The sequence below is a fragment of the Durio zibethinus genome, chromosome 22 (assembly GCF_047325235.1).
Source record: "Durio zibethinus cultivar Kanyao isolate XHJ-2024 chromosome 22, ASM4732523v1, whole genome shotgun sequence".
NCBI classification, from domain to species: Eukaryota; Viridiplantae; Streptophyta; class Magnoliopsida; order Malvales; family Malvaceae; genus Durio; species Durio zibethinus.
The window spans coordinates 359,473-431,561 of record NC_143183.1 but is presented as its reverse complement, the minus strand read 5'-3'; positions in this window follow the sequence as shown (position 1 = coordinate 431,561).

Below are 72,089 nucleotides of genomic sequence, written 5' to 3'. Positions count from 1 at the left end.
AATAAGTAAAAAATTTTAAAAATGAATCTATTTACTGGACAAGTTCAAATAGTCATGACTATTTGATTAATTATCTATTTCAAATTGCTATAACCCTTTTGTTTTGTCATAAAATAATTTTTTCTATTCATACAAGTTTATTTTAAATCTGTTTACTAAATAAGTTCAAATAGTTATGACTATTTCAACAATTATTTGTTCAAATCATTATGACTTTTTGTTTTATCATAAAATAATTATTTTTGTTTATACAGGTTTATTCGGATTAAAATAATATTAATTTATTAATATTTTGACAATTAATAAGTAAAAGATATAAAAAATAAATATTTTTACCGAACAAGTTCAAATAGTAATAACTATTTAAATAATTATCTATTTTAAATTGTTATGACCTTTTGTTTTGTCATAAAACAATTGTATTAGTTCATATAGGCTTATTTGAAATAAAATAACTTATTAATATTTCAAAAATTAATGAGTAAGAGATTTAAAAAATGAATCTATTTACTGAACAAGTTCAAATAGTTATGACTATTTGAACAATTATTTATTTCAAATTGTTATGGCCTTTTGTTTTGTCATAAAACAATTGTTCCTATTCATACAAGCTTATTTCCAACAAAATAATATAAATTGACTAATATTCCAAAAATTAATAAGAAAAAATTTTAAAAATAAATCTATTTTCTGAACACGTTTAACTAGTTATGACTATTTGAATAATTATCTATTTCAAATCATTATGACCTTTTGTTTTGTCATAAACCAATTGTTTTTGTTCATAAAAGCTTATTTATAATAAAATAATACTAATTTATTAAAATTCCAAAAATTAATAAGTAAAAGATTTAAAAAATAAATCTATTCACCAAGTGAGTTCATATAGTTATGACTATTTAAATAATTATTTATTTCAAATTGTTATGTTATTTTGTTTTGTCATAAAATAATTATTTTTATTCATACAAGTTTATTTGAAGTAAAATAATACTAATTTATTAATATTCAAAAAATTAGTTGAAAATGTAAAAAATAAATTTGCTTACTGAACAAGTTTAAATAGTCATGTCCGTTTGAAGTATTACCAAATTCAAATCATTATAACATTTTGTTTTGTCATAAAATAATTGTTTCTATTCATACAAAATTATTTTAAATAAAATAATACTAATTATTAATATTTCAAAAATTAATAAGAGATTTAAAACTAAATCTATTAACTGGACTAGTTCAAATAATTATAATTATTTGAACAATTATTTATCGCAAATTGGTATTTGTTTTATCATAAAACAATTGATTCTATTCATACAAACTTATTGTTCTAACTTTTTGTTTTGTTATAAAATAATTGTTTCAGTTCATACATGCTTATTCGAAATAAAATAATACTATTTTATTAACATCCAAAAATTTAATAAGCAAGGAATTTAAAAAAAAAATGCTACCAAATAAGTTCAATTAGTTATGACTATTTGAACAATTATCTATTTAAAATCATTATGGCCTTTTACTTATCATAAAACAATTATTTCAGTTCATAAAAGCTTATCCAAAATTAAATAATATTACTTTATTAATATTTCAAAAATTAAGAAGTTGGAGATTTAAAAAAATAAATCAATTTATCAAAATCAACTTAAATAGTTATGGCCATTTGAACAATTATCTAATTCAAATCATTATGAACTTTTGTTTTGTCATTAAACAATTATTTTTCGTCAAACAAGCCTATTTGGAATAAAATAATACTAATTTATTAACATTTCAAAAACTGAATAAGTAGGAGATTATCTATTTAATGAACCACTTCAAATAGTTATAACTATTTAAACAATTATATGTTTCAAATCATTATAACCTTTTGTTTTGTTATTAAACAATTATTGATGTTCATACCAGCTTATTAGGAAAAAAATAATACTAATGTAATAATATTATGAAAATTAATAACTAAAAAATTTAAAAAATAAATTTGTTTGTTGAACCTATTCAAATAGTTAAGGCTATTTGAATAATTATCTATTTCAAATCATTATGACCTTTTGTTTTGATGTAAAATAGATTTTTTTGTTTATATAAGTTTGTTCAAAATAAAATAATTTTAATTTATTAATATTTTGAAAATTAAGAGATTTAAAAAATAAATTTGTTTACCAAACCAGTTCAATTAGTTGTAAGAATTTGGACAATTATTTATTTCAAATCGCTATGATAATTTGTTTTGTCGTAAAATAATTGTTTATATTGATACAATTTTATTCGAAATAAAGTTATGTTAATTTATTAATATTCTAAAAATTAATAAGTAATGGATTTAAAAAATGAATAGTTGGCTTGACTAGTGTAAATTATTATGACTATTTGAAATATTATTTATTTTAAATCATTATGACCTTTTTTTTTATTAGGAAACAATTGTTTCTTTCGTATAAGCTTATTCAGAATAACATAATTCTAATTTATTAATATTCAAAAAATTAATAAATAAATGATTTAAAAATTGAATCTGGTTATTGAACAAGTTGTAATAGTTATGACTATTTGAATAATTCCTAATTTCAAATTGCTATAACCTTTTTTATTTTATTAGTAAATTATTTTTTCTATTCATACAAGCCTATTTCAATTAAAATAATACAAATTTATTAATATTCAAACAACTAATAAATAAAAGATTTAAACAATAAATATGTTTACCGAATAAGTTCGAATAGCTATGACTATTTGAACAATTATTTATTTCAAATTGTTATGACTTTTTGTTTTTTCATAAAATAATTATTTTTATTTATACAAGCTTATTCGGATTAAAATAATATTAATTTATTAATATTTTGACAATTAATAAGAAAAAGATTTTAAAAATAAATACGTTTATCAAACAAGTTCAAATAGGCAAACTATTTGAAAATTATTCATTTCAAATCGTTGTGACTTTATGTTTCATCATAAAACAATTGTACCAGTTCACATTGGCTTATTCAAAATAATATAATACTAATTTATTAATATTCTAAAAATTAATGAGTAAAAGATTTAAAAAATGATTCTATTTTTAAGAGATTTAAAAAATGATTCTATTTTCGATCAAGTTCAAATAGGTATGACTATTTGAACAATTATTTATTTCAAATTGTTATGACCTTTTATTTTTGTCATAAAAAAATTGTTTCTATTCATACAAGCTTAGTCTCAAAAAAATAATATAAATTTATTAATATTCCAAAAATTAATAAGTAAAAATTTCAAAAAAAAATCTATTTTCTGAACACATTCAAATAGTTATAACTATTTGAATAATTATCTATTTCAAATAGTTATGACCTTTTGTTTTGTCATAATCCATTTGTTTCTATTCATACAAGGGTATTTGAAATAAAATAATACTAATTGATTAATATTCCAAAAACTAATAAGTAAAAGATTTAAAAAATAAATCTATTTATTGGGCAAGTTCAAATAGTTATTACTGTTTAAATAATTATTTATTTCAAATAGCTATTATCTTTTGCTTTATCATAAAACAATTGTTTTTATTCATACAAGTTTAATCAAAATAAAATAATACTAGTTTATAAATATTTTGAAAATTAATAGGTAGGAGATTTAAAAAAAATATATGTTTACCAAACAAGTTCAAATAGTCATGCCATTTGAACAATTATTTTTTTCAAATCATTATGGCCTCCTATTTTGTCATAAAATAATTATTGCTATTCATGTAAAATTATTCAGAATAAAATAATACTAATATATTAATATTTTGAAAATTCAGCTTGTATGAAACAAAAATAATTATTTTGTAACAAAACAAAGGTCATAACGACTTGAAATAAATAATTGTTCAAACTATTATAACTATTTGTGAGTCAAACCAATGGATTCATTTTTTAAAATCCACTACTTATTAATTGTTAGAATATTAATAAATTAGCATTATTTTATTTGGAATAAGATTGTATCGATAGAAACAATTGTTTTATGATAAAACAAATGGTCATAAAGATTTGTGATAAATAATTGTTCAAATTGTTATAACTAATTGAAGTCGTTTGGTAAACATATTTTTTTTAAAATCTCTTATTAATTTTTAAAATATTAATAAATTAAAATTTTTTTATTCCAAACAAATTTAACATTTGTTTACGACAAAACAAAAAGACATAACAATTTGAAATAGATCATTATTCATATAGCCTTAATTATTTGATTTGGTTTGGCAAACAAATTTATTTTTTAAATCTCTTAGTTATTAATTTTCATAATATTATTAGATTAGTGTTATTTTACTCTAAATAAGCTTTTGTGAACATAAGTAATTGTTTTATGACAAAACAAAAATTTATCTATTTTAAATTATTATTACCTTTTGTTTTGTCATAAACTAATTATTTTTGTTCATAAAAGCTTATTCAAAATAAAATAATACTAATTTATTAAAATTCAAAAAATTAATAAGTAAAAAATTTAAAAAATAACTCTATTTGCCTAGTGAGTTCAAATAGTTATGATTATTTAAATAATTATTTATTTCAAATCATTATGATCTCTTGTTTTGTCATAAAACATATGTTTCTATTCATACAAGTTTATTTGAAATAAAATAATACTAATTTATTAATATTCTAAAAATTAATAAGTTGGAGATTTAAAAAATAAATCTATTTATTGATCAAATTCAAATAATCATGTCCATTTAAATTATTATCTATTTCAAATCGTTATGACATTTTGTTTACAAATTATTTTTATTCATACAAAATCATTCAGAATAAACTAATATTAATTTATTAATATTTGAAAGATTAATAAGAGATTTAAAAACTAAATCTGCTTACTGAAACAATTTAAGTAGTTATGACTATTTGAACAGTTATTTATCTCAAATTATTATGATTTTTATTTTGTCATAAAAAATTGTTTCTATTTATACAAGCTTATTCAGAGTAAAATATTGCTAAAATAATAATATTTTAAAATTTAATAAGCAAAAGATTTAAAAAATAAATATGTTTGCCGAACTAGTTCAAATCGTTAAGACTATTTGAACAATTATCTATTTCAAATTGTTATGACTTTTTTTTAGTCATAAAATAATTGCTTTACTTCATACATACTTATTTGAAATAAAATAATACTATTTTATTAACATTCAAAAAATTAATAAGTAAGAAATTTTAAAAAAATAAATTTGTTTATCGAACAATTGTTTTAGTTCGTAGTAGATTATCCAACATAAAATAATATTACTATATTGATATTTCAAAAATTAAGAAGTTAGAGATTTAAAAAATAAATTAGTTTATCAAATCAATTCAAATAATTATGGCCATTTGAACAATTATCTATTTCAAACCATTATGAACTTTTGTTTTGTCATAAAACAATTGTTTTTCATTGTACAAGCTAATTAAAAATAAAATAATACTAATTTATTAATATTTCAAAAATATATAAGTATGAGATTTAAAAAATAAATATGCTTACTGAACCAGTTTAAATAATTATAACTATTTAAACAATTATCTATTTCAAATAGTTATAACATTTTGTTTTGTCATAAAATAATTATTTATGTTCATACAAGCTTATTCAGAATAAAGTAATACTAATCTAATAATATTATGAAAATTAATAACTAAGAGTTTAAAAAATAAATTTGTTTGCCAAACGAATTCAAATAGTTATGGCTATATGAACAATTATCTATTTCAAATCATTATAACTTTTTGTTTTGTCATAAAACAAATGTTTTTGTTCACATAAGTTTGTTTAAAATAAAATAATATTAATTTATTAATATTTTGAAAATTAATAAAAGATTTAAAAAATAAATATGTATAAAACTAGTTTAATTAGTTATAACTATTTAAATACTTATTTATTTCAAATCATTATGACCATTTGTTTTGTCATAAAACAAATTTTCTATTGATACAATCTTATTTGGAATAAATTAATGCTAATTTACTAATATTCTAAAAACTAATAAGTAATGGATTTAAAAAATGAATCTGTTGGCATGATCAGTACAAATACTTATAACTGTTTGAACAATTATCTATTTCAGATCGTTATGACCTTTTATTTTATCACAAAACAGTTGGTTTTGTTCATACAAGTTGATTGGGAATAACATAATTCTAATTTATTAATATTTTAAAAATTAATTAGTAAGAGATTTAAAAACTAAATCTGCTTATCAAACAAGTTTAAATAGTTATGACTATTTGAACAATTACCTATTTCAAATCGCTCTAGACTTTTGTTTTGTTATAAAATATTTGTTTCTATTAATATAAGCTTGTTTCAATTAAAATAATATAAATTTATTAATATTCAGACAACTAATAAGTAAAAAATTTTAAAAATGAATATGTTTACCAAATAAGTTCAAATAGTTATGATTATTTGAACACTTATATATTTCAAATTGTTAAGAATTTTGTTTTGTCAAACAGTTATAACTATTTGAGCTTGTTTGATAAACAAATTTATTTTTTAAATCTTTTACTTATTAATTTTAAGAATATTAGTAAATTAGTATTATTTTATTTCAAATAAGTTTGTATGAACAAAAACAATTGGTTTATGACAAAACAAAAGGTCATAGCTATTTAGAATAGATAATTGTTCAAATAGTTATAACTATTTGAATTTGTTCAGAAAATAGATTATTTTTTCAGTTTTTACTTAGTAATTTTTCCAATATTAATAAATTTTTATTATTTTATTCGGAATAAGCTTGTATGAACAAAAATAATTGTTTTATGACAAAACAAAAGGTCATAATGATTTGAAATAGATATTTGTTCCAATATTTATAACTATTTGAACTTGTATGGTAAATAGATTCATTTTTTAAATCTCTTACTCATTAATTTTTAGAATATTAATAAATTAATATTATTTTATTTTGAATAAGTTTATATGAACTGATACAATTGTTTTATGATGAAACAAAAGTCATAACGATTGAAATAGATAATTGTTCAAATAGTTGTGATTATTTGAACTTGTTTGATAAACATATTTATTTTTAAATTCTTTTTCTTATTAATTGTCAAAATATTAATAAATTAATATTATTTTAATATGAATAAGCTTGTATAAACAAAAACAATTGTTTTATGAGAAAACTAAAAGTCATAATGGTTTAAAATAAATAATTGTTCAAATAATCATAACTATTTGAACTTGTTCAATAAACATATTTATTTTTTAAATCTTTTACTTATTAATTGTTTAAATATTAATAAATTTGTATTATTTTATATGAAATAAACTTTAAGTAGAAAAAATTGTTTTATGACAAAACAAAAGGTTATAGCAATTTGAAATAGATAATTGTTCAAATAGTCATAACTATTTGAACTTGTTTGGTAAACATTTTCATTTTTTAAATCTATTATCTATTACTTATTAGCTTTTGAAATATTAATAAATTAGAATTATGTTATTTCGAATAAGCTTGCACAAACAAAAACAATTGTTTTGTGATGAAACAAAAGGTTATAATGATTTGAATTAAATAATTGTGCAAATAGTCATAACTATTTGCATTGGTCAAGCCAACAAATTCATTTGAATTGGTTTAGCAATCAAAATTATTTTTCAAATTTCTTACTAATTAAATTTTCAAGTACTAATAAATTTGATTTATTTTATTCTGAATAGGTTAGTAAGAACTAAAAAATTTATTTTACAACAAAACAAAAGGTCATAACGATTTGAAATAAAGAATTGTTCATATAGCTTTAACTATTTGAATTGGTTCAGTAAACAATTTTATTTTTTAAATCTCTTAGTTATTAATTTTCATAATATTATTACATTAGCATTATTACATTCTGAATAAGCTTGTATGAATAGAAATAATTTTTTTATGATAGAACAAAAGGTTATAATAATTTGAAATAAATAATTGTTCAAATAGTCATAACTATTTGAACAATTTCGGTAAATAGATTTATTTTCTAAATCTCCTACTTATTAATTTTTAAATTACTCATAAATTAGTATTATTTTATTTCAAATAGGCTTGTATGATAAAAAATAATTGTTTTATGAAAAAACAAAATTTCATAATGATTTAAAATAAATAATTGCTCAAATGGCCATACTTATTTGAATTGATTCGATAAACTGATTTATGTTTTAAATCTCCAACTTATCAATTTTTAAAATATTAATAAACTAGTATTATTTTATTTTGAATAAGTTTTTATGAATTGAAACAAATGTTTTATGATAAAATAAAAGGTTATAACAATTTTAAATAGATAATTATTCAAATAGTCATAACTATTTGAACTTATTCGGTAAACAGATTTATTTTTTTCAAATTTCTTGGTTATTAATTTTTTGAATGTTCATAAATTAGTATTATTTTATTTTGAATAAGCATGTATGAATTGAAACAATTATTTTATGATTAAACAAAAGGCCAGAACGATTCGAAATAGATACTTGTTCTAATAGTTTTAACTATTTGCATTGGTTTGGTAAACACATTCATTTTTTAAATTCTTACTTATTAATTTTTAGAATATTATTAACTTAGCAATATTTTACTCTCAATGAACTTGTATGAACAAAAAGAAATGTTTTAGGAAAAAACAAAAATCATAATGATTTGTGATAGATAATTATTCAAATAGTCACAACTATTTGAACTGGTTCAATAAAGAGATTTGATTTTTAAATGTCTTATCAATTTTTGAAATATTAATAAATTAATGTTATTTTATTTTGAATAATTTTGTATGAATAGAAACAATTGTTTTAAGACAAAACAAAATGTCTTAATGATTTAAAATAGATAATAGTTCAAATAGACATAACTATTTGAACTTGTTTAGTAAACAAATTAATTTTTTAAATCTTCAACTTATTAATTTTTAGAATAATAACAAATTAGTATTATTTTATTCTGAATAAACTTGTATAAATAGAAATAATTTTTTTATGATGAAAAAAAAAGATCATAACGACTTGAAATAAATAATTGTTCAAATAGTCATAACTATTTCAACTCGCTTGGTAAACAAATTTATTTTTTAAATCTTTTACTTATTAATTTTTAAGTATTAATAAATTAGTATTATTTTATTTTGAATAAACTTGTTTGAATAGAACAAATTGGTTTATGACAAAACAAATGATCATAACGATTTGAAATAGAAAATTGTTCAAACAGTCATAACTATTTGAATGAATTTAGAAAACAAATTTATTTTTAAAAATTTTAGTTATTAATTTTTGGAATATTAATAAATTTATATTTTTTGATGGGAAATAAGCTTGCATGAACAAAAGCAATTGTTTTATGAGAAAACAAAAAGTTATAATGTTTTGAAATAGATTTTTTTACATACACATAACTATTTGAACTTGTTCGATAAACAAATTCATTTTTTAAATTCTCTTACTCTTTAATTTTTGAAATATTAATAAATTAGTATTATTTTTTTTCAAATTAGGTTATAGGAACTAAAATAATTGTTTTATTACAAAACAAAAGGTCACATGATTTGAAAATAAATAATTATTCAAATAATCATGATTGTTTGAATTTGCTCAGTAAACATATTTATTTTTTAAAAATTTTTACTTATTAATTATCAAAATATTAATAAATAAATATTATTTTAATATGAATAAGCTTGTACGAGTAGAAACAATTGTTTTAAGATTGTAGACATCACATTTTGTCCAAGATTCTTTGTCAATTAAGACTAATCCAAGCTCAGTTGCAAGGATTTTTATTCATTTTTATTTTAGATTTTTTTATTTCATATTTATCATTTTTTTTATTTTATGATTTATTTTCTTTTTCTTTCTTTTGATTATCTGATTATTTAAAATAAAAAAAGAAAGAAAGATTGAGATTAAGTTTGATGATAATCAGAAAGGATAATTAGGTGCTAATCTTTAGCATTTGATGACTAATGGGAATCAAACTGAAACACAATCACTTGGTTTTATATGTCATTACAATTCACAGCAATAGGGGGACGGATAGAAAATAGAAGGAAAAAGAATACTGGTTGAGAGAAAAAAATACAGAGAAGAAGAATCCGAATAGGAGAGGGAGAGGCAGTAAGAGTACAGGAAAAAACATTGAAAACAAAAGCAAAAAAAAGGGGGGTTTAAGAGAGCTAAGCATCCGTTCTTTTCTTTCAGTTTGACACTAAGAAAGGAACCGCCAATGACTGATGCAGCCTTGCTGGCAGAAATGTTCATGGATGTTCGCTCAGAGTTGACAGATGAGTTACATCAGAATTGAAAATTCACACCGACAACTGCACAAGAGATCCAAGCGGCAGAAAAGAAAGAAAGGTGTGATTCCCCAAAATACAGATTGTTGGGCGAAGTATGAGGGATTAGCTTCGTTAAACTGAACGAGCTGGTCGAAAGCTAGAGCAGAACAAAAGCCCAGGGGATTTCGCATAGAAATATAGAGGAAATAACCAACTGAAAATTATTATTATTATTTTTTTCTTCTTTTTGGTAGCTGTAAACCCACGTCCATCCAACCAACAGCACTCTCCCCAGCCAAATTGATAGCTGATTGAATTAAAACCCCCCTTTTTCCCTTTTCTCTCCCTGACTTATCTATGCCATTCTCCCCTCACTGCCGCGCCGTTGATCGTCTCAGCCGATGCTATCGATTGTTGCTAGTCGTCCAGCTGGTTCCTTTCCTCGTCCGATGATGTCGTCCGTCATCTGATGTTGGCTCTTACAATAGGACGGTCAATTAGTTGAAGTTGCTGTCCTTTCTATGCAGGCTTATAATGTGGAAAATTCAGAGTCTGAACAACGAAGTAGACTACTTAAAGAAAGCTGCAGCTAGGATAATTGTGTACATAGCTGGAATTTACATAGGAGTTCCCTCATAGAAGTACCCATTCCCTCAAGTTCTCCTTGGCTGAGGAGCTTCAGTGATCTCTTAGATGTGTTTATTTCATGCCTCAGTCTGGTGGTATCATCCAGTAATCTTACATTTGCTATGGTTCACAATTTTGATGTTAATCAGTTGGACCAAATATACGAGGCAGGCAGAAGAGGAATATAGCTATTGTTCAGCACCGGTTCCTTTTGATTTCTCCGAATTTGACTTTTGCAAGCGTTTGGAGGGCCTGGACCAAATAGGTAAGCCCAATTTTGTTTTATATTTTTGTTATTTTTATTTTATATTTTATGTATATATTTTCCTTTATATCCTATGTATTTATTATTTATTTATTATTACTATTTATTAATATATATTTTTATTTTATTTTTCCTTTTCTTTTTTCTCTTTTTCATTTTATTTTATATGTATTTTTATTTATCTAATTATATATTTATTTATCTGTTATTATTATTATTTATTTATCTTATAATATTGTTGATTTATCTTATTATTATTTTTCTAATTATCTATTAAATTTTTTTTTATCTGATTTTTATTTTGGAAGGCTATGATTGAATTCTGTTGAAGAATCCTACCGAGAATGGGGATTCAATTAGAATCCAGATTGGATTCAACGATTGAATCCCCATCCAAAAAAGAATAGGGATTGATTAGAAACTCTTCTGATCAATCCCTATAAATAGGTACAGAACACAAAAAAAGACACATAAAAAAAAGTGAGCAAAAAGCTACTGATTGAGAGAAAATGGGCGTATAGAAGATTTTTGAAGGCTAAGAAAATGTTTAGAAGTGTTAGAATAGCTGTAGGAATCGAAAAAAATTTTTGGAGATTTTTGGCAAAATTTTTTTTTGGAAATTTCTGGAAAATTTCAAGATTCCGGTGATTTTTTTGGCGAAGGTTGAATTTTTCAACGACAATTTCGACCAAATTTGAAGTTTTCGGCCAGCTGCCCAGTTTTCGATGACGATTCCCAGAAATCGACCAATTTTTCAACGAACTTTTGATGAAAAACCTAGATTCCAGTGAAAAATTCCAGAATCTGGTGAATATTCAACCGAAGTTCTTCGACTGTTTTAGAGAGAAGCGAGAGAAAAAGGAAGGAAGAGAGAGAGTAGAGAAGGTTTCTGTCGAAAAACGAAGGAAATAGCCTTATATACCCTCCCAAAACGATGTCGTTTTTGCGTTAAATAACCTAGAGGATCCGCACGTTTTGTGGAGATCCGACCCGACTCGAGCGTCGACCCGCTTCCTGACTCATGTGTGTTTTGCCTCCCCGAGCCGTTAGACGAGCCGAGCCGACGTCCGGAGCCACTTCTCCGAGCCGTTTCTCTTCCTTGAGCCAAGCCGTACTCCGAGCCGCTCCAGGTTTTTTTTTTTGAATTTATTTATTTATTTTATTTATTAGATTAGGTTTATTTAATATTCTTTTATCTTTATTTTATTTTTATTTTTGTTTTACTTTTCTTTATTTTTTATTTATTTTGTTTTATTATTCTATTTTCTTTAAATTAAAATCAAGAAAAAATATTTTTGGGGAAAAGTTGAAAGTATCAATTTTCCTTAAAAATAAAATTTCAAAAAAAGGTTTTTGAGGAAAAGTTGAAAGTATCAATTTTCCTCGAAAATAAAAGTTTCCAAAAAAATATTTTTGGGGAAAAGTTGAAAGTATCAATTTTCTTTAAAAATAAATTTTCAAAAAAATCAGTTTTTGAGGAAAACTTGACAGTATCAATTTTCCTTGAAAATCAAAGTTTCCAAAAAAGTTTTTGAGGAAAAGTTGAAAGTATCAATTTTCCTCGAAAATAAAAGTTTCCAAAAAAATATTTGAGGAAAAGTTGAAAGTATCAATTTTCCTCGAAAATAAAAGTTTCCAAAAAAATATTTTTGGGGAAAAGTTGAAAGTATCAATTTTCTTTAAAAATAAATTTTCAAAAAAATCAGTTTTTGAGGAAAACTTGACAGTATCAATTTTCCTTGAAAATCAAAGTTTCCAAAAAAGTTTTTGAGGAAAAGTTGAAAGTATCAATTTTCCTTAAAAATAAATTTTCAAAAAAATCAGTTTTTGAGGAAAAGTTGAAAGTATCAATTTTCCTCGAAATTAAAGTTTCAAAAGAATATTTTTAGGGAAAAGTTTAAAGTATCAATTTTCCCTGCACAAGAATAATCATTCTTTTCTTCTTTTATTTATTCATTTATTTTTTGTTTATGTTAAATAATCCGACGATGGAGCCTCTGCAAGTGAAATAGTAGTTTTCTTGTATACTCCTGAGGTGAGGGAATTTTTTCAATCTTTTGCTAAAAGTATTAGAGTCAATTGAGAATAATTTTCAATAATTAATTACTTCGTAAAATTTTAAGGCTTATTGGATAACATAAATTTAAGCTGGTACCATCTTTTGATGAGCGTTGTGAGGGTGCTATAACCTTTCTTACACGTAACCGAACTCCCGAACCCTATTCTGGTTAGTAGACCTGAACCTATTCTTTTAAGGACCCTTAAACTTAGGTGTTCCCTGAAAGGATAGATTCCTTAGGTGGCCAATCACACCTAGATAAAAAAGATTGGTGGCGACTCCCTTCAAGTCAATGTCTAGCGATAGATCCTCAGATCTAGACGTTATGACAGCTTGGCGACTCCGTTGGGGACTTTGAGAGTCAAGCCAATAACTAATTTGTGTTATCCAAAAGCCTAATAAAATTAAACCTTTCTGTATATATGTGTTATTATTCATTTATGTTTATTTACCTTGTTAATTATGTCATTCATATGCATGAGCATAAGATGAGCTCTACACCCGAGCTCCGTCCCTCTAGGAAGGAGTAAAGTACCTATTACTTTTGTGAGGTCTAATGCCTCTGCAGTGGCTAGCGAAATACTCCTACTCAAATTGAACCTTTTTCGCTTGTAGCCTGTAATGGGTGAGGATTAGGGTGCCTTACTAGTCTGCGATGGACAAAGATGTAAGGAGCAATTTGAGGACCTTTAGACTTTGACCTTGAACCACATATAATGAACCTTAGAAGTGCCTAACCCTAAGATAGAGCCCTTTCTACCCAATGATAGATATACCCTGAAATTAAGACACAAAAAGGGTATTTATCTAATCATTTTGATTGTTTAACTTTGTGCATCATTATCATATGTAACATTATGCATCAGCATCACTTTCATTTCATCCATGGAACTAACTATGTTGTTTGTCTGATTGTATGCATCTGCATTACTTTCATGATCATGTTTTAACACAATCATTTGCATCCATTTTCATATTAGATTTCATTCAGGAAAATGTACATTTCATCCGTACATCAAAGCATCATACATAAAGCATAGCATAACATTTTTAATCATAATTGTGGTGCTAAAGGTTTAAGGATAGCTCCATCTAGTAAGAACCCTGTCTATCGATACAACACAAGATCCAGAGCCAGACAAATGGAGCAGGAAAATTCTCACAGATTCGAAAAGATAGAAAAAGCACAAGAAAAGATTGAAAGTGAGTTAAGTAAGATTTTGGATGCTCTTAATAGGCTGAATAAGGGGAAAAGAGTTGAAGAAGATACAAGCCAACAAGTTCCCTCGTTGCAAGAAGTGGCTGACCCTTTATATCCTCCAAGTTTTAGCCCACCTTAAGCCCAGTCTGTTCAAGAGGTTCCAACATATCTTGGAATACCGTCAGCTTCCAACCCAGGGCATTATAATAGCTATGTAAATTCTGTCTTTACTGAAAAGGCAATAAAACCAATTTTTGATCTAGATGATCTAAAAGAAAAGGAGAAAGAAAAGATAAAAATGGAAACTCAGGAAAGCTCCAAGATTAGTATGCTAGAGCAAAAGCTACAGGCTGTGGAAGGATTTGGTTTTTATGGGTCAATTAATGTTACTGGACTCTGCCTAGTCCCTGATGTGGTCATTCCTCATAGGTTCAAAGTACCAAAATTTGAAAAATATGACGGTACAAAGTGCCCCAAAACTCACATCACCATGTTTTATCGAAAAATGGCAACTCATGCTCATGATGAAAAACTCTTAATGCATGTCTTTCAGGATAGCCTTACTGGTTCTGCAGCCAGATGGTATGTTCAGCTAGACAGAACCCGTATTCGCTCTTTGAGCGATATGGCATATGACTTCATTAGTCAATATCGACATATTATCGATTTGGCCCCTAATCGTTTGTCTTTATAGAATCTGGAGAAAAAGGCAAACGAGTCTTTTAAAGAGTATGCCCAGAGGTGGAGGGATGTTACTTCTCAAGTACAACCTCCTCTAACTGATAAAGAAACTACAGTGTTATTTGTCAACACTTTGAAGTTTCCCTATTATGAAAAGATGATAGGGAATACAACAAAGAATTTCGCCGACATGGTAATCTCTGGAGAAATTATTGAAAGTGCCACAAAAAATGGCAAGTTGAAAGGAAGAGAAACCAAGAAAGCATAAAAAAAGAAAGAAGCTCAAGCTCAAGCTCAAGCTGTGAGCTTTGATAGACAACAATTCAGGGTTGTCAACACTATCCATCCTAAGGTTACTCTCTATACTATCCTGCTGTGAATAATGCCTCATTTTACCCATACCAGCTAGCTCCACAACCACCTTATTCATCCACATACCGATCAATTTTTAGCCCTCAAGATCTTACATATAGCCTTAACATTCAAACTCTTGCAAGAACCCAAATTCACCCTATTAACCCAGCAAGTGGTTCACGAGAATAACGAACTACTCGAGAAAAATCTATATTTGATCCAGTTCCTATGACTTATACAGAGTTATATCGAGAACTCTATCATAGCTATTTGATTGCCCCCGGCCATGTGGAGCCGCTTAAACTACCCTATCCAAAGTGGTATGATCTTACAGCCCACTACGACTACTATTATGAAATTACTGGCCATTCTACTGAAAATTGCACTGCTTTAAAACATAAGGTGCAACGGTTGATCAATGATGGAATGGTAAGTTTTGATCAAGGAAAAGCAACAACACCTAATGTTAGCGTTTTGAGTGAAAGTCAAGAACAGAAAGGATCCGAAAAGCCACAATGAATTAAGGGGCAAGATGTCAATAAAGATTTTTCACCTGATCGCATAGGGGGATAATTTTAAAGAATGGAGATAAGGCTGGTTGAAGGTTTCTTTTGTCATTTTAGGATTTCTTTTCGAGTGATTGTTAGATTTCTTTTTGCAATATGATTTCACTTGTTATCATCTTAATAAAGGCAAGTTAATGCATTTCATTACATTTTTCTCTTTCACTTGATCATTACTCCATGCTCTGTTACCTTTCATAACTTTATACTCTCATTCTTAAATTTCAGATGATGAATATTTAGACAATGAAAACAATAATTCTGGGATTTAATTTTGAGAACTTATCCACATTAATATGAGGAGATGATTTGAGTAAAAAAAAAAGGGTAAGCCATTACTAGAGGTGAAAGAGATATGTCTTGAAGATATGTAATCTTTTATACAGGATCATGAGCTTTGTTCAATAGATGATGTTCAAGAAAAGTATTCACAATTGAGATGAAAAATGGCCATCTTTCTTTTACCATTCGAAAAACCATTTATTGCTACCCCTTTGAGCCTATTATGTTTCTTTTTTTGAGGAACCCCAACCAAGGATCACCCTCTACACTGGGGGGTAATTTTTTAAAAATATCACAAAAAGTCTCAAAGATGGAAAGAGAAAGAAAAGTAAAAGAAAAAAAATAAATGCCACACATGATTTGGGGTAAAATAATGAGAATCTTTTGTGTGAGGAAAGAAAAAAGCAGTGAAATGATGTGGGGCAAAATGCCAAGTTACATCAAATGATCCTTGGTTTTGAACCTTTTTAATACATGTTTTGAGCCTATTATATCCATTTCTTTTATGACCCCTCACCTTGACCTACATTACAACATTGAAAAGCCCATTTGGATCAAGTGTGAATGCTTAACTTGAATGATCATATATTGAGCGAGGGCATGCTCATGATGAAATGATGGAATCATTGCTCTAAAGTTTGATGTATAGAAGATATCAACAATGGATGAAAAATGAAAAAAAAAAGATGAAAAAAAAAAGAAAGAAAGAAAAAAAATGAGAAAATGAAAAAAGATATTCAAATTGAAAACCTGAAAGGGTGATTTTGATAGAAAAAGATCTAGGTCAAATGGTTCGCATGGATGGAAGATCAAAGACATCTGAAGACCCCTCAAAGACTGGGGCAAAGTTCACCAAGTTCAAAATGACTCCAACAATAAATGGAATGAGTTTTTGAAAAAGAATCCTAGATTAATGTTGAGAATTGTCTGAATCTTCATCGTTTGGACATACCATTCATCTCTATGACATGTATCTAATTTATTTCCTTTCCCATTTGTTTTGTACCAAAATAGTTCTTCATTAATTATCTTTACCATAATTCACCTTGTGTTCTCTTATTGTTATACCCCTAGAATGAATTGAGAAAATATTTAATTGCATTGTATTTGTCAAGAATTGAAATGATAATGAATGAATGAATATGTGTTTAAAAGAGTCTTGTATTCATTTGAAAAGAAATCTAAGATGATGGTGGTAACAAAATGAAGAAATGGTAGAAACCCAAAAGAGATTATTTGAAATGATATATGATGCCACCAAATGGAGAATATGATGAGGCAAATCTTGAAAAGTGGTATAACCAAGTGATGAGTACAAGGATGAATTGATCGATATGACTTGCAAGTTATGATTGAATGATGAAAACAATCAGTGGACAAAGTGATGATCGATTGATGAAACTTGTTTCAAAATATTGAGAAACTGAACAAGGAAGACATGCGAAATGGTGGAGTTTTGAGAGCCATATCACCATAATTATTTAGAATTTTGTTGCATAGACATTCACATTACATGCATCATGGTGGCATCATCGCTTGAATAGTACATGCACATGATTTGATGAATTAAACTTTGTTTGGACATGCATGGCACTATGAGAATATAGGTTGCCACATTTGCATCATTAAGAAAGCATTTGTATCTTTGGTTATAACATTCATTCATGCAAAATTTTGAGTAACTTGAAAAAGAAATTGTGAATATTTTGATGGGAATTTTTGAGAACTCAAATGAGAATCTCTGAGTTTCAAAATGAGAATCTTTGAGGAGTGAAACCCTAAAGTTCATCAAATGTGAATCTTCAAACAAATGAAAATTTTTGAACTTTTGGATGTGAATCTCCAAAATACAAATCTTCAACTTTTTGGATATGAATCTCTAGATTTTTTTTAAATAAGAACCTTTGAACTTAGATGTGAAACTCTAAGTTTTATTGCTGAGCCTTTGAACTCAAATGAGAAGCTTTGAATTTTTGGATGTGAATCCTAAGCTTGTCAAATACGAACCTTTAAAAAGCCTTGAACTTTTGGATGTGAGCCTCCAAAATTCAAATGAGGATCTTTGATGCGAGTCTTACAAGTTGCAAATGCAAATCTTGAGATCTTGCAAAATTGAACGAAACTGAAATCTTGAGAATCAATTTTTAGTAAATTTTTACGAAGTTGGAAGGTTCTTGCGAATTTGAACCTATGAATGTGAACTCAAATTGTGAATCTTTCAGTTCCCATTACAAAACTTCTTCAATCACGATCTATAACTCCTTTGGACATGATTGTCAAAGAGCCATTTACTTTTCAAAGTCGTGGTGCCTCTGTTTAGAAGAGCAATTTACTTTTCAAAGTCGTGGTGCCTCTGTTTAGAGGAGCATTTTACTTTTTAAAGTCGTGGTGCCTCTGTTTAGAGGAGCAATTTATTTTTTAAAATCGTGGTGCCTCTATTTAGAGGAGCAATTTATTTTTTAAAGTCGTGGTGCCTCTGTTTAGAGGAGCAAACGTTTCAAAGTCGTGGTGCCTCTGTTTAGAGGAGCAATTTACTTTCCAAAAGTCATGGTGCCTTTGTTTAGAGGAGCAATTTACTTTCCAAAGTCATTGAGCCTCTGTTTAGAGGAGCTTTGATAAAAAAAAACAAAAAAACAAAAAAAGGGTTGCCTCTATTTAGAGGAGCTTTGTTTATGTTTCTCAAAGTCATTGAGCCTCTGCTTAGAGGAGCTTTGATCAAATTTAAAAAAAAAAGTAAAAAAAATGGACAAAAAAACAAAAAAAATTGCTTCTATGTAGAGGAGCTTTGTTTATGTTTCTCAAAATCATTGAGCCTCTACTTAGAGGAGCTTTGATCAAAATTAAAAAAAAAAAAAGAAGCAAAAAAAATGGGCAAAAAAAAAATCAGTTGAGTCTTGAAAGGATGTCTACGTCTTTGCACAATTTCTGTTTCACAAAAAATGTACAAAGAGGGACAGTTGTAGACACCCCATTTTGTCCGGGATTTTTTGTCAATTGAGACTAATCCAAGCTCAGTTGCAGGGATTTTTATTCATTTTTATTTTAGATTTTTTTATTTCATATTAATCATTTTTTATTTTATGATTTATTTTATTTATTTTCTTTTGATTATCTGATTATTAAAAAAAAAAAGATTGATATTAAGTTTGATGATGATCAGAAAGGATAATTAGGTGCTAATCTTTAGCATTTGATGACTAATAGGAATCAAACTAAAACATAATCACTTAGTTTTATATGTCATTACAATTCGCAGCAATAGGGGGACGGACAGAAAATAAAAGGAAAAAGAATATTGGTTGAGAGAAAAAAAACAAAGAAGAAGAATCCGAATAGGAGAGGGAGAGGCAATAAAAGTATAGAAAAAAACACTGAAAACAAAAGCAAAAAAAAAGAAGGGTTTAAGAGAGCTAAGCATCCGTTCTTTTCTTTCAGTTTGACACTAAGAAAGGAACCACCAATGACTGATGCAGCTTTACTGGCAGAAATGTTCATGGATGTTCGCCCAGAGTTGATAGATGAGTTACATCAAAATTGAAAATTCACACTAGTAACTGCACAAGAGATCCAAGCGGCAAAAAAGAAAGGAAGGTATGATTCCTCGAAATACAGATTGTTGGGCGGAGTATGAGGGATTAGCTTCGTTGAATTGAATGAGCTAGTCGAAAGCTAGAGCAGAACAAAAGCGCAGGGGATTTCGCATAGAAATATATAGGAAATAACCAACTAAAAATTATTATTATTATTATTTTCTTCTTTTTGGTAGCTGTAAACCCACGTCCATCCAACCAACAGCACTCTCCCCAGCCAAAATTGATAGCTGATTGAATTAAAACCCCCCTTTTTCTTTTTTCTCTCCCTAACTTATCTATGCCATTCTCCCCTCACTGTTGCATCGTTGATCATCTCAGCCGGTGCTATCGATTATTGCCAGTCGTCCGGTTGGTTCCTTTCCTTGTTCGATGATGTCGTCCGTCATCTAATGTTGGCTCTTACAACAAGACGGTCAACTAGTTGAAGTTGTTGTCCTTTCTATGTAGGCTTATAATGTGGAAAATTCAGAGTCTGAACAACGAAGTAGACTACTTAAACAAAGCTGCAGCTAGGATAATTGCGTACATAGCTAGAATTTACATAGGAGTTCCCTCATAGAAGTACCCATTCCCTCAAGTTCTCCTTCGCTGAGGAGCTTCAGTGATCTCCCAGATGTGTTTATTTCATATCTCAGTCTAGTGGTATCATCTAGTAATCTTGCATTTACTATGGTTCACAATTTTGATGTTAATCAGTTGGACCAAATATACGAGGTAGGCAGAAGAGGAATATAGCTATTGTTCAGCATCGGTTCCTTTTGATTCCTTCGAATTTGACTTTTGCAAGGGTTTGGAGAGCAATGGTGGATTTGGACAGAAACGTGAGTTAGCAAGTTATGCTGTTTCTATGCAGGTTTGCCCTACTACTCCTTTATGGCTTTGCAAGTGTTGGGTTACCAATCTTGTACAGGAATTCTGTCCCTTTTACGAGATATTGCTATAGAGATCACAGCCAGAATTTCTTCTCTCTGTACTGCCAATGTAATCTTCACCCCAGAATCCGGCATTTGCCCTTTAGACCTCGAGACTTGATCACTTTTCTCAAAAGTGAACCTTACCCCATTGTGGTGGTAAAGAAAGAAGATCTAGCATTTGGCTGTTTGTTGCCTACCACTTTAAGTCGGCATCCTCATCCCTGTGTTCAATCAATTGCATGGTCTAATCTTGGAATGGCTCCTAAGTCTGGAAAGATGCATAAAGCTTTATCGCTCTCCCTTTTCTGTGCTGAGTGGATAGAGATAAGCTTTTTGATTATCTTGCAAGTATCAGTTTTGAGGAACCAGACATTCTCCCGAAAAATTTCTATTGAGCCACTACGGGCCCATGGTTGTGTTAATGATCCACCAGACTATGTTTCAGGAAAAGAAGTTCTTGAAGGGGTCTTGGTATTTTTATTTATTTATTTATTATTATTATTATTATTATTATTATATATTGACTATATCTAGAATTATTTAGTACTTTTTTTATTTTATTCCATTTTTATCTTTATCTTTATTTTTATTTTTATTTTTATTTTATTTATTTTTTCTTTTTAAATAAATTTTCAAAAAAGGTTTTTTTTTAGGAAAAGTTGAAAGTATCAATTTTCATTAAAAATAAATTTTCAAAAAAAAAAGATCTTGAGGAAAAGTTGAAAGTATCAATTTTCCTCGAAATTAAAGTTTTCAAAAAATATTTTTGGGGAAAAGTTGAAAGTATCAATTTTCCTTAAAAATAAGTTTTCAAAAAATAAATTTTTGAGAAAAAGTTGAAAGTATCAATTTTTCCTGCACATAAACAATCATTTTTTTTCTTTTTATTTTTTTTAATGTTAAATAATCTGACGATGGAGCCTCTGCAAGTTAAACAATAGTTTTCTTGCATACTCCTGAGGTGAGGGAATTTTTTCAATTTTCTACTAAAAGTATTAGAGTCAATTGAGCATAATTTCCAATAATTAATTACCTGGTAAAATTTTAAGGCTTATTGGATAACACAAATTTAAGCTGGTACCATTTTTTTATGGGCGTTGTGAGGGTGCTATAACTTTCCTCACACGTAACCGAACTCTCGAACCCTGTTCTAGTTAATAGACCTGAACCTATTCTTTTAAGGACCCTTAAACTTAGGTGTTCCCTGAAAAGATAAATTCCTTAGGTGGCCAATCACACCTAGATAAAAAAGATTGGTGGTGACTCCCTTCAAGTCAATGTCTAGCGATAGATCCTCGGATCTAGACGTTATGACAGAGATAAAACAAAAAGTTAGAACAATTTAAAATAAATAATTGTTTAAATAGTCATAACATTTTGAACTTATTCGGTAAACAAATTTATTTTTTAAATCTTTTACTTATTAATTGTCTTAATATTAATAAATTTGTATTATTTTATTCAAAATAAGCTTCTATGAACAGAAAAAATCATTTAATGACAAAGCAAAAGATTATAGTGATTTCAAATAGATAATTGTCCAAATAATCATAATTATTGAAACTTATTCAATAAATAGAATTTTTTTTAAATATTTTAATTATTGTTATTTTATTTTGAATAAGCTTATATGAACAGAAATAATTTTTTTATTACAAACCAAAAGGTTATAATGATTTGAAATAGATAATTATTCAAATAGTCATGACTATTTGATCTAGTTCGGTAAACATGTTTATTTTTAAAATTTTTTACTTATTAATTGTCTAAATATTAATAAATTAGTATTATTTTAATCTGAATAAGCTTATATGAACAAAAACTATTATTTTATAACATAACAAAAAGTCGTAATAATTTGCAAGAAATAATTGCTCAAATAGTCATAACTATTTGAAATAGTTTGTTAAGCAATTTACTTTTTATATCTCTTATTGATTAATTTTTTAAATATTAATAAATTAGTATTATTTTATTTCGAACAAACTTATATTACCAAAAAAAATTGTTTTATGAAAAAAAAGTAATAACAATTTGAAATAGATAATTATTCAAATAGTTATAATTCTTTGAATTGGTTCGGTAAATAGAATTATTTTCTAAATCTTTTACTTATAAAGTTTTGAAATATTAATAAATTAGTTTTATTGTACTCCAAATAAGCTTCTTTAAGTTGAAAAAATTGTTTTATGACAAAACAAAAGGCCATAACGATTTAAAATAGATAATTGTTCATAGTCTTAACTATTTGAACTGGTTCAACAAATAAATTTATTTTTTAAATCTCTTAGTTATTAATTTTTTTTAATTTTATTATATTAGTACTCTTTTATTTTGAATAAACTTATATGAACAAAAATAATTGTTTCAAGACATAATAAAAGGTTATAACAATTTGAAGTATACAATTGTTCAATTAATCATAACTATTTGAACTGATTTGGTAAATAGATTTGTTTTTTAAATCTCTTACTTATTAATTTTGGAAAGATTAATAAATTAAAACTATTTTATTCTGAATAAACTTGTATAAAAAAAACAATTATTATATGACCAAATAAAAGGTAATAACGATTTAAAATAGATAATTGTTGAAATGGATAAAATTATTTGAACTAATTCATTAAACAGATTCAATTTTTAAATAACTTATTAATTTTTGAAATATTAATAATTAGTATTATTTTATTTCAAATAAGTTTGTATGAATTGAAACAATTATTTTATAGCATAACAAAAGGTCATAACGATTTTAAATAGATAATTGTTCAAATAGTCGTAACTATTTGAATTTGTTCAATAAACAAATTTATTTTTTTAAACTCTTGCTCATTAATTTTGGAAATAGTAAAAAATTAGTATTATTTTATTTTGGATAAGCTTTTATGAACTGAAACAATTATTTTATGTCAAAACAAAAGGTTATAATGATTTTAAATAAATAGTTATTCAATAGTAATAACTATTTTAACTTGTTTGATAGACAAATTTATTTTTTCAAATCTTTTGCTTATTAATTTTTTGAATGTCAATAAATTTGGATTATTTTATTTCAAATAAGCTTGTAAGATATGAAACAAATATTTTATGATTAAACAAGAGGTTAGAACGATTTGAAATAGATAATTATTCTAATAGTTTTAACTATTTGAACTAGGTCAGTAAACACATTTATTTTTAAATCTTACTTATTAATTTTCAAAATACTATTAAATTAGTATTATTTTTAATCAAATAAGCTTCTATGATCATAAACAATTGTTTTATGATAAAACAAAGATTTTAACAATTTAAGATTGATAATTGTTCAAATAGTCATAACTATTTAAACTGATTTGATAAACAAATTTATTTTTTAAATCCGTTACTTATTAATTTTTGAAATATTAATAAATTAGCATTATTTTATTTCAAATAAGCTTGTATGATCAAAAACAATTGTTTTATAACAAAACAAAATATCATAATGATTTGAAATAGATAATCATTCAAATGGCCATAATTATTTTAACTGATTTAGTAAATTGATTTGTTTTTTTAAATTTCTTACTCATTAATTTAGGAAATATTAATAAATTAGCATTATTTTATTCCATCTAAGCTTGTATTAACTGAAACAATTTTTTTATGACAAATCAAAAGGTTATAACAATTTTAAATTGACAATTGTTCAAATAATAATAACCATTTGAATTTGTTCGGTAAACATATTTATTTTTTTGAATGTTAATAAATTAGTATTAATTTATTCTAAAAAATCTTATATGAATTGAAATAGTTATTTTATGATTAAGCAAAAGGTTAGAACGATTTGCAATATATAATTATTCCAATAGTTTAACCATTTCAAAATATTATTAAATTAGTATTATTTTAATTTGAATAAGCTTATATGAACAAAACAATTGTTCTACGATAAAAGAAAATATCATAACGATTTGAAATAGATAATCATTCATATAGTCTTACCTATTTGAATTGGTTTAGCAATTAGGTTTATTTTTAAATTTTCTTGGTTATTAAGTTTTGGAATATTATTAAATTAGTATTATTTTATTTTGAATAAAATAGTATGAACAATCAAAACTATTCAAATAAAAGGTTATAATGAATTGAAATAGATAATTATTCAAATAGTCGAAGCTATTTGAAATGTTTTGGCAAGTAGATTTACTTTTTAAATCTCTTATGATTAATTTTCTAAATATTAATAAATTAGTATTATTTTATTTTGAACAAAATTATATTAACAAAAACAATTGTTTAATGACAAAACAAAAAGTAATAATGTTTTGAAATAGATAATTATTCAAATAGTTATAATTATTTGAACTGGTTTGGTGAATAGAATTATTTTCTAAATCTCTTACTTATAAATTTTTGAAATATTAATAAATTAGTTTTATTCTATTCTGAATAAGCTTTTATGAGCTAAAATATTTATTTTATAACAAAGCAAAAGGTTATAAAATTTTAAACTAAATAATTGTTCATATAGTCTTAATTCTTTGAATTGATTCAGTAAACGGATTTATTTTTTAAATCTTTTAGTTATTAGTTTTCAGAATATTACTAAATTAGTATCATTTTATTTTGAATAAGCTTGTATGACTAGACACAATTATTTTATGACAGAACGAAAGGTTATAATAATTTGAAATAGATAATTATTCAAATAGTCATACCTATTTAAACTGGTTCAAAAAATAAATTTATTTTTAAAATCTTTTATTAATTCTTGAAAAATTAATAAATTAGTATTATTATATTTCAAATAAGCTTATATGTTGAAAAACAATTATTTTATGACAAAACAAAAGGTAATAATGACTTAAAATTGATAATTGGTCAAATAGCCATAATTATTTAAACTGATTCGATAAACTGATTAATTATTTAAATCTTTTACTTATTAATTTTTGAAATATTAATAAAGTAGTATTATTTTATTTTGGATAAGCTTTTCATGAACTAAAACAATTGTTTTATGACAAAACAAATGGTCATAATATTTTTAAATAGATAATTGTGATCATCATAACTATTTGAACTTGTTTAATAGATAGATTTATTTTTCTAAATCTCATACTTATTAATTTTTGAATGTTAATAAATTTGTATTATTTTATTCTGAATAAGCTTGTATAAACTGAAACAATTATTATATGACTAAACAAAATGTCAGAATGATTTGAAATTAATAATTATTCTAATAGTCTTAAATATTTGAACTGGTTTGGCAAACATATTTATTTTTTAAATCTCTCATTAATTTTTGAAATATTATTAAATTAGTATTATTTTTATCTGAATAAGCTCTTATGCTCAAAAACAGTTGTTTTATGATAAAACGAAGATCATAATGATTTGAGATCGATAAATGTTCAAATAGTCATAACTATTGGAATTGGTTCAGAAAATAGCTTTAGGTTTTAAATCTCTTGCTTATTAATTTTTGAAATATTAATAAAGTAGTATTGTTTTATTTCAAATAAGTTTTTATGAACTAAAACAATTGTTTTATGACAAAAAAAAAGTCATAATGAATTTAAATAGATAATTGTCTAAATAATCAAATCTATTTAAACTTGTTCGATAAATAGATATATATTTTTTAAATCTCTTACTCATTAATTTTTCAAATGCTAATAAATTGGTATTATTTTATTGTGAATAAACTTGTATAAACTGAAATAATTGTTTTATGATTAAATGAAAGGTTAGAATGATTTGAAATAGATAATTGTTTTAATAGTCTTAATTATCTAAACTAGTTTGGCAAACACATTTATTTTTTAAATCTCTTATTTACTAATTTTTGGAATATTATTAAATTAGTATTATTTTAATCTGAATAAGCTTTATGAAAAGAAGCAATTGTTTTATGAAAAATAAATATCATAATGATTTGAGATAGATATATGTCTAAATAGTCATAACTATTTGAACTATTTCAGTAAATAGATTTTATTTTTTAAATTTCTTATTAATTTTTAAAATATTAATAGATTAGTATTATGTTATTCTGAATAATTTTGCATTAACAAAAACAATTGTTTTATGACAAAACAAAAGGTCATAATGATTTGAAATAGATAATTGTTCAAATGGACATGATTATTTGAACTTGTTCAATAAATAGATTTATTTTATAAATCTCCTACCTATTAATTTTTAGAATATTAATATATTAGTATTATTTTATTCCAAATAAACTTTTATGAATAAAAACAATTGTTTTCTAACAAAACAAAAGGTCATAACTATTTGAAATAAATAATTATTCAAATAGTCCTAAGTATTTGTACTTATTCAATAAATAGATTTATACTTTAAATTTTTTGCTTATTAATTTTTTAAATATTAATAAATTAGTATTATTTTATTTCAAATATGTTTATATGAATAGAAAAAATTGGCTTATGTCAAAACAAAAGGTTATAATTATTTGACGTTAATAATTATTCAAATAGTCATAACTATTCAAATGTGTTCAGAAAATAAATTTATTTTTAAAATTTGTACTTATCAATTTTTAGAATATTAACAAATTTATATTATTTTATTCAAAAAAAGCTTGTATGAATAGAAACAATTATTTTAGAAAAAGCAAAAGGTCATAACGATTTGAAATGGATAATTGTTCAAATAATCATAACTATTTGAACTTTTTTGGTAAACAAATTCATATTTTAAATCTCTTATTCATTAATTTTTGAAATATTAATAAATTACTATTATTTTATTTCAAATAAGCCTATATAAATTGATACAATTATTTTATGATGAAACAAAAGGTCATAACGATTTTAAATAGATAATTATGATTATTTGAACTTGTTCGGTAAAAATATTTATTTTTAAAATCTTTTACTTATTAATTGTAGAGATATTAATAAATTAATATTATTTTAATTCAAATAAGCTTGTATGAACAAAAAATTGTTTTATGACAAAACAAAAACTCATAATGATTTGAAATAAAAATTTGTTCAAATAGTCATTACTATTTGAATTTATTCGATAAACATATTTATTTTTAAATCTTTTACTTATTAAATCTCTGAATATTAATAGATTTGAATTATTTTAATTGAAATAAGCTTGTATGAATAGAAAAAAATTTTTATGACAAAAGAAAAGCTTATAGCGATTTGAAATAGATAATTGTTCAAATAGTCATAACTATTTTAAACTTGTTCGATAAACAAATTTAGTTTTTAAATCTCTTACTTATTAATGTTTGGAATATTAATAAATTAGAATTATGTTATTCCAAATAAGCTAGTATGAACATAAAAAATTGTTTTGTGACAAAATAAATATCATAACAATTTGAAATAGATAATTGTTCAAATAGTTATAACTATTTGTATTGGTTAAGCCAATAGATTCATTTTTTAAATCCATTATTTATTAATTTTTAGAATATTAGCAAATTAGCTTTACTTTCTTTTGAATAAGATTGTATCAATAGAAATAATTGTTTTATGACAAAACAAATGGCTATAACGATTTGAAATAAATAATTATTCAAATTGTTATAACTAATTGAACTGGTTTGATAAATAGATTTATTTTTTAAATCTCTTATTAATTTTCAAAATATTAATAAATTAATATTATTTTATTTTGAACAAACTTATATGAACAAAAATATTTGTTTTATGACAAAACAAAAAGTCATAATGATTTGAAATAGATAATTATTCATATAGGCTTAACTATTTGAATTGGTTCAATAAACAAATTTATCTTTTAAATCTCTTGGTTATTAATTTTCATAATATTATTAGATTAGTATTGTTTTATTCTAAATAAGCTTGTATGAACATAAATAATTGTTTTCTGACAAAACAAAAGGTTATTATGATTTGAAAGATATATTTGTTCAAATAGCCATAACTATTTGAACTAATTTGGCAAGCATATTTATTTTTTAAATCTCCTACTTATTAATTTTTTAAAAATTAAAAAATTAGTATTATTTTATTTTTAATAGGCTTATATGATAAAAAATAATTGTTTTACAACAAAACAAAAGTTTATAACTATTTGAAATAGATAAATATTCAAATGGCCATAATTATTTGAATTAATTCGATAAATTGATTTACTTTTTAAATCTCCAACTTCTCAATTTTTGAAATATTAATAAAGTAATATTATTTTATTTTGGATAAGCTTTTATGATCGAAAACAATTGTTTTATGATAAAAAAAAGGTTATAATGATTTTAAACAGATAATTATTCAAATAGTTATAATTGTTTGAACTTGTTTGGTAAACAAATTTATTTTTTTAAATTTCTTGCTTATTAATTTTTTAAATGTTAATAAAATAGTATTATTTTATTTCAAATAAACTTGTATAAATTGAAATAATTATTTCATGACTAAACAAAGGTCAGAACAATTTGACATAAATAATTGTTCTAATAGTCTTAATTATTTGAAATAGTTCAGTAAACATATTTATTTTTTAAATCTTTTATTAATTTTTAGGATATTATTACTTTAGCAATATTTTACTCTAAATAAGCTTATATGAACAAAGATAGATAATTGTTTAAATAGTCATAACTATTTGAACTGGTTTGGTTATTAGATTTAGTTTCTAAATCTCTTATTAATTTTTCAAATATTAATAAATTAGTATTATTTTATTTTGAATAATTTTGTATGAAAAAAAACAATTGTTTTATGACAAAACAAAATGTCACAATGATTTGAAATATATAATAGTTTGAATGGATATGATTATTTAAACTTATTCGGTAAATAGATTTTTTTTTGTAATCTCCAACTTTTAATTTTTAAAATATTAATAAATTAGTATTATTTTATTTTAAATAAACTTGTATGAATAGAAAAAATTATTTTATGACAAAACAAAAGATCATGAAATTTAAAATAAAGAATTATTTAAATAGTTATAACTATTTAAACTCACTCTGTAAACAAATTTATTTTTTAAATCTTTTACTTATTAATTTTTGAAATTTTAATAAATTAGTTTTATTTTACTTTGAATATGCTTTAATGCATAGAAACAATTGGTTTATGACAAAACAAAAAGTCAATGTTTTGAAATTGATAATTATTCAAATAGTCATAACTATTTAAACTTATTCGGTAAATAGATTTTTTTAATTCTCTTAGTCATTAATTTTTGAAATATTAATAAATTAATATTATTTTACTTCAAATAAGCTTATATGAACTGAAAAAATTGTTTTAATTACAAAATAAAAAGGTCATAATAATTTGAAATAGATAATTATTCAAATAGTCATGACTATTTGAACTTGTTCGGTAAACATATGTATTTTTAAATCTTTTGCTTATTAATGATTGAAACATTAATAAATTAATATTATTTTAATCCAAATAACCTTGTATGAATAGAAACAATTGTTTTATGTCAAAACAAATTTATTTTTTAATTCTCTTAGTTATTAATTTGTGAAATACTATTAGATTAGTATTACTTTATTCTAAAAAAGCTTGTATCAACAAAAATAATTGTTTTATAACAAAACAAAAGGTTATAATAATTTGAAGTTTACAATTGTTCAAATAGTCATAACTATTTGAACTAGTTCAATAAACATTTATTTTTTAAATCTTTTACTTATTAATTTTTGAAAGATAATAAATTAGTATTATTTTATTGCAAATAGGCTTGAATGTTCAAAAACAATTGTTATATGACCAAACAAAGGTAATAATGATTTGGAATTACTGTTGACAAAGTCATAATTATTTGAACTGATTTGATAAACAAATTCACTTTTAAATCACTTCTTTTTTTATTTTTGAAACATTAATAAATTAGTATTATTTTATTTTGAATAAACTTGTATGAACTAAAACATTGGTTTTATGACAAAACAAAATGTCATAACAATTTGAAATAGATAATTGTTCATATAGTCTTAATTATTTAAACTGCTTTAGCAAACAGATTTATTTTTCAAATCTCTTAGTTATTAATTTTTGGAATATTATTAAATTAGTATTATTTTATTCCAAATAAGCTTATATGACTTGAAACAATTATTTTATAATGGAATAAAAGGTTATAATGATTTGATATGGATAAGTATTCAAATAAAAACTGGTTTGATAAACAAATTTATTTTTGAAATATCTTACTTATTAACTTTTGAAATATTAATAAATTAGTATTATTTTACTTTGAATAGGCTTGTATGATGAAAAGCAATTGTTTTATGACAAAACAAAAGTTCATAACAATTTGAAATACATAATTGCTCAAATGGTATAATTATTTGAATCGATTCGATAAATTGATTTATTTTTTAAATCTTTAACTTATCAATTTTTGAAATATTAATAAATTAAAATTATTTTATTTTGGATAAACACTGAAACAATTGTTTTATGATAAAACAAAAGTTCATATTTATTTTAAATAGATAATTATTTAGATAATCATAACTGTTTGAACTTGTTCGATAAACATAATTATTTTTTAAAATTTCTCGTTTATTAATTTTTTGAATGCTCATAAATTAGTATTATTTTATTTCAATAAGCATGTATGAACTAAAACAATTATTTCATGACTAATCAAAAGGTTAGAGCAATTTGAAATAGATAATTTTTCTAGTAGTCTTAATTGTTTGAATTGGTTCAACAAATAGATTTATTTTTTAAATCTCAAACTTATTAATTTTTAAAATATTAATAATTTAGTATTATTCTATTTCGAATAAACTTGTATGAATAGAAACAATTATTTTATGATAAAACAAAAGGTCATAATGATTTGAAATAAAATTTTGTTCAAATAGTCATAACTATCTAAACTCACTCTATAAAAAGATTTATTTTTTAAATCTTTTACTTATTAATTTTTGGAATTTTAATAAATTAAAATTATTTTATTCCAAATAAGCTTTTATGAATAGAAACAATTGGTTTATGACAAAACAGAAGGTCATAACGATTTGAAATAGATAATTATTAAAATAGTCATAACTATTTAAATGTGTTCAGAAAATAGATTTATTTTTTAAATTTTTACTTATTAATTTTTAAAATATTAATAAATTTAAATTATTTTATTCAAAATAAACTTGCATCAATAAAACCAATTCTTTTATGATAAAACAAAAGGTCATAATGTTTTGAAATATATAATTATTCAGGTAGTCATAACTATTTAAACTTATTCAGTGAACAGATTCTTTTTTTAGTTCTCTTACTCATTAATTTTTAGAATATTAATAAATTAATATTATTTTACTTCAAATAAGCTTATATGAACTGAAATACTTATTTTAATTACAAAAGAAAAAGTCATAATGATTTGAAATAGATAGTTATTCAAATAGTTATAACTATTTGAACTTGTTCGATAAACATATATATATTTTAAATATTTTACTTTTTAATTATCGAAATATTAATAAATTAATATTATTTTAATACGAATAACCTTGTATGAATAGAAACAACTGTTTTATGTCAAAACAGAAAGTCATCACAAGTTGAAATAAATAATTGCTTAAATAGTAATAATAATTTGAATTTGTTTGGTAAACAGATTTTATTTTTTAAATCTTTTAATTATTAATTGTCTTAATCTTAATAAATTTGTATTATTTTATTCAAAATAAGCTTTTATGAATAGAAAACATTATTTTGTGAGAAAACAAAAGGTTATAGCGATTTCAAATAGATAATTATTCAAACAATCATAATTATTTAAACTTATTCAATAAATAGAATCATTTTTTAAATCTCTTTATTATTAATTTTTAGATTATTTATAAATTAGTATTAGTTTATTTGGAATAAGCTTATATGAATTGAAACAATTCTTTTATGACAAAACAAAAGATCATAACCATTTGAAATAGATAATTATTCAAATAATCATGATTATTTGATCTAGTTCAGTAAACATATTTATGTTTTAAATTTTTTACTTATTAATTGTTGAAATATTAATAAATTAGTATTATTTTTATTTGGATAAGCTTGCATAAACAGAAACAATTGTTTTAAAATAGAACAAAAAGTCATAATGATTTGAAATAAATAATTGCTCAAATAATCATAACTATTTTGAACTTAGATTGGTAAATAGATTTATTTTTTAAATCTCTTGTTAACTTTCGAAATATTAATGATTAGTTTTACCTTATTCCGAACAAACTTATATCAACAAAAACATTTATTTTATGACAAAACAAAAGGTTATAATGATTTGAAATAGATAATTGTTAAAATAGCCATAATTATTTAAATTGGTTATAGAAATAGAATTATTTTTTAAATCTCTTACTTATTAAGTTTTGAAATATTAATAAATTTGTTTATTTTATCCCAAATAAGCTAGTATGAATTCAAAAAAACTTATTTTATGACAAAACAAAAGGTCATAATGATTTGAAATAGATAATTGTTCATATAGTCTTAAATATTTGAACTGGTTTGGTAAACAAATTTGTTTTTTAATTCTCTTAGTTATTAATTTTTGGAATATTACTAAATTAGTATTAATTTTTTTAATAAGCTTGTGTCAACAAAAATAATTGTTTTATGCTAGAACAAAAAGTTATAATGATTTAAAGTTTGCAATTGTTCAAATAGCCATAAACTATTTAAATTAGTTCAATAAACAGATTTATTTTTTAAATCTCTTACTTACTAATTTTTGAAAGATTAATAAATTAGTATTATTTTATTTCGAATAAGCTTGAATGTTCAAAAACAATTGTTATATGACCAAACAAAAGGTAATAACAATTTGAAATAGATAATTGTTGACAAGGTCATAATTATTTGAACTAATTCGGTAAACAAATTCACTTTTTAAATCACTTACTCTTTTAATTTTTGAAATATTAATAAATTAATATTATTTTATTTCAAATAAGCTTTTATGAACTGAAAAAATTATTTTATGATAAAACAAAAGGTCATAACGATTTGAAATAGATAATTGTCCATATGGTCTTAATTGTTTGAACTGTTTTGGCAAACAAATTTATTTTTCAAATCTCTTATTATTAATTTTTTGGAATATTATTAAATTAGTATTATTTTATTTCGAATAAGCTTATATGAACTAAAACAATTATTTTATAACATAACAAGAGGTTATAATGATTTGAAATAGATAATTGTTCAAATAGGTACATTGGTAAATAGATTTATTTTTTAAATCTCTTATTAATTTTTGAAATATTAATAAATTAGTATTATTTTATTTTGAATAGACTTGTATGATGGAAAGAAATTGTTTTATGACAAAACAAAAGTTCATAATGATTTGAAATACATAATTACTTAAATGGCCATAATTATTTAAACTGATTCGATAAATTGACTTATTTTTTAAATCTCTAACTTATCAATTTTTAAAATATAAATAAAGTACTATTATTTTATTTTGGATAAGCTTTTATGAACTGAAACAATTATTTTATGATAAAACAAAAGGCCATATTTATTTTAAATAGATAATTATTTAGATAGTCATAACTATTTGAACTTGTTTGGTAAATAGAGTTATTTGTTTAAATTTCTTGTTTATTAATTTTCTAAATGTTAATAAATTAGAGTTATTTTATTTCGAATAAGCATGTATGAACTGAAACAATTATCTCATGACTAAACAAAATGTCAAAACAATTTGAAATAGATAATTATTCTAATAATTTGAACTATTTGAACTGGCTCAGCAAACACATTTTTTTTTAAATCTCTTACTAATTAATTTTTGGAATATTATTAATTTAGAAATACTTTACTCCAAATAAGTTTCTATGAACAAAAAACAATTGTTTTATGACAAAACAAAGATTATAATGATTTAAGATAGATAATTTTTCAAATAGTCATAACTATTTGAATTGGCTTTATAAACAGATTTATTTTTTAAATCTGTTATAAATTTTTGAAATATTAATAAATTTGTATTATTTTGTTTTGAATAATTTTGTATGAATAGAAACAATTGTTTTATGACAAAACAAAATGTCATAATGATTTGAAATAGATAATAGTTCTAATGGACATGAATATTTGAACCTGTTTAGTAAACAAATTTATTTTTTAAATCTCCAACTTATTAATTTTTAAAATAATAATAATTAGTATTATTTTATTTTGAATAAGCTTGTATGAATAGAAACAATTGTTTTATGACAAAACAAAAGATCATAATGATTTGAAATAAATAATTTTTGAAATAGTTATAAACTATGTGAACTTGCTGGGTAAACATATTTATTTTTTAAATCTTTTATTTATTAATTTTTGGAATTTTAATAAATTAGAATTATTTTATTCTGAATAAACTTTTATGAACAGAAACAATTGGTTTATGACATAACAAAAGATCATAATGATTTGAAATAGATAATTGTTCAAATAGTCATAACTATTTGAATGTGTTTAGAAACCATATTTATTCTTTGAATTTTTATTTATTAATTTTTGAAATATTAGTAAGTTCATATTATTTTATTCAAAATAAGCTTCCATGAACAAAACCAATTATTTTATGACAAAACAAAAGGTTATAATGTTTTGAAATAGATAATTGTTCAGATAATCATAGCTATTTGAATATGTTCTATTAACAAATTCATTTTTTAATTCTCTTACTCATTAATTTTTAGAATATTAATAAATTAGTATTATTTTATTTCAAATAAGCTTATATGACCTGAAACAATTATTTTGTTACAAAACAGAAGGTCACAATGTTTTGAAATAAATAATTAGCTAAACAGTCATGACTATTTGAACTTGTTTGGTAAACATATTTATTTTTTAAATCTTATACTTATTAACTATCAAAATATTAATAAATCAATATTATTTTAATTTGAATAAGCTTGTATGAACAGAAACAATTATTTTATGACAAAACAAATAGTCATAACAATTTGAAATAAATAATTGTTTAAATAGTCATAAAGGTTTGAACTTGTTTGGTAAACAGATTTATTTTTTAAATCTTTTACTTATTAATTGTCTTAATATTACTAAATTTGTATTATTTTAATCGAACTAAGCTTGTATGAACAGAAAAAGATCATTTTATGACAAAACAAAAGGTAATAGCGATTTCAAATAGATAATTATTTAAATAAGCATAATTATTTAAACTTGTTTGGTAAACAGATTCATTTTTTATATCTCTTAATTATTAAATTTTGAAATATTAATAACTTAGTATTATTTTATATTGAATAAGCTTAGATGAACTGAAATAACTTTTTTATGTCAAACCTAAAGGTTATAACAATTTGAAATAGATAATTATTCAAATAGTCATGACTGTTTCATCTAGTTTGGTAAATATATTTATTTTAAAAATTTTTACTTATTAATTGTCAAAATATTAATAAATTAGTATTATTTTAATCTAAATATACTCATATGAACAAAAACTATTATTTTATAACAAAATAAAAAGTCATAACAATTTGAAATAAATAATTACTCAAGTAGTCATAACTATTTGAACTAGTTTGATAAACAAGTTTATTTTTTATATCTCTTATTAACTTTTAAAATATTAATAGATTAGTATTATTTTATTTTGAACAAATTGATATGAACAAAAACAATTATTTTATGACAAAATAAAACCAAATAACAATCCAAAATCGATAATTGCTCAAAGAGTTATAATTATTTAAATTGGTTAGGTAAGCACAATTATTTTTTAAATCCCTTACATATTAATTTTTGAAATATTAATAAATTATTATTGTTTTATTCTGATTAAGCTATTGTGAATTGAAAAAGTTATTTTATAACAAAACAAAAACTACTTGAAATAGATAATTGTTCATATAGTTTTAAATATTTGAATTGGTTAGGCAAACAAATTTATTTTTTAATTCTCTTAGTTATTAATTTTTGGAATATTATTAGATTAGTATTATTTTATTTCGAATAAGCTTGTATGATAAAAAATAATTGTTTTATGAAAAACAAAATGTTATAATGATTTGAAGTTTACAATTGTTCAAATAGTCATAACTATTTGAACTAGTTTGGCAAATAAAATTATTTTTTAAATCTCTTACTTATTAATTTTTGAAAGATTAATAAATTAGTGTTATTTTATTCATTAAAAACTTGTATGATCAAAAGCAATTGCTATATGACCAAACAAAAGGTTATAGTGATTTAAAATAGATAATTACTGAAATGGTGAGAATTATTTGAACTGATTCAATAAACAAGTTCACTTTTGAAATTATTTACTTATTAATTTTCAAAATATTAATAAATTAGTATTATTTTATTTTGAATAAGCTTGTATAAACTGAACAATTGTTTTATGACAAAATAAAAGGTCATAAATATTTTAAATAGACAATTGTTCAAACAGTTGTAACTCTTTGAATTTGTTCAGTAAACAAATTTATTTCTTTTAACTCTTGCTTATTAATTTTTGAAATATTAAGAAATTAGTATTAATTTATTTAGGATAAGCTTTTATGAATTGATGCAATTGTTTTATGTCAAAACAAAAAGTCATAATGATTTTAAATAAATAATTGTTCAAATAGTCATAACTATTTGAACTTGTTTGGTAAACAGATTTATTTTTTCAAGCCTTTTGCTTATTAATTTTTTGAATATTAATAAATTTGGATTATTGTATTCCAAATAAACTTGTAAGATATGAAACAAATATTTTATGACTAAAAAAAGGTCAGAGCGATTCGAAATAGATAATTATTCTATTAGTTTTAATTATTTGAATTGGTTCAACAAACACATTTACTTTTTAAATCTCTTACTTGTTAATTTTTGAAATATTATAAAATTACTATTATTTTTAATTGAATAAGCTTCTATGATTAGAAACAATTGTTTTATGACAAAACATAGATCTTAATGATTTGAGATTGATAATTGTTCAAATAGTCATAACTATTTGAACTAGTTTGGTAAATAAATTTATTTTTTAAATCTGCTACTTATTAATTTTTGAAATATTAATAAACTAGTATTATTTTATTTCATATAAGCTTGTATGATAAAAAAAAATTGTTTTATGACAAAACAAAAGGCCATAATGATTTGAAATAGATAATCATTCAAACGGCTATAATTATTTTAACTAATTTGATAAACAAATTTATTTTTTAAATTTCTTACTAGTTAATTTAGGAAATATTAATAAATTAGTATTATTTTATTACATCTAAGCTTTTATTAACTTAAACAATTGTTTTATGACAAATCAAAAGGTTATAATAATTTTAAATAGACAATTGTTCAAATAGTAATAACTATTTGAATTTGTCCAGTAAACAGATTTTTTTAAAAATCTTTTTCTTATTAATTTTTGTAATGTTAATAAATTAATATTAATTTATTTTGAATAAGCTTGTATGAACTAAAACAATTGTTTTATGACTAACCAAAAAGTCAAAATGATTTGAAATAGATAATTATTCTAATAGTCTTAACCAATTGAACTAATTTAGTAAACAAATTTATTTTCTAAATCTCTTATTAATTTTTGAAATATTATTAAATTAGTATTATTTTAATCAAAATAAGCTTGTACGAACAAAACAGTTGCCTTACAACAACAGAAAAAGTCAAAATAATTTAAAATAGATAATCGTTCATATAGTCTAGCTATTTGAACTGGTTAGGCAATTAGATTTATTTTTTATTTTTTTTATTATTAAGTTTTGGAAAATTATTAAATAAGTATTATTTTATTTGAAATAAAATAGTATGAACATAACCAATTGTTCGATGACAAAATAAAGGTAATAACAATTTGAAATAAATAATTATTCAAATAGTCAAAACTATTTGAAATGGTTTGGTAAACAAATTTACTTTTTAAATCTCTTACTAATTAATTTTCTAAATATTGAAAAATTAGTATTATTTTATTTTGAACAAACTTATATTAACAAAAACAATTGTTTTATGAAAAACAAAAAGTAATAAAGATTTGGAATAGACAAATTTTCAAATAGTTATACTTATTTGAACTGGTTCGCTAAATAGAATTATTTTCTAAATCTCTATACTTATTTGAACTGGTTCGCTAAATAGAATTATTTTCTAAATCTCTTACTTATAAATTTTTGAAATATTAATAAATTAGTTGTTTTCTATTTTGAATAAGCTTGTATGAATTGAAAGAATTGTTTTATGACAAAGCAAAAGGTCATAACAATTTGAAATAAATAATTGTTCATATAGTCTTAACTATTTGAACTAGTTTAGCAAACAAATTTATTTTTTAAATCTCTTAGTTATTAATTTTTAGAATATTACTATATTGGTATTATTTTATTTTGAATAAGCTTATGTGAATAGAAACAATTGTTTTATGATAGAACAACACTATAACAATTTGAAATAGATAATTGTTCAAATAGTCATAATTATTTGAACTATTTCGATAAATAGATTTAATTTTTAAATCTCTTATTAATTCTTGAAATGTTATTAAATTAGTATTATTTTATTTCGAATAAGCATATATGTTGAAAAAAAATTGCTTTATGACAAAACAAAAGGTAATAATGATTTGATATAAATAGCTGTTCATATGGCCATAATTATTTGAACTGATTCAGTAAACAAATTTTATTTTTTAAATCTCTTATTAACTTTCAAAGTATTAATAAAGGAGTATTACTTTTTTTTTTGGAAAAGCTTTTATGAACTAAAACAATTGTTTTATGACAAAACAAAGGTCATAACAATTTTAAAAATATAACTGTTCAAATAGTCATAACTATTTGAACTTGTTTGGTAAACAAATTTATTTTTTCAAATCTCTTGCTTACTAATTTTTTGAATGTTAACAAATTAGTATTTTTTTTATTCCAAATAAGCAATTATGAGCTAAAACAATTATTATATGACTAAACAAAAGGTCAGAACAATTTGAAATAGATAACTATTCTAATAGTCTTAACTATTTAAACTGGTTTAGCAAACACATTTATTTTTTAAATCTCTTATTAATTTTTAGAATATTGTTAAATTAGTATTATTTTTATCCAAATAAGCTTGTACGATCAAAACCAATAGTTTTATGATAAAACAAAAATCATAATGATTTGAGATTGATATTTGTTCAAATGTCATAACTATTGAATTGGTTTAGAAACAGTTTTAATTTTTAAATCTCTTGCTTATTAATTTTTTAATATTAGTAAAGTAATATTATTTTATTTTGGATAAGTTTTTATGAACTGAAATAATTGTTTTATGACAAAACAAAAGGTCATAATGATTTTAAATAGATAATTGTTCAAATAGTCAAATCTATTTGAATTTATTCTATAAATAGATTTATTTTTTTAAATCTCTTGCTCATTAATTTTTTGAATGTTAATAAATTAGTAATAATTTATTTTGAATAAGCTTATATGAGCTGAAATAATTGTTTTATAGCTAAAGAAAAGGTCAATTTGATTTGAAATAGATAATTATTCTAATAGTCTTAACTGTTTGAACTAGTTCGATAAACACATTTATTTTTTTAATCTCTTACTTATTAATTTTTGGAATACTATTAAATTAATATTATTTTAATCAAAACAAGCTTGTATTAAAAAACAATTTTTTTAAGATAAAATAAAGATCATAACGATTTAAGATATATAATTGTTCAAATAGTCATAAATATTTGAATTGTTTTTGTAAACAAATTTAGTTTTGAAATCTCTTATTAATTTTCAAAATATTAATAGATCAGTAATTTTTTTTTTGAATAAGTTTGCATGAGTAGGAACAATTATTTTACAACAAAACAAAAGGTCAAAATGATTTGAAATAGATAATTGTTCAAATGGACATGATTATATGAACTTGTTTAGTAAACAGATTTATTTTTTAATCTCCTACCTATTAATTTTTAGAATATTAATAAATTAGTATTATCTTGTTCTAAATAAAATTGTATGAATAGAAATAATTGTTTTATGACAAAACAAAAGATCAAAACTATTTGAAATAAATAATTATTCAAACAATCATAGCTATTTGAACTTGCTTGGTAAACAAATTTATTTTTTAAGTCTTCTACTTTTTAATTTTTGGAATATTAATAAGATAGTATTATTTTATTTCAAATACTTGTATGAACGAAACAATTGTTTTATGACAAAACAAAAGATCATAACTCTTTCAAATAGATAATTGTTCAAATAGTCATAACTATTTAAACATGTTTAGAAAACATATTTATTTTTAAAATTATTACTTATTAATTTTTGAAATATTAATAAATTTATATTGTTTTATTTGGAATAAACTTGGATGAATAGAAATAATTGTTTTATGACAAAATAAAATGTCATAACGATTTAAAATATAAAATTGCTTAAATAGTCATAACTATCTAAACTTGTTCGATAAATAGATTCATTTTTAAATCTCTTACTCATTAATTTTTGAAATATTAATAAATTAGTATTATTTTATTTCGAATAAACCTATATGAACTGATTAATTGCTTTATGATGAAACAAAAAGTCATAACAATTTGAAATAGATAATTATTCAAATAGTTATGACTATTTGAACTTATTTCATAAACGTATTTATTTTTAAAATCTTTTACTTATTAATTGTCGACATATTAATAAACTAATATTATTTTAATCCAAATAAGCTTGCATAAATGAAAACAATTGTTTTATGACAAAACAAAAAATTGTAACAATTTGAAATAAATAATTGTTCAAATAGTCATAACTATTTAAATTTATTTGGTAAACAAATTTATTTTTGAAATCTTTTACTTATTAATTGTTTGAATATTAATAAATTTGTTTTATTTTAATTAAAAGAAGCTTGTATGAATAGAAAAAAATTATTTTATGACAAAACAAAATATTATAGCGATTTGAAATAGGTAATTATTCAAATAGTCATAACTATTTAAACTTGTTCAATAACAGATTCAGTTTTTAAATATCTTATTAATTTTTGGAATATTAATAAATTAAAATTATGTTATTCCAAATAAGCTTGTACAAATATAAATAATTATTCAAATAGTCATAACTATTTGTACTGGTTAGGCCAATATATTCATTTTTTAAATCCATTACTTATTAATTTTCATAATATTAAAAAATTAGCATTACTTTATTCTGAATAAGACTGTATCAATAGAAACAATTGTTTAATGATAAAAAAATGGTCATAATGATTTGAAATAAATAATTGTTTAAATTGTTATAACTAGTTGAATTGGTTTAGTAAGTAGATTTATTTTTTAAATCTCTTATTAATTTTTAAAATATTAATAAATTAATATTATTTTGTTCCAAACAAACTTATATAAACAAAAACATTTTTTTATGACAAAACAAAATGTCATAATGATTTAAAATAGATAATTATTCATATAGCCTTAACTATTTGAACTAGTTTGGCAAACAAATTTATTTTTTAAATCTCTTAGTTATTATTTTTCATAATATTATTATATTAGTATTATATTATTTTGAATAAGCTTGTATAAACATAAATAATTGTTTTATGAAAAAACAAAGGTTATAATGATTTGAAATATATAATTTTTTAAAAAGTTATAACCATTTGAATTGGTTTTGTAAAGAAATTTATTTTTTAAATTTCCTACTCATTAATTTTTGAAATATTAAAAATTAGTATTATTTTATTCCAAATAGGCTTATACGATGAACAACAATTGTTTTATGACAAAACAAAAGTTCATAATGATTTGAAATAGATAATTGTTCAAATGGCCATAATTATTTAAACTAATTTGATAAACTGATTTATTTTTTAAATTCCAACTTTTCAACTTTTAAAATATTAATAGCCTTTAGTTAGGTAAAAATAAGAGTGTCTACCTCTATTCTATGAGGTAAAGCCGAGAGCATGACAGCCTTTTCAGCTAGCCTATATAGCTGTGCCTTGTTTGGCACCTTTCCTTCACTTGCTTCCTTGCATGGACAGCTACCAAGCCCAAAATTTGTTCATGCTAAGACCAAAAAGGATGCAAAAGTAATATTATTTTATTTTGGATAAGCTTTTATGAAATGAAACAATTGTTTTATTATAAAACATAAGGTCATAACGATTTTAAATAGATATTTATTCAAATAGTCTTGACTATTTGAATTTATTCGGTAAACAATTTGTTTTAATTTCTTACTTATTAATTTTTTGAATGTTAATAGAATAGTATTGTTTTATTTTGAATAAGCATGTATGAACTGAAACAATTATTTTATGACTAAACAAAAGGTCAGAATGATTTGAAATAGAAAATTGCTCTAATAGTCTTAACTATTTGAATTGGTTTAGCAAACACATTTACTTTTAAATCTATTACTTATTAATTTTAGAATATTATTAGTTTAGCAATATTTTACTCTGAATAAGCTTGTACAAATAAAAATAATTGTTTTATGATAAAACAAAGATCATAATGATTTGAGATAGAAAATTATTCAAATAATCATAACTATTTGAACTGGTCCGGTAAATAGATTTAGTTTTTAAATCTCTTATTAATTTTTAAAATATTAATAAATTAGTATTATTTTCTTCTAAATAATTTTGTATAAATAAAAACAATTGTTTTATGACAAAACAAAATGTCATAAGGATTTAAAATAAATAATTGTTCAAATAGTCATAACCGTTTGAACTCACTCGGTAAATGGATTTATTTTTTAAGTCTTTTACTTATTAATTTTTAGAAAATTAATAAATTTATATTATTTTTTTGAAAGAAGCTTGCATGAATAAAAACAATTGTTTCATGACAAAACAAAAGGTCATTATGTTTTGAAATAGATAATTGTTTAGAGAGTCATAACTATTTGAACTTATTTCGTAAACATATTCTTTTTTTAATTATCTTACTCATTAATTTTTGAAATATTAATAAATTAGTATTATTTTACATCAAATAAGCTTATATGAACGGAAACAATTGTTTTACTACAAAAAAAGGTCAGAATGATTTGAAATAGATAATTACTCGAATAGTCATGACTATTTGAACTTGTTCAATAAACATATTTATTTTTTAAATCTTTTACTTATTAATTGTCAAAATATTAATAAATTGATATTATTTTAATCCAATTATACTTGTGTAAACAAAACTATTGTTTTATAATAGAACAAAAAGTCATAACGATTTGAAATAAATAATTGTTCAAATAGTCATTACTATTAGAACTTGTTTGATACAAAGATTTATCTTTTAAATCTCTTATTAATTTTTGAAATATTAGTAGATTAGTATTTTTTTTATTTCAAACAAACTTATATGAACAAAAACATTTGTTTTATGACAAAAAAAAGTCATAACAATTTGAAATAGATAATTGTTCAAATAGCCAAAATTATTTGAACTGATTAGGTAAATAGAATAGTTTTTTTAAATCTCTTATTAATTTTTGAATTATTAATAGTTTTCATTTTATTTTATTCCTAATAAGCGAGTATGAATTGAAAAAATTGTTTTATGACAAAATAAAAGGTCATAATGATTTGAAATAGATAATTGTTCAAATAGTCATAACTATTTGAACTGATCCAATAAATAGATTTAGTTTTTAAATCTCTTATTAATTTTTAAAATATTAATAAATTAGTATTATTTTATTTTGAATAATTTTGCATAAATAAAAAAAAATTGTTTAATGACAAAACAAAATGTCATATCGATTTGAAATAAATAATTGTTCAAATAGTTTAACTATTTGAACTCACTCGATAAATAGATTTATTTTTTAAATCTTTTACTTATTAATTTTTATAAAATTAATAAATTTATATTATTTTATTCGAATAAGCTTGCATGAAGAGAAACACTTATTTTATGACAAAATAGAAGGTCATTATGTTTTGAAATAAATAATTGTTTAGATAGTCATAACTATTTAAAGTGATTTGGTAAACAGATTCTTTTTTTAATTCTCTTACTCATTAATTTTTGGAATATTAATAAATTAGTATTATTTTACATCAAATAAGCTTATATGAACTAAAACAATTGTTTTACTACAAAAAAAAGGTCAGAATGATTTGAAATAGATAATTACTCAAATAGTCATGACTATTTGAACTTGTTCAGTAAACATATTTATTTTTTAAATCTTTTACTTATTAATTGTCAAAATATTAATAAATTAATATTATTTTAATCCAATTATGGTTGTATGAACAAAACTATTGTTTTATAATAGAACAAAAAGTCATAATGATTTGAAATAAATAATTGCTTAAATAGTCATTACTGTTAGAACTTGTTTGATAAATAGATTTAAATCTCTTATTAATTTTTGAAATATTAGTAGATTAGTATTTTTCTGTTTCAAAAAACTTATATGAGCAAAAGCATTTATTTTATGACAAAACAAAAGGTCATAACAATTTGAAATAGATAATTATTCAAATAGTCATAATAATTTGAACTAGTTAGGTAAATAGAATTATTTTTTAAATCTCTTATTAATTTTTGAAATATTAATAGATTCATTTTATTTTATTCCTAATAAGCAAGTATGAATTGAAAAGTTTTATGACAAAATAAAAGGTCATAACGATTTGAAATCGATAATTGTTCATATAGTCTTAACTATTTGAACTGGTTCTGCAAACAAATTTATTTTTTAAATCTCTTAATTATTAATTTTTGAAATATTATTAGATTAGAATTATTTTATTTCAAATAAGCTTATATGAATAGAAATAATTTTTTTATGATAGAACAAAAAGTTGTAATGATTTAAGTATACAATTGTTCAAATAGTCATAACTATTCAAACTTGTTTGATAAATAGATTTATTTTTTGAATATCTTATTAATTTTTGAAAAAATAATAAAATAGTATTATTTTATTCCAAATAAGCTTGTATGATAAAAAACAATTGTTATATGACAAAACAAAAGGTACTAATGATTTGAAATAAATAATTGCTAAAATAGCCATAATTATTTGAATTGATTCGCTAAATAGATTCACTTTTTAAATCACTTAATTATTAATTTTTTAAATATTAATAAATTAGTCTTATTTTATTTTGAATAAGCTTGTATGAACTGAAATAATTGTTTTATAACAAAATAAAAAGTCATAACAATTTTAAATAGACAACTCTTTCAATAGTCGTAACTATTTGAATTTGTTTGGTAAATAAATTTATTTTTTTAGACTCTTGCTTATTAATTTTCAAAATGTTAAGAAATTAGTATTCTTTTATTTTGGATAAAATTTTATCAATTGAAACAATTGTTTTATGTCAAAATGAAAGGTCATAACAATTTTAAAATGATAATTGTTCAAATAGTCATAACTATTTAAACTTGTTCGATAAAAAAATTTATTTTTTCAAATCTTTTGCTTATTAATTTTTTGAACGTTAATAACTTTGGATTATTTTATTTTGAATATGCTTGTAACATTTGAAACAAATATGTTATGACTAAACAAAAGAGTCATAATGATTTGAAATAGATAATTATTCAAATGGTCATAATTATTTTAATTGAGTAAATAAATATATTTATTTTTTAAATTTTTATTTAATAATTTAGGAAATATTAATAAATTAGTATTATTTTGTTCCATCTAAACTTGTATTAACTAAAACAATCATTTTATGACAAATTAAAAGGTTATAACAATTTTAAATAGATAATTGTTCAAATAATAATAACTATTTGAACTTGTTTGGTAAATAGTTTTATTTTTTAAATCTCTTTCTTATTAATTTTTTGAATGTTAATAAATTAGTATTAATTTATTCTAAATAAACTTGTATAAACTAAAACGATTATTTTATAACTAAATAAAAGGTCATAATGATTTGAAATAGATAATTTTTCTAATAGTCTTAACCATTTGAACTGATTCAATAAATGAATTTTTTTTTAAATCTCTTACTTATTAATTTTTGAAATATTAATAACCTTTGAAATATTAATAAAGTAGTATTGATTTATTTTAGATAAGGTTTTATGAATTGAAACAATTGTTTTATGACAAAACAAAAAGTCATAATGATTTTAAATAGATAATTTAAATAGATAATTGTTCAAATAGATAATTTAAATAGATAATTGTTCAAATTAAAATTTATTTTAATCTAAATAAACATATATGAATAGAAACAATTGTTTTATAACAAAACAAAAAGTCAAAACAAAGTAAAATAAATAATTATTCAAATAAACGAATTTAATTTTTAAATATTTTACGTATTAATTGTCTTAGTATTAATAAATTTGTATTATTTTATTTGAAATAAGCTTGTATGAATAGAAAAAAATCATTTTATGATGCAACAAAATGTTATAATGATTTCTAATAGATAATTGTTGAAATAGTCATAATAATTTAAACTTGTTTGGCAAATAAATTTATCTTTTAAATCTCTTAGTTATTCATTTTTGTTATATTAAAAACTTAGTATTATGTTATTTCGAATAAGCTTATATGAATTGAAATAATTTTTTTATGATAAAACAAAAGGTCATAACGATTTGAAATAGATAATTATTCAAATAGTCATGACTATTTGATCTAGTTCAATAAACATATTTATTTTTAAAATTTTTTTCTTATTAATTATTGAAATATTAAAAAATTAGTATTATTTTAATATGAATAAGCTTGTATGGATAGAAAAATTATTTTATAATAGACAAAAAGTCATAACAATTTGAAATAAATAATTGCTCAAATAGTCATAACTATTTGAACTCATTTTATAAATAGATTTGTTTTTTAAATCTCTTATTAATTTTTGAATTAATAATATATTAGTATTACTTTATTTCAAATAAACTTATATGAACAAAAACATTTGTTTTATGACAAAACAAAAGGTCATAATGATTTGAAATAGATAATTGTTCAAATAGTCATAATTATTTCAACCAATTAGGTAAACAAAATTATTTTTAAATCTCTTACATATTAATTTTTGAAATATTAATAAATTCATTTTATTTTATTCCAAATAAGTTAGTATGAGTTTAAAAAAACTTATTTTTATGACAAAACAAAATATCATAATGATTTGAAATAGATAAGTGTTCATATAGTCTTAAATATTCGAACTAGTTCAGTAAACAAATTTATTTTTTAATTATCTTAGTTATTAATTTTTGAAATATTATTAGACTAATATTATTTTATTGCAAATAAGCTTATATGAACAAATAAAATTGTTTTATGATAGAACAAAAGGTTATAACAATTTAGAGTTTACAATTGTTCACACAGTTATATATTTGAACTAGTTTGGTAAACAGATTTATTTTTTAAATCTCTTACTAATTTTTGAAAGATCAATAAATTAGTATTATTTTATTTCTAATAAGCATGAATGATCAAAATCAATTGTTATATGACCAAACAAAGGACCATAATTTTTAGTAAATAGATAATTGTTCATATAGTCTTAATTGTTTGAACTGCTTTGGTAAACTGATTTATTTTTTAAATCTCCTATTGAAATATTATTAAATTAGTATTTTTTATTTCAAATAAACTTATATGAATTGAAACAATTATTTTATAATAGAACCAAAGGTTATAAGGATTGGAAATAGAAAATTGTTTAAATAGGAATTGATTCAATAAATAGATTTATTTTTTAAATCTCCTTATTAATTTTTGAAATATTAATAAATTACTATTCTTTTATTTCGAAAAGGCTTGTATGATGGAAAACAATTATTTTAAGACAAAACAAAAGTTCATAATGATTTGACATAGATAATTGTTCAAATGGCCATAATTATTTAAATCGATTTGATAAACTAACTTATTTTTTAAATCTTTACCTTATCAATTTTTGAAATATTAATAAAGTAATATTATTTTATTTCAAATAAGCTTTTATGAGTTGAAACAATTGTTTTATGATAAAAAAAAAAGGTCATATTTATTCTAAATAGATAATTGTACAAATAGTCATGGCTATTTAAACTTAATCAATAAACAAATTTATTTTTTTAAAATTTGTTGTTTGTTAATTTTATGAATGTTAATAAATTAGGATTATTTTATTTTGAATAAGCATGCATGAATTGAAAATTATTTTTTGACTAAACAAAAGGTCAAAACGATTTGAAATAGATAATTGTTCTAATAGTCTTAACTATTTGAACTAATTTAGCAAACTCATTTATTTTTTAAAACTCTTTCTTATTAATTTTTAGAATATTATTAATTAGCAATATTTTACTCTGAATAAGCTTGTATGAATAAAAACAATTGTTTTATGAAAAAACAAAGATCATAATGATTTGAGATAGATAAATTTTCAAATAGTCATAACTATTTGAATTGGTTCGATAAACAGATTTAATTTTTAAATCTCTTATTAATTTTTTAAATATTAATAAATTAGTATTATTTAATTCTAAATAATTTTGTATGAATGGAAACAATTGTTTGATGACAAAACAAAATGTCATAAGGATTTGAAATAGATAATAGTTCAAATGGACATGACTATTTGAACTTATTTGGTAAATGGATTTATTTTTTAAATCTCCATCTTATTAATTTTAGAATATTAATAAATTAGGATTATTTTATTTCGAATAACCTTTTATGAATAGAAACAATTATTTTATAACAAAAAAAAAGATCATAATAATTTAAAATAAATAATTATTCAAAGATTCATAATTATTTGAACTCACTCAGTAAATAGGGTTACTTTTTTAAATCTTTTACTTATTAATATTAGGAATTTTAATAAATTAGTATTTTTTATTCCGAATAAGCTTTTATGAACAGAAACAATTAGTTTATGACAAAACAAATGGTCATAACAATTTGAAATAGATATTTGTTTAAATAGTGATAACTATTTGAACGTGTTTAGAAAACAATTTTATTTTAAAAATTTTTCTTATTAATTTTTTGGAATATTAATAAATTTATATCATTCTATTCGAAATAAGCTTGCATGAACAAAAGTAATTGTTTTTTGACAAAACCAAAGGTCATAATATTTTGAAATAGATAATTATTGAGATAGTCATAATAATTTGAACTTGTTTAGTAAACATATTCATTTTTTTAATTCTCTTACTCTTTAATTTTTAGAATATTAATAAATTAGTATTATTTTATATAAAATAAGCTTATATTAATTGAAATAAATGCTTTTATTACAAAAAAAAGGTAACAATGATTTGAAATAGATAATTATTCAAATATTCATGACTATTTAAACTTGTTTGATAAATGTATTTATTTTTTAAATCTTTTACTTATTAATTGTCAAAATATTAATAAATTAATATTATTTTAATCCAATAAGCTTGAATGAATAGAAACAATTATTTTATGACAAAACAAAAAATCATAACAATTTGTCGTTCAAATACTCATAACGATTTGAACTTACTCGATAAACAGATTTATTTTTTAAATCTTTGACTTATTAATTGATTGAATATTAAGAAATTTTTACTATTTTATTGGAAATAAGCTTGTATGAACTGAAATAATTGTTTTATGACAAAACAAAAAGTTATTGCAATTTCAAATGGATAATTGTTCAAATAGTCATAATTATTTAAACTTGTTCGATAAGTAGATTCATTTTTTAAAATCTTTTAATTATTAATTTTTGAATTATTAATAACTTAGTATTAATTTATTTTGAATAAGCTTATATGAACTAAAATAATTTTTTTCACAAAACAAAAGCCATAACAATTTGAAATAGATAATTATTCAAATAGTGCTGACTATTTGATCTAGTTTAGTAAATATATTTATTTTTAAAATTTTTTACTTATTAATTGTCAAAACATTAATAAATTAGTATTATTTTAATCTGAATAAGCATGTACAAATAGAAACTATTGTTTTATAATAGAACACAAAGTCATAATGATTTGAAATAAATAATTGCTTAAATAGCCGTAATTATTTGAACTGATTTGATAAAAAGATTTACTTTTTAAATCTCTTATTAATTTTTAAAATATTAATAGATTAGTATTATTTTGTTTAGAACAAACTTATATGAACAAAAACATTTGTTTTATGACAAAACAAAAGGTCATAACAATTTAAAGTAGATAATTGTGCAAATAGTCACAATTATTAAAACTGGTTTGGTAAACAAAATTATTTTTTAAATCTCTTACTTATTAATTTGTGAAAAATTAACAAATTCATTTTATTTTATTTCGAATAAGCTAGTATGAATTGAAAAAAAAATTATGATAAAACAAAAGGTCATAACAATTTGAAATAGATAATTGTTTATATAGTTTTAACTATTTGAACTGGTTCAACAAACAAATTTAATTTTTAAATCTCTTAATTATTAATTTTTGAAATATTATTAGATTAGTATTATTTTATTTCAAATAAAATCGTATGAACATAAATAACTATTTTATGACATAATAAAAGGTTTACTTTTTAAATAATTGATTTGAGGTATACAATTGTTCAAATAGTTATAAGTATTTGAAATGGTTTGGTTAATAGATTTATTTTTTAAATCTCTTACTTATTAATTGTTGAAAGATTAATAAATTAGTATTATTTTATTCTAAATAAGCTTGTATGATAAAAAATAATTGTTAGGTGACCAAACAAAAAGTAATATCAATTCGAAATAGATAATTGTTAAAATGGTCATAATTATTTGAACTGATTCGGTAAACAGATTCACTTTTTAAATCACTTATTAATTTTTGGAATATTAATAAATTAGTATTATTTTATCTTAAACAAGCTTATATGAACTAAAACAATTGTTTTATGACAAAACAAAAGGTCATAACAATTTTAAATAGACAATTATTCAAATAGTCATAACTATTTGAATTTGTTCGCTAAACAAATTTACTTTTTTAAACTTTTGGCTATTAATTTTTTAAATATTAAGAAATTAGTATTATTTTATTTTGGATAAGCTTTTATGAATTGAAACATATGTTTTATGTCAAAACAAAAGGTCATAACAATTTTAAATCAATAATTGTTCACATAGTCATAACTATTTGAACTTGTTCAATAAACATATTTATTTTTTTTCCAATCTTTTGCTTATTAATTTTTTGAAAGTTAATAAATTTGGATTATTTTATTCCAAATAAGCTTGTATGATATGAAACAAATATTTTATGACTAAACAAAATATCGTAACGATTTGAAACAAATAATTATTCTAATGATTTTAATTATTTGAATTGGTTCCACAAGCACATTTATTTTTTAAATCTCTTGTTAATTTTTGGAATATTATTAAATTAGTATTATTTTCAATCAAATAACCTTCTATGATCAGAAAAAATTGTTTTATGACAAAACAAAAATCTTAACGATTTGAGATTGATAATTGTTTAAATAGTCATAACTATTTGAACTAGTTTGGTAAACATATATATTTTTTTAAATCTCTTACTTATAAATTTTTGAAATATTAATAAATCAGTATTATTTTATTTCAATAAGCTTGTATGATAAAAAAAATTGTTTTATGATGAAACAAAAGGTCATAACGATTTCAAATAGATAATCATTCAAATGGCCATAATTATTTTAACTGATTCGATAAACAAATTTATTTTTTTAATTTCTTACTTATTAATTTCAAAAATATAAATAAATTAGTATTTTTTTCCATTTAAGCTTGTATTAATTGAAACAATTATTTTATGATAAATCAAAAGGTTATAGCAATTTTAAATAGACAATTGTTCAAATAGCAATAACTATTTGAACTTGTGTGGTAAACAAATTTATTTTTGCAAATATTTGTCTTACTAATTTTTTGAATGTTAAAATATTAATATTAATTTATTTTGAATAAGCTTGTATGAATTGAAACAATTATTTTATAACTAAACAAAAGGTGAGAATGATTTGAAATAGATAAGTTTTTCTAATAGTCTTAACCATTTGAACTTATTCAATAAACAAATTTATTTTCTAAATCCCTTACTTATTAATTTTTGAACTATTATTAAATTAGTATTATTCTATTCTGAATAAGCTTGTACGAACTAAACAATTGTTTATGACAAAAAAATGTCATAACAATTTGAAATAGATAATCATTCATATAGTCTTAACTATTTGAATTGGTTTGGCAATTAGATTTATTTTTTAATTTTCTTAATTATTAAGTTTCAAAATATTATTAAATTAGTATTATTTTATTTCAAATAGAATAGTATGAACAAAACCAATTGTTTGATGACAAAATAAAAAGGTTATAATGATTTGAAATGGTTTGATAAGCAGATTTACTTTTTAAATCTTTTACTGATTAATTTTGTTAATATTAATAAATTATTATTTTATTTCGAACAAACTTATATTAACAAAAAAAAAGTTGTTTTATGACAAAACATAAAGTAACAATGATTTGAAATAGATAATTGCTCAAATAGTTATAATTATTTGAATTGGTTCGATAAAAATATTTATTTTCTAAATCTCTTACTTATAAATTTTTGAAATATTAATAAATTAATTTATTCTATTTCGAATAAGCTTGTGTAAGCTAAAATAATTATTTTTTGACAAAACAAAAGGTCATAACAAGGTGAAATAAATAATTATTCATGTAGTCTTAACAATTTGAACTGGTTCGACAAACGAAATTACTTTTTAAATCTCTTAGTTATTAACTTTTAGAATATTACTAAATTAGTATTATTTTATTATGTATAAGCTTGTATGAACAGAAACAATTATTTTATGTTAGAACAAAAGGTTATAATAATTTGAAATAGATAATTGTTCAAATAGTCATGACTATTTAAACTGGTTTAATAAATAGATTTACTTTTTAAAGCTCTTATTAATTCTTGAAATATTAATAAATAGCATTATTTTTTTTTAATAAGCTTATATGTCATAAAACAATTGTTTTATGACAAAATAAAAGGTAATAATGATTTGAAATAGATAGTTGTTCAAATAGCTATAGTTATTTGAATTGATTCAGTAAATCAATTTATTTTTAAATCTCTTACTTATTAACATTTGAAATATTAATACAGTAGTATTATTTCTATTTTGGATAAGCTTTTATGCACTAAAAAATTGTTTTATGACAAAGCAAATGGTCATAATGATTTTATATAGATAATTGTTCTAACAGTCATAACTATTTGAACTTGTTTAGTACACTAATTTACTTTTTTCAAATCTCATGCTTATTAATTTTTTTGAATGTTAATAAATTAGTATTATTTTATTCCAAATAAGCTTGTATGAATTAAAACAATTATTATATGACTAAACAAAAAGTTAGAACAATTTGAAATAAATAATTATTCTAATAGTCTTAACTATTTAAACTGGTTTGGCAAACATATTTATTTTTATATCTCTTATTTAAGTTTTGAAATATTATTAAATTGGTGTTATTTTTGTCCAAATAGGCTTGTATGATTAGAAACAACTATTTTATGAGAAAATAAAGATCATAACGATTTGAGGTTGATATTTGTTCAAATAGTCATAACAATTTAAACTGGTTTGGAAAATAGCTTTAGGTTTTAAATCTCTTGCTTATTAATTTTTGAAATATTAATAAAATCATATTTTTTTATTTTTAATAAGTTTTTATAAATTGAAACAATTGTTTTAGGATAAAACAAAAGGTCATAATGAATTTAAAAGGATAATTGTTCAAATGATCAAATCCATTTAAACTTGTTTGGTAAACAGATTTATTTTTTTAAATCTCTTACTCATTAATTTTTTTTGAATGTTAATAAATTAGTACTATTTTATTTTGAATAAGCTTGTATGAATTGAAATAATTATTTTATGACTAAACAAAAGGTTAGAACAATTTGAAATAGATAATTGTTCCACTAGTCTTAACTATTTGAACTGGCTTGGCAAACATATTTATTTTTTAAATCTCTTACTAATTTTTGGAATATTATTAAATTAGTATTATTATAATCCGAATAAGTTTGTATGAAAAGAAACAATTGTTTTATGACAAAATAAAGATTACAATGATTTGAGATAGATAATTCTTTAAGTCATAACTATTTGAACTAGTTCAGTAAACAGATTTAATTTTTAAATCTATTATTAATTTTCAAAATATTAATAGATTAGTATTATTTTATTCTGAATAATTTTACATGACTAGAAACAATTATTTTATGACAAAACAGAAAGTCATAACAATTTGAAATAAATAATTATTCAAATAGACATGACTATTTGAACTTGTTCCATAAATAGATTTATTTTTTAAATCTCCTACCTATTTATTTTTAGAATATCAATAAATTAGTATTATTTTATTTCAAATAAACTTGTATGAATATAAATAATTGTTTTATGACAAAATAAAAGAACATAACTATCTGAAAGAAATCACTATTCAAATAGTCATAACAATTTGAATCTGCTCAATAAAAAAATTTATTTCCTAAATATTTTACTTATTAATTTTTGCAATATTAATAAATTATTTTTTTTTAATATGCTTTTATGAATAGAAACAATTGGTTTAAGACAAAATGAAAGGTCATAACTATTTGAAATAGATTATTGCTCAGATAATCATAACTATTTGAATGTGTTCAACATATTTATTTTTAAAATTTTTACTTATTAATTTTTGAAATATTAATAAACTTATATTATTTTATATGAAATAAGCTTGTACGAACAAAAACAATTACTTTATGACAAAAAGAAAGGTCAAAACGATTTGAAATAGATAATTGTTCAAGTAATCATAACCATTTGGACTTGTTAGGTAAACAAATTCATATTTTAAATCTCTTACTTATTAATTTTTGGAGCATTAATATTTTATTTTGAATAAGCCTATATGAACCAATACAATTATTTTATGATGAAACAGAAGGTCATAACAATTTGAAATAGATAATTTTTCAAATAGTTATAACTATTTGAACTTGTTTGGTAAACATATTTATTTTGAAAATATTTTACTTATTAATTGTCAAAATATTAAAAAATTAATATTATTTCAATTTGAATAAGCTTGTATGAAAAAAAACAATTGTTTTATGATAAAACAAAAAGTCATAATGATTTGAAATAAATAATTTTTTAAATAGTCATAACTATTTGAGCTTATTCAATAAGCAAATTTATTTTTTAAATCTTTTACTTATTAGTTTTCTAAATATTAATAAATTTGTATTATTTTAATTGAAATAAGCTTGTATGAATAGAAAACTAATTTTATGACAAAATAAAAGGTTATAACGAATTGAAATAGGTAATTCTTCAAATAGTGATAACTATTTGAATTTATTTGATAAATAGATTTAGTTTTTAAAACTCTTACTTATTACTTTTTGGAATATTAATAAATTAGAATTATGTTATTCTGAATCAGCTTGTATGAATAGAAACAATTGTTTTATGATAGAACAAAAAATCATAATGACTTGAAATAGATAATTATTCACACACTTATAACTATTTGTACTAGTCAGGCCAACATATTCATTTTTTAAATCTGTTACTTATTACTTTTTAGAATATTAATAAATTAGCATTATTTTATTTTGAATAAGATTGTATTAATAAAAATAATTATTTTATGACAAAACAAATGGTCATAACGATTTGAAATAAATAATTGTTCAAATTGTTATAACTAATTGAATTGGTTTGGTAATCATATTTAGTTATTAAATCTCTTATTAAAGGTCATAATGATTTAAAATAGATAATTATTCATATAGCCTTAACTATTTGAATTGGTTTGGTAAACAAATTTAGTTTTTAAATCTCTCAGTTATTAAATTTCATAATATTACTACATTAGTATTATTTTATTCTGAATAAGCTTATATGAACATAAATAATTATTTTATGATAGAACAAAATGTTATAATGATTTGAAATATATAATTATTCAAATAGTCATAATTATTTAAATTGGTTCAGTATGCATCTTTAAATCTCCTACTTATTAATTTTTGAAATATTAATAAATTAGTATTATTTTATTTTGAATAGGCTTGTATCATGAAAAACAATTGTTTTATGACAAAACAAAAGTTCATAACAATTTGAAATAGATAATTGTTCAAATGGCCATAATTATTTGAATTGATTAAATAAACTGAATTATTTTTTAAATCTCCAACTTCTCAATTTTTGAAATATTAATAAAGCAATATTATTTTATTTAGGATAAGTTTTTATGAACTGAAACAATTATTTTATGATAAAACAAAAAATCATAACAATTTTACATAGATAATTGTTCAAATAGTCATAACTATTTGAACTTATTCGGTAAACAAATTTATTTTTTAAAATTTCTTGCTTATTAATTTTCCAAATGTTAATAAAATAGTATTATTTATTTTCAAATAAGTATGTATAAATTGAAACAATTATTTTATGACTAAACAAAAAGTTAGAATGATTTGAAATAGATTATTTTTCTAATAGTCTTAACTACTTAAACTGATTCGGTAAATACATTTATTTTTTAAATCTCTTATTTATTAATTTTTAGAATATTATTAGTTTAGCTATATTTTACTTCAAATAAGCTTGTATAAACAAAAACAATTGTTTTATGACAAAACAAAGATTATAATGATTTGAGATAGATAATTGTTCAAATAATCATAACTATTTGAACTGGTTGAGTAAATAGATTTAGTTTTTAAATCTCTTATTAATTTTTGAAATATTAATAAATTAGTATTATTTTATTCTAAATAATTTTGTGTCAATAAAACAATTGTTTTGCGACTAAACAAAATATCATAACAATTTGAAATAGATAATAGTTCAAGTGGACATGACTATTTGAACTTATTCAGTAAACAGATTTATTTTTTAAATCTCCAACTTATTAATTTTTAGAATATTAATAAATTAGTATTATTTTATTTTGAATAAACTTGTAAGAACAGAAGCAATTGTTTTATAACAAAATGAAAGATCATAACGATTTGAGATAAATAATTGTTTAAATACTCATAACTATTTGAACTCGCTTAGTAAACAGATTTATTTTTTAAAATCTTTTACTTATTAATTTTTTGAATTTTCATAAATTAGTATTATTTATTCCAAATAAGCTTTTATGAACAAAAACAATTGGTTTATGACAAAACAAAAGGTCATAATAATTTAAAATAGATAATTTATTCAAATAGTCATAACTATTTGAACGTGTTCAGAAAAAAAGATTTATTTTTTAAATTTTTACTTCTTAATCTTTGGACTATTAATAAATTTAAATTATTTTATTTGAAATAAGCTTGCATGAACAAAACCAATTGGTTTATGACAAAACAAAAGGTCAAAAGGTTTTGAAATAGATAATTGTTCAAATAGTCATAATTATTTGAACTTATTTGGTAAACATATTCTTTTTTAATTCTGTTACTCGTTAATTTTCTAAATATTAATAAATTGGTATTATATTACTTCAAATAAGCTTGTATGAATTAAAACAACTGTTTTATTACGAAAGAAAAGGTCATATTGATTTGAAATAGATAACTATTCAAATAGTCATTATTATTTGAACTTGTTCGATAAACATATTTATTTTTTAAATCTTTTACTTATTAATTGTTAAAATATTAATAAATTAATATTATTTTAATCTGAAACTTGTATGAACAGAAATAATTGTTTTATGAAAAAAGAAAAAAATCAAAACAAGTTGAAATAAATAATTGCTTATATAGTCATAATGATTTGAACTTGTTTGGTAAACAGATTCATTTTTCAAATCATTTACTTAGTAATTGTCTTAATATTAATAAATTTGTATTATTTTATTCAAAATAAGGTTGTATGAACAAAAAGAATTATTTTATGACAAAACAAAAGGTTATAGCATTTTCAAATAGATAGTTGTTCAAATAATCATAATTATTTAAACTTGTTCAGTAAATAGATTCATTTTTAAATCTCATTATTATTAATTTTTGGATTATTAATAAATTAGTATTGTTTTATTTTGAAGCTTATATGAATTAAAACAATTCCTTTATGACAAAACAAAAAGTCTTAACAATTTGACATAGATAATTATTCAAATAGTCATGATTGATCTAGTTCAGTAAACAAATTTCTTTTTATAATGTTTTAGTTATCAATTATTAAAATATTAATAAATTAGTATTATTTTAATTTTGAATAAGCTTGTTTGAACATAAACAATTGCTTTATAATAGAACAAAATGTCATAATGATTTGAAATAAATAATTGCTCAAATAGTCAAAACTATTTGAACTTGTTTGATAAATAGATTCATTTTTTTAAATCTCTTTTTAATTTTTGAACTATTATTCAAATAGTCTTAATTATTTGATCTAGTTAAGCAAATAGAATTAGTTTTTAAATCTCTTCCTTATTAATTTTTCAAATATTAATAAATTTATTTTATTTTATTCCAAATAAACTAGTATGAATTCAAAAAAACTTATTTTATGACAAAACAAAAGGTCATAACGATTTGAAATTGATAACTATTCTTATAGTCTTAATTATGTAAACTGGTTTGGCTAATAAATTTATTTTTTAATTCCCTTAGTTATTAATTTTTGAAATATTATTAGATTAGTTTTATTTTATTCCAAATAAGCTTGTATAAACAAAAATAATTATTTTATGATAGAACAAAAGGTCATAATGGTTTGAAGTTTACAATAATTCAAATTGTCATAACTATTTGAACTAGTTAGGTAAACAGATCTATTTTTTAAATCTCTTATTAATTTTTGAAAGATTAATAAATTAGTTTTATTTTATTTTGAATAAACTTAAATGCTCAAAAACAATTGTTATATGACCAAACAAAAGGTAATAACGATTTAAAATAGATAATTGTGACATGGCCATAATTATTTGAATCGATTCAGTGAACATATTCACTTTTTAAATCACTTATTAATTTCTGAAATATTAATAAATTAGTATTATTTTATTTTGAATAAGCTTGCATGAACTGTAACAATTTTTTTATAACAAAATAAAAGGTCATAACAATTTGAAGTAGATAATTGTCCATATAGTCTTAATTGTTTGAATTGCTTTGACAAACTGATATATTTTTTAAATCTCTTAGTTATTAATTTTTGAAAGATTATTAAATTAGTATTATTTTATTTCAAATAAGCTTATATGAATTGAAAAAATTATTTTATAATATAACAAAAGGCTATAATGATTTGAAGTAGACAATTGTTCAAATAGAAATCGGTTCAATATATAAATTTATTTTTAATCTCTTACTTATTAATTTTTGAAATATTAATAAATTAGTATTATTTTATTTCAGATAGGCTTGAATGATGAAAAACAATTGTTTTATGAAAAAACAAAGGTTCATAACTATTTGAAATAGATAATTGTTCAAATGGCCATAATTATGTGAATCGATTCGATAAACTGACTTATTTTTTAAATCCCAACTTATCAATTTTTGAAATATTAATAAAGTAATATTATTTTATTTCGAATAAGCTTTTATGAACTAAAACAATTGTTCTATGATAAAATGAAAGGTCATTTTTATTTTAAACTGATAATTGTTCAAATAGTTATAACTATTTGAATTTGTTTGGTAAATAGATTTATTTTTTAAAATTTCTTATTTATTATTTTTTTAATATCAATAAATTAATATTATTTTATTTAAAATTAGCATGTATGAACTAAAAAGAATTATTTTATGGTTGAATAAAATGTCAGAACAATTTAAAATAGATAATTGTTCTAATAGTCTTAACTATATGAACTGGTTCAGCAAACTCATTTATTTTTTAAATCTCTTACTTATTAATTTTTAGAATATTATTAATTTCGTAATTTTTACTTTGAATAAGCTTGTATGTACAAAAACAATTTCAGATAGATAATTGTTCAAATTATTTTATGACAAAACAAATATCATAACGATTTTAGATAAATAACTATTCAAATAGTTATAACTATTTGAACTGGTTTTATAAATAGATTTAGTTTTTATATTTGTCCAAATATTAAAAAATTAGTATTATTTTATTTTGAATAATTTTGTATGAATAAAAGCAACTGTTTTATGAAAAAACAAAATGTCATAACAATTTGAAATAGATAATAGTTCTAATGGACATGGGTATTTCAACTTCTTTGGTAAACATATTTATTTTTAAAATTTTTACTTATTAATTGTCAAAATATTAATAAATTAATATTATTTTAATTCAAATAACCTTGTATGAACAAAAATAATTATTTTATTACAAAACAAAAAATCATAATAATTTGAAATAAATAATTGTTTAAATAGTCATAACGATTCGAACTTGTTTCATAAACATATTTATTTTTCAAATCTTTTACTTATTAATTGTCTTAATATTAATAAATTTGTATTATTTTATTCGAAAAAGCTTGTATGAATAGAAAAAACTATTTTATGACAAAAAAAAGGTTATAGCAATTTCAAATAAAGAGTTCCTCAGATAGTCATAATTATTTAAATTTGTTTGGTAAATAGATTCTTTTTTTAAATCTCTTAATTGTTAATTTTTGGAATATTAATAAATTAATATTATTTTATTTCAAATAGACTTTTATGAACTGAAACAATTCTTTAATGACAAAACAAGAAGTCATAACGATTTGAAATAGATAATTATTTAAATAGTCATGACTATTTGATTTAGTTCTATAAACAAATTTATTTTTTAAATTTTTTACTTGTTAATTGTTGAAATATTAATAAATTAGTATTATTTTAATCCAAATAAGCTTGTATGAATAGAGACAATTGTTTTATGATCGGACAAAAAGTCATAACGATTTGAAATAAATAATTTGTCAAATAGTCATAACTATTTGAACTAGTTTGATAAATAGATTTATATTTCTAAATATATTATTAATTTTTGAAATATTAATAGATTAGTATTATTTTATTCCCAACAAACTTATAGGAGCAAAAACATTTATTTTATGACAAAACAAAAGGTCATAACAATTTGATAACTATAATTATTCAAGTAGTCATAATTATTTGAACAAGTTAGGTAAACAAAAATATTGTTTTAAATCTCTTAGTAATTTTTGAAATATTAATAAATTCATTTTATTTTATTTTATTTTGAATAAGCTAGTATCAATTGAAAATTTATTTTATGACAAAACAAAAGGTCATAACATTTCAAAATAGATAATTGTTCATACAGTCTTAAATATTTGAACTAGTTTGGCAAACAAATTTATTTTTAATTCTCTTAGTTATTAATTTTTTGGAATATTATTAGATTTGTATTATTTTATTCTGAATAAGCTTGTATGGACAGAAATAATTATTGTGACAGAACAAAAGGTTATAACAAATTGACATATACTATTGTTCAAATAGTTAACTATTTGAACTAATTTGATAAATAGATTTATTTTTTAAATCTTTTACTTATTAATTTTTGAAAGATTAATAAATTAGTATTATTTTATTCTGAATAAGCTTGAATAATCAAAAACATTTGTTATATGACCAAACAAAGGGTAAAAATGATTTGAAATAATAATTATTGAAATGGTCATAATTATTTGAAATTATTCGATAAACAAATTCAATTTTTAAATCACTTATTTATTAATTTTTAGAATATTAATAAATTTATATTATTTTATTTCGGATAAGCTTGTATGAACTAAAATGACTATTTTATGACAAAAAAATTTCAACACGATTTGAAATAGATAATTGTTCATGCAATCTTAACTATTTGAATTGCTTCAACAAATAGATTTATTTTTTAAATCTTTTAGTTTCTAATTTTCAAAATATTATTAAATTAGTATTATTTTATTCTGAATAAGCTTGTATGAGCTGAAACAATTATTTTATAATAGAATAAAAGGTTATAATGATTTGAAATAGGCAATTATTCAAACAAGATTTGGTTTGGTAAATAGATTTATTTTTTAAATCTCTTACTTATTAATTTTTAAAATATTAATAAATTAGTATTATTTTATTTCGAATAGGCTTGTATGATAAAAAACAATTATTTTATGAGGAAACAAAAGTTCATAGCGATTCAAAATAGATAATTGTTGAAATGGCCATAATTATTTGAACTGATTTGATAAATAGATTCACTTTTTAAGTCACATATTAATTTTTGGAATATTAATAAATTATTATTATTTTATTTCTAATAAGCTTTTATGAATTGAAACATTTGTTTTATGATAAAACAAAAGGTCATAACAATTTAAAATATACAATTGTTCAAATAGTCGTAACTATTTGAATTTGTTTAGAAAACAATTTTTTTAAATCTCTTGCTTTTTAATCTTTGAAATATTAATAAATTATTATTATTTTATTTCGTATAAACTTTTATTAACTGAAACAATTGTTTTATGACAAAACAAATGGTCATAATGATTTTAAATAAGTTATTATTCAAATAGTCATAACTATTTGAGCTTATTCAGTAAATAAATTTATTTTTTTAAATCTCTTGCTTATTAATTTTTCGAATGTTAATATATTAGGATAATTTTTTTCCAAATAAGCTTCTATGATATGAAAGAAATATTTTATGACTAAAAAATTTTTACAACAATTTAAAATAGATAATTATTCTAATAGTTTTAATTATTTGAACTAGCTCAACAAACACATTTATTTTTTAAATTTCTTACTTATTAATTTTGAAATATTGATAAGCTTGCATAATAAAAAACAATTGTTTTATAACAAAAAAAAAAGATCGTAAGGATTTGAAATAGGTAATTGTTCAAATGACCATAATTATTTAATTGATTTGGTAAATAAATTTATTTTTTAAATCCCTTACTAATTAATTTTAGAAATATTAATAAATTAGTATTATTTTATTCCATATAAGCTTGTATTAATTGAAGCAATTGTTTTATGACAAAACAAAAAGTTATAACAATTTTAAACAAACAATTGTTTAAATAGTAATAACTATTTGAACTTGTTCGGTAAATAGATTTATTTTTTAAAATCTCTTTCTTATTAATTTTTGAATGTTAATAAATTAGTATTAATAAATAAGCATGTATGAATTGAAACAATTGTTTTATGACTAAACAAAATGTCAGAATGATTTGAAATAGTTAATTTTTTTAATAGTCTTAACTATTTGAACTGATTCAGTAAAATACATTTATTTTTTATTATTAAATTAGTATTATCTTAATTCGAATAAGCTTATATGAAAAGAAACAATTGTTCTATGACAAATAAAGATTATAACAATTTGAGATAGATAATTATTCAAATAGTCATAACTATTTAAACTGATTCAGTAAAGAGATTTAGTTTTTAAATCTCTAATTAATTTTCAAAATATTAATAAATCATTATTAATTTATTCTAAATAATTCTATAAAAGCATAAATAATTGTTTTACAACAAAGCAAAAGATCGTAATGATTTGAAATGGATAATTATTCAAATCCAGATAACTATTTGAATTTGTTTGGTAAATAGATTTATTTTTTAAATCTCCTACTTATTAATTTTTAAAATATTAATAAATTAGTATTATTTTATTCCAAATAAACTTGTATGAATACAAACAATTATTTTATGAAAGAAGAGAAGATCATAACTATTTGAAATAAACAATTATTCAGATAGTCATAACTATTTCAGCTTGCTCGGTTAACAAATTTATTTCTTAAATCTTTTATTTATTAATTTTTGAAATATTAATGAATTGGTATTATTTTATTTCAAATAAGGTTGTATGAACAAAAACAATTAGTTTATGACAAAACAAAAGGTCATAAGTATTTGAAATAGATAATTATTTAAATAGTAATAACTATTTAAACATGTTCAGAAAATAGATTTTTTAAAAAATTTCTACTTATTATTTTTTGGAATATTAATAAATTTATATTATTTTATTCGAAATAAGCTTGTCTGAATAGAAATATTCATTTTATGACAAAACAAAATGTCAAAATATTTGAAATAGATAATTATTCAAATAGTCATGACTGTTTGAACTTGTTTAGTAAATAGATTCATTTTTTAAATCTCTTACTCATTAATTTTTGGAATATTAATCAATTAGTATTATTTTATTTCAAATAAGCCTATAGAATTAATACAATTGTTTTATAATGAAACAAAAGACCATAGCAATTTAAAATAGATAATTATTCAAATAGTTATGACTATTTGGACTTGTTCGATAAACATATTCATTTTAAAAATATTTTACTTATTATTTGTGAAAATATTAATTAATTATTATTATTTTAATTCGAATAAGCTTGTATGAATAAAAATAGTTGTTTTTTGATAAAACAAAAAGTCATAACAATTTAAAATAAATAATTGTTCAAATAGTTATAACTATTTGAACTTATTCAATAAACATATTTATTTTTTAAATCTTTTACTTTTCAATTGTTTGAATATTAATAAATTTATGTTAATTTATTTGTAATAAGCTTGTATTATGACAAAACAAAAGGTTATAGTGATTTGAAATAGGTAATTGTTTAAATAGACATAACTATTTGAACTTGTTCAGTAAACAGATTCATTTTTTAATTCTCTTATTTACTAATTTTTGGAATATTAATAAGTTAGAATTATGTTATTTCGAATAAACTTGTACAAATAGAAATAATTTATTTGTGATAAAACAAAAGATTATAACGATATAAAATAGATAATTATTAAAATAGTTATAACTATTACCACTGGTCAGGCCAATAAAATCATTTTTAAAATCCATTACTTATTAATTTTCAGAATATTAATAAATTAGCATTACTTCATTCCAAATAAGACTGTATGAATGGAAATAATTGTTTTATGATAAAATAAATGATCATAACAATTTGAAATAAATAATTGTTCAAATAGTTAAAATTGAACTGCTTTAGTAAACATATTTATTTTTTAATTCTCTTATTAATTTTCAAAATATTAATAAATTATTATTATTTTATTCTAAAAAACCTTATTTGAACAAAAACATTTGTTTTGTGACAAAACAAAAGGTCATAATGATTTGAAATAGATAATTATGCAAATAGTCATAATTATTTACACTGGTTCAACAAACAAAATTATTTTTTAAATCTCTTATAGATTAATTTTTGAAATATTAATAAATTTATTTTATTTTATTCTGAATAAATTAGTAAGAATTGAAAAAATTGTTTTACTACAAAACAAAAGGTCAAAACGATTTGAAACAAAAAATTGTTCATATAGGCTTAACTATTTGAGTTGGTTCGACAAATAAATTTATTTTTTAAATCTCTTAGTTATTAATTTTTAGAATATTATTACATCAGTATTATTTTATTTCTAATAAGCTTGTATGAATATAAATAATTGTTTGATAACAGAACAAAAAGTTAAAACAATTTGAAATATATAATTGTTTAAATAGTCATAACTATTTGAACTGATTCGATAAACATATTTATTTGTTAAATCTCCTACTTATTAATTTTTGAAATATTAATAAATTAGTATTATTTTATTCCAAATAGGCTTGTATGATGAAAAACAATTGTTTTATAACAAAACAAAAGTTCATAACGATTTGAAATAGATAATTATTCAAATGGCCATAATTATTTAAACTGATTCGATAAACTGATTTATATTTTAAATCTCTAACTTATTAATTTTTAAATTATTAATAAAGTAATATTATTTTATTTTGGATAAGCTTTTACGAACTAAAACAATTGTTTTAGGATAAAAATAAAAGGTAATAACAATTTTAAATAGATAATTATTCAAATAGTCATAACTATTTAAATTTGTTTTATAAATAGATTTTTTTTAATTTCTTGCTTGTTAATTTTTTGAATGTTAATAAGTTAGTATTATTTTATTTTGAATAAGCATGTATGAAGTAAAGCAATTATTTTATGACTAAACAAAAGGTTAGAATGATTTGAAATAGATAATTGTTCTAACAATCTTAACTATTTGAACTGGTTCAACAAACACATTTTCTTAAATCCTTATTAATTTTTAGAATATTATTAATTTAGCAATATTTTACTCTAAAGAAGCTTATATGAATAGAAATAAATGTTTTAGGACAAAATAAAGATCATAACGATTTAAGATAGATAATTGTTCAAATAGTCATAACTATTTGAACTGGTTCAGTAAAGAGATTTAGTTTTTAAACTCTTATTAATTTTTGAAATAGTAATAAATTAGTATTAGTCTATTCTAAATAATTTTGTATGAATAGAAACAATTGTTTTATGACAAGACAAAATGTCATAACAATTTGAAATAGATAATAGTTCAAATGGACATGACTATTTGAACTTGTTCGGTAAACAAAATTATTTTTTAAATCTTTTACTTATTAATTTTGGAATATTAATATGTTAGTAGTATTTTATTCCGAATAAGCTTGTTTGAATAGAAACAATTGGTTTATGATGAAAAAAATGGTCATAACGATTTGAAATAGATAATTGTTCAAATAGTCATAACTATTTAAACATGTAGAAAATAGATTTATTTTTTAAAATTTTAATTATTATTTTTGGAATATTAATAAATTTATATTATTTTATTTGAAATAAGCTTGCATGAATAGAACCAATTGTTTTATCAACAAAAGGTCATAATGTTTTGAAATAGATAATTGCTTAGACAATCATAACTATTTGAACTTGTTTGGTAAACAGATTCATTTTTTTAATTCTCTTACTTTTTAATTTTCAGAATATTTTATTCCAAATAAGCTTGTATGAATGGAAACAAATGTTTTATGATAGAATAAAAGGTTATAACAATTTGAAATAGATAAATGTTCAAATAGTTATAACTTTTGAGATGATTCAGCAAATAGATTTATTTTCTAAATCTCTTATTAATTCCTGAAATGTTAATAAATTAGCATTATTTTATTTAAAAAATGCTTGTATGTTGAAAAACAATTGTTTTAAGACAAAACAAAAGGTAATAATGATTTAAAATTGGTAATTGTTTAAATGGCCATGGTTATTTGAACTGATTCAATAAACTAGTTTTATTTTTTAAATCTCTTACGTTTTAATTTTTGAAATATTAATAAAGTAGTATTATTTTATTTTGGATAAGCTTTTATGAACTAAAACAATTGTTTTATGACAAAACAAATGGTCATAATGATTTTAAATAGATAATTGTTGAAATAGTCATAACTATTTAAACATGTTCGGTAAATAGATATAATTTTTCAAATCTCATGCTTATTAATTTTTTGAATATTAACAAATTAGTATTATTTTATTCTAATTAAGCTTGCATAAATTGAAACAGTTATTATACGACTAAACAAAAGGTCAGAATGATTTGAAATAGATAATTATTCTAATAGTGTTAACTATTTGAATTGGTTCGGCAAACACAATTATTTTTTAAATCTCTTATTAATTTTTAGAATATTATTAACTTTTTTTATTTTTATTTGAATAAGCTTGTATGATCAGAAACAATTGTTTTATGAGAAAGATCATAATGATTTGAGATTGATATTTATTTAAATAGTCATATCTATTTGAACTGGTTCAAAAAATAGCTTTGGTTTTTAAATCCCTTACTTATTAATTTTTGAAATATTAATAAAGTAGCATTATTTTATTTTGGATAAGTTTTTATGTACTGAAACAATTGTTTTATGATAAATTAAAAGGTCATAACGACTTTAAATAGATAATTGTTCAAGTAGTCAAATCTATTTTAACTTGTTCGATAAAGAGATTTATTTTTTTAAATCTCTTGCTCATTAATTTTTTGAATGTTAATAAATTAGTATTATTTAATTTTAAATAAGCTTGTATGAACTGAAATAATTGTTTTATGACTAAACAAAAGGTCAAAATGATTACAAATAGATAATTACTCTAATAGTCTTAACTATTTAAACCGGTTCGGTAGACATATTCTTTTTAAATCTTTTACTTATTAATTTTTGAAATATTATTAAATTAGTATTATTTTAATTTGAATAAGCTTGTATGAAAAGAAATAATTATTTTATGACAAAATAAAAGATTATAACAATTTGAGATAGATAATTGTTCAAATAGTTATAACTATTTGAACTATTTTAGTAAATAGATTTCATTTTTAAATCTCTTATTAATTATCAAAATATTAATAAATCAGCATTATTTTATTTTGAATAGTTTTGCATAAATAGATACAATTATTTTATGGTAAAATAAAATATCATAACGAAATGAAATAGATAATTGTTCAAATGGACATGACTATTTAAACTTGTTCGATAAATAGATTTATTTTTTAAATCTCCTACCTATTAATTTTTAGAATATTAATAAATTAATACTATTTTAATCCAAATAAACTTGTATGAATAAAAAATTTGTTTATGACAAAACAAAAGATCATAACTATTTGAAATAAATAATTGCTCAAATAATCATAGTTATTTGAACTTGCTCGATAAACAGATTTACTTTTTAAATTTTTTATTTATTAATTTTTGAAATATTAATAAATTAGTATTATTTTATTTCAAATATACTTGTCTGAATAGACAATTGATTTATGAGAAAACAGAAGGTCATAACTATTTAAACGTGTTCAAAAAATAGATTTATTTTTTAATTTTTAATTATTAATTTTTGGAATATTAATAAATTCATATATTATTTTATTCAAAATAAACATGTATGAATAGAAACAATTATTTTATGACAAAAAAAAAAGTCATAACAATTTGAAATAGATAATTGTTCAAATATTCATAACTATTTAAACTTGTTCGGCAAATAGATTCATATTTTAAATATCTTAAACATTAATTTTTGAAATATTAATAAATTATCATTATTTTATTTTGAATATGACTATATGAACTAATACAATTGTTTTATGATGAACCAAAAGGTCATAACTATTTGAAATAGATAATTATTCAAATAGTTATGACTATTTGAACTTGTTCAATAAACATATTTATTTTTAAAATCTTTTACTTATTAGTTGTCAAAATATTAATAAATTAATATTATTTTAATTTGAATAAACTTGTATAAACAAAAACAATTATTTTATGATAAAAAAAGTCACAACGATTTGAAACAAATAATTATTTAAATAGTCATAACTATTTGAACTTATTCGATAAATATATTTATTTTTAAATCTTTTACTTATTAGTCATTTGAATATTAATAAATTTATATTATTTTAATTGAAATAAGCTTGTATTAGTAGAGAAAATTATTTTACGATACAACAAAAGGTTATAGCGATTTGAAAGGTAATTGTTCAAATTATAACTATTTGAACTTGTTCGATAAATAGATTCAATTTTTAAATTTTTTACTTATTAATTTTTGGAATATTAATAAATTAGAATTATGTTTTTCCAAATTAGCTTGTATGAATAGAAACAATTGTTTTGTAAAAAAAAAAAAAGGTCATAACGCTTTGAAATAGATAATTGTACAAACAGTTATAACTATTTATACTAGTCAAGCCAACATTTTTATTTTTTAAATCCATTACTTATTAATTTTTAAAATAATAATAATTAGCATTACTTAATTCCGAATAAGGTTGTGTCAATAGAAACAATTATTTTATGACAAAATAAATGGTCATAATGATTTGAAATAAATAAATTTTCAAATTGTTATAACTATTTGAATTGGCTTGGTGAATAGGTTTATTTTTTAAATCTCATATTAATTTTCAAAATATTAATAAATTAATATTTTTTATTTTGAATAAGCATATATGAACAAAAATATTTGTTTTATAACAAAACAAAAGGTCATAATGATTTGAAATAGATAATTATTAATATAGCCTTAACTATTTGAATTGGTTCGACAAACAATTTTATTTTTTAAATCTCTTAGTTATTAATTTTCATAATATTATTAGATTAGTATTTTTTTATTCCAAATTAGCTTGTATGAAGATAAATAATTTTTCTATGACAAAACAAAAGATCATAACGATTTGAAATATATAATTGTTCAAATAGTTACATAACTATTTGAACTGGTTAGATAAGCATATTTATTTTTTAAATCTCCTACTTATTAATTTTTGAAATATTAATAAATTAGTATTATTTTATTTTGAATAGGCTTGTATGATGAAAAACAATTGTTTTAGGACAAAACAAAAGTTCATAGCGATTTGAAATAGATAATTGTTCAAAGGGCCATAATTATTTGAACTAAATCTATAAACTGATTTATTTTTTAAGTGTTCAAGTTCTCAATTTTTGAAATATTAATAACGTAATATTATTTTATTTTGGATAAGTGTTTATGAACTGAAGCAATTGTTTTATAAACAAAAGGTCATAATGATTTTAAATATATAATTGTTCAAATAGTCATAACTATTTGAACTTGTTCGATAAACAAATTTATTTTTTTTAAATTTCTTGTTGATTAGTTTTCTGAATGTTAATCAAATAGTATTATTTTATTTTGAATAAGCATGTATGAATTAAAACAATTGTTTTATGACTAAACAAAAGATTAGAATGATTTGAAATAGATAATTGTTCTAAGAGTCTTAACTATATAAACTGGTTTAGTAAACATATTTATTTTTTAAATCTCTTACTTATTAATTTTTATAACATTAATAGCTTTGCAATATTTTACTTCAAATATGCTTGTATGAATGAAAACAATTGCTTTCTAACAAAATAATGATCATAATGATTTGAGATAGGTAATTGTTCAAATAGTAATAACAATTTGAACTGGTTTGATAAACAGATTTAGTTTTTAAATCTCTTATTAATTTTTAAAATACTAATAAATTAGTGTCATTTTATTCTGAATAATTTTGTATGTATAAAAACAATTGTTTTACGACTAAACAAAAGATCATAATGATTTGAAATAGATATTAGTTTAAATGGATATGACTATTTGAACTTATTCAGTATACAAATTTATTTTTTAAATCTCCAACTTATTAATTTTTAGAATATTAATAAATTAGTATTATTTTATTTTGAATAAAATTGTATGAATAGAAACAATTACTTTATGACAAAACAAAAGAGCATAATGATTTGAAGTAAATAGTTTTTCAAATAGTCATAACTATTTGAACTCGCTAGGTAAATAGATTTATTTTTTAAATCTTTTTCTTATTAACTTTTGGAATTTTAATTAATTAGTATTATTTTATTTCGAATAAGCTTTTATGAATAGAAGCAATTGGTTTATGACAAAACAAAATGTCCTAACAATTTGAAATAGATAATTG